Raw genomic sequence first — 71,885 nt, 5'->3', positions numbered from 1 at the left:
TGGCCTCCTCCCTGGGGGACGGACAACAGAAAAGGGGGTGAAAGGAGATGCCGGACAGGGCAAGATATGACAAGATGATGATTTGTAAATTATCAAGGCCTCATGAGGGAGGGGGGTGGAGAGGGAGGGGAAAAAAGAGGACCTGGTGCAAAGGGCTTAAGTGGAGAACAAATGCTTTGAAAATGATGAGGGCAAAGAATGTACAGATGTGCTTTACACAATTGATGTATGTATGGATTGTGATAAGAGTTGTATGAGTCCCTAATAAAATGTTTAAATTAAAAAAAAGAAAGAAAGAAATACCGATGTCAGTACAAAGCCAATTAGAAGCCCCCTTGGCTACTCCATTTTTCTCTTCTTTTTTTCTCCTTTCATGAACCAAAGACATTGCATATTTCCTCAAGTTCTTAAGCCCTGAATTTAATTCTGGCCAGTGCCCCTCCTGCACAGCCACTACCAGCAGGAGAAAGATGGGGCTTTCTATTCCAGTAAAGAGTAACTCTCACCTTATGTACAGTGGACATGTCAGGAGAGCCCAGTCCCCAGAGAAGGACATTATGCTTGGTAATGTAGAGGGACAGTGAAAAGAGGAAGGCTCTCAAGGACACGGATCGACACTCTAGTGCAAAAAAGGACTTGAGCACAAGAACAATTGGGAGGGTGTGCAGGACCAGGCAGTGGTTCATTCTGGTGTGCTTTGGGAATTCCAGGTCAGAACTGACTCAATGACAGCTAACAACAACAACAACAACAACAACAACAACAGTGAATTACAGTCTCAGAAACCTACATGGGTAGTGCTACCCTGTCCTACAGGATCAGGATGAGTCAGAATGGACTTGATGGCTGCGTTTGGTGGCTGTTGTTTGGTTTTTTGGGTTTTTTTTTTGGCTGTGTGCCGTTAGGCTGCTTAGCTGTTTTCAACAGGGCTTCCATACTAAGACAGAATAGGCAGAAAATCCTGGTGACCCACTGCTGAACACCAGTTAATGACACCTTGATGGGTCACCAAGGTCCGAGTCACAGCTGATCAGAGGGATAAAGCGATACTGGTCAGGTATTTGTTCTGTTGTTTACGGACTGTCAGAGTTGGGTGCTCACTTGCTAGCAGTCATAAGCACACTATCGAACAAGAAGTGGGTCCATGGAGCACAGGGCCATCATGAGCCAATCGGTTGAGCCAGCTGCATATACTAGAAAGTACTCTTTGGCACACTTAGGGGCTTTCCCATGAATACATCCCTTGCATTGTTTTGAACAGTGATTAAAACATCGCATCTACTTTTTCTAAGTAAGGAATGGCAAATTGTTGCCCAGTTTATTTCACAAGGTTCCACAGGTATGTATCACTCGTGATACGGAGTCAATTTCAGACAGAACTGGCTGGTTTGGGGGTGAAATCTCACCAGGGAGAGAGATGGTGGCTGACACCTTCCTGCTGGGGTTGTGAAGTTGAACATTTATTTCACAGGTATATTGGGAGCCTTGTGATTTAGAGAGACCAGAGAGTGCCGGGAAGGGAGGAATTTGAACACACAGTATTGCTGCTGAAGTGTCAGCTGTGAGTGATTTATCTGGGGGCTCAGTCACCAGGTAGGCAGCGAGAAGGGAAGTCATTAGGCTGGGTTCACCTTTGGCAGCTTCTTTATTCCCCATCCATAGACTGATAAATAAAGCAGGGACTGGTCATTGCCGTGCCATAACGACCATTTCGATTTGGTCCTTTGATGGAAAACCGTCCGTGTGGACTACAAAATGAATTGGGAGCATGGTTGATTTACTTGCCAAGAAACCGAAAGTTCATCTCCAAATCCACTGCCCTCCAGTCAATTCTGACTCATATAACACACCCATAGGATACAGTAGGAGTCCCAAGGTGATGCTAGCCAAGGAAGCCAACTGCCACACCTTGCTTTCACTGAGCACCTGGTTTCTCAAAGTACCTTCCCTTGGGTTAGAGGCCAAATGTTTAACAACTCTGCGACCATCACTCCTTAAAACTCAGGACTTTCAAATCAGAGTCATCACAAACAGATAGGATGATGCGATCGCTTAGGGGTTTTGTATGCTTGTTTGTTTGTTTGAACTGCCATATTTTTCTCTACCCACAAAGTTCAAAACAAACTCCCTGCCATCAACTCAAGTCGGCCTCATAATGATGTCATCTGGGGATTCTGATCATGGAAGTCTGTAGGGGAGCAGACTTCCTGTCTTTCATCCATGGAGTACCTGGTGGGTTTCAGCCACTGACCTTGCAGTCAGCAGCCCACGGGACCCCTTCCCCTGCTCCCGGGGAGGGGAATGATGCGTGGCTTTCCTGTATCAGTGCACCAAGGGCTGGAGTTGATTAGGTGGCATCGAGTTTGGTTGTTTTGAGGTTGTACAAGGAAAGTGGGAAAGACTTGAACTTAAAAGAGAACCTTGGAGAAAATTAGGGAAATTTACAGTTATATGGAAATCACCCTTTAATATGTTTAGAAAAATAGCTAGCATCTTTCCTTCCCCAAGTAGATACATTTCAAAATTATTAAGTGGAAGGTATTGTCCTCTTAGATAATTGTTCACCAGTCTTCCCATGCATAGAGAATAACAGGGGGCCCTGTTCACTTGTTCTCCTTTATTACTTTAGTATTTTCACACAAAAAAACCCGGCCTCTAGGACTCCAATAACGGTCTGAAAAAATGGTGTGCATCTTGGCTTGTATTGCTGTAAATATTCATGCTTAGAAATGTCACACGTTTGTGTTGATGTTCTGTGTATTCACCTTGACACTCAGAGGTGTGCTGTGGTAGTTGAAGGAGTCTGGTGGAACTGACAGGGAGCCTTTTGACCTAGAAGGTCTGTGGTTCAAAGAAGAAGGATAAACTTATCTGCTATCACTAAGATTTATAACCTCACTGATCTGGGTTCCAAAATTTTCTGTATTTTTGATTTGTATTATTTGTTCAGTGTTTGCTCATATTACGGTTTATCTCGGAGGTTTTATGTCAATGGAAGTCAACATCTTGAAGCTGCGTTATATGCTTTTCCAATTTCCAGTACAGGAAACCCAGGACTAATGAACCTATAGGGACATAAGCAGAATAAGGGGTTCAGGGGGAGAGGGTACAGTGGTGGTGGTAAGGTAAAAGGGAGACGATGCCAAGGAGTCCGTGTCGAAAAAGAATGGTTGGAAATTGATTGTGGTAGCAATTGTACAATTATACTTAGCATGATCAAAATATGGAATGATATATGTATTAAGTCCCAACTAAAAAAATTTATAAATGATTTACAGTCCCACAATCCTATTTAGAGGTGGAATCTACTCAATGGCAGAGCATGTGTTTCATTGTCAATAGCAAACCTCTGGTGGAGCCGAGGCAGCCAGTGAAGAATGCCAGCAGGTCCTTTGCATATGTCCACGGCGAGTGTATTAAAACAGCAATGAATAGGCACCTGTTGGATGCCTCCCAGGTGCCTGGTTGTGCACACAATGTTCAAGATTCACAACTGCCTGAATGAAAACCTCACTCCCATGAACCATATGAGCAGATTAGACCCTCCGAAATGGTTAATCCAATGTGGCACAGTTCACAGGTTTATGTGATAAGGGCAGGGTATAAAATCTCATTCTTCTTACAGGGAAAGAGAGAAACAGATACAGAGAAAGAGAGAGGGAGGAAATATATATACATATATCACAGCTGAATTGGATACTTGAAGTGCAAATCAGAACTAGGTACAGTCTTTAATTGTGTGGAAAATGTAAATTGCTACTAAAGATAGAAGTTCCAAATTAAAGATAGTGAAAATAGAGCTTGTCCTGCATTCGCTTTGAAATGGCTGCGCATGGTCTTAAATACCTAGTGCTAAATTTCTCAGCAGTACTCTTTTCTGTCGGGCAAACTGTCTAAGGAGTCTTACAGGTCTGTGGGTGTGAGTTTCCGAGACAGAGGTGTCCAAGCTGACCACAACCCCCATCCCTTCCCAGTGTGTCTAAGTGCATCCATTTCTCATGCAGTTTGGCGGAGCCATAATGAACCCTGGTGAGAACAGCACAGTGCACATGCCTGCCTTCTCCTTATGGAGCAAATGACTTATGCAAAACCTCTTAATCACCATCAGATCAGATCAAAAGGCGGCACTGAAAGTAGTCAAATGCTTTAGGCAAAAATAGTTTAAATTACATAGAAGACCCAAAGACTTATAATAATCATAGCTTACATTTGTATAATGGGCTGTAAGGTTCATTGAAACCTTACACTTATATTAATTTCCCTTTTAAATTTGACCAAAGGACCATTAGGCCGGTATTCTGTCCATTTCAGTGTCCAGAAACCAGGTGGAGTAGCTAATCTCCAAGAGGCTCCCTGAGGAAACACAATTCCCATTTTACAAGCCCATGCCCTGTCCCCCCTGCACTGGCCCTCTCAAACAGGCGGAAGCCGGTCAGTAGTGTTGCCATGTAACTTCCCAGGCCAGAACATAAGAATCTGTGCAGTTTCCGCCCCAGTCCCTTGGGATACTTACATGGGGAATGTCAGCCTATTATATAAACCCTGACCAAATTGTTACTCTTCTGTGCCGTCCGGTCAGTTGGTCCCACTCATAAGAACCCTACGCACGAGAGAAGGAAACACAGCCCAAACTCTCCTGTGCCAACCTCACAATTGTTACGCGTGAGCCCCTTGTTACTGTCATTGTCTCACCCACCTCACTGGGGGTCTTCCTCTTTTGGGGTGACCCTCTGTCAAGAACGATGTCCTTCTCCAGGGTCTGGTCCCTGTTGATAATATGCCCAAGAGATGACGTTCTGCCAATGTTTCCAAGGAACATTCTAGCTGCACTATTCCTAAACAGACTTACTTGTTCTTTCGACAATCCATGGCCTCGTCAATATCCATTCCCAACATCATAATGCATAGCCATCAGTTATTCTTTCTTCTTCCTTACCGCCCATGATTGACAGTCCGTAGAGTTCACTGAAAATATGGCTTGAGTTCTGCAGACCCACGTCCTCCAAGGGGTAGCATTTCTTCTTCGAGCAGTTTAAAGAGATCTTTTGTAGCATATTTGTCCAATGCAATATGTCATTTGATTTCTTGACTGCTGCTTCTGCATGAGGTGATGGCAGATAAAAGTAAAATGAGTTCCCTGACAACTCAGTATTTTCACGGTTTATCATGATGTTGCTTACTGATCTAGCTATGGGGATTTTTTTAAAGATGTAATTTATACCGAAGATTATAGGACTTGATCTTCATCAGTAAGTACTTCAAGATTGCTTCGCTTTCAGCAAGTAAGGTCATGTCATCTGCATGTTACAGGTTGCTCATTAGTCTTTTTCTAATTATGGTGCAATGTTCTTCTTCATACAGCCCAGCTTCTTGGAATCTTTGCTCAGCCTTCAGATTGAATAATTATGGTGAATGTATACAACTTTTCCTGATTAATTGTGAACTACATGATATCCTCTTCTTCTAGCCACAGGCCTACTTCTCAGTCGAGGTCTAGGTTTAACATGAACATAATTTAAATGTTCTGAAATGCCCATTCTTCCCATTGTTACCCAAAAATTTGTCATAATCCACATTACTGGATGCCTTTGCCTAGTAAATAAAGACACAGGTCAATGTCATTCTCGTCTTCTTTGTTTGCAGCCATGGTCTATCTGATAATACACACAATATCTGTCATTCCCCTTACTCTTTTGATTCTGACTCACATTTCTAGCATTTTCATGTTGATGCAATAATGCCACAATTTATTAATCATCTTCTACAAAGTTTTACTTTGTTGTATGTTGTTTGACAATTTCCACATTCCGTTGGATCACTTTTCCTTGGAATGTGCACCAACAAACATTTCTTCCAGCCAGTTGTCCAGTTAGCCATCTTCCAAATTTATTGGCAGATAGTGAACATTTCCAACATTGCATCCATTTGTCAAAACATTTTGATTGATATTCTGTCAATTCTTGGAGCCTTCCCCCCACGCCCCCAATGCCTTCAGTGTAGCGTGGGCTTCTTCCTTCAATACGCTCAGTTCTTGATAATATCCTACTGCCTACATTGGCTGAATATCACCTATGCTGGGTACAGTGACTGCAAAGTTGCTCTATAGTCTCTTAATATTTTTTTCTCTTGATATTTTTTGAATCAGTCAATATCTTGGCCATAGCATCCTTCAGTATTGCAATTGGATGTGTAAGTTTTCTTTCATTTTCTGAGCTGGAGAGATGCTTCAAGTGACCAAATTAAATACAGTGAAAATAGAGTCTGCTGTGCCTTCTCTTTGGAATGCTATATAGAGCGTTGATTAGCCAGTGCTAATTAAGTCTGCCACACTTTGAGGAAGGCCAAGTTGGGGGTGTGGAGAAGCCACATGTAGAGTGATGGCGATGTGTGCAGCACACATGTCCTAGGTTTGCAATCATCCCTGTTGAAGTACCATACCTGTGATGAGATGAAATTTCCTTGACATTTAGCTCAATGCGATCTTCACTTGATTCTAAGCTAGCTTCCATCTGACTGCAACTGAGAGAGAACCAAAGCGAAGAGTCTCTAGTTCAGCCCAGAGCACGCAGGAGATCATAAGAGATAATAGATTGTTGCTTTGAACCAATTCACGATGGGCATTTTTATACATAACTGTGGATACCTGCCTGCACATGCTCTATCACATTCAATGGTGTGTATTAAACACTGGAAAGACACAGACGGAAATGTCGGCAAGGATCTTCTCAGAATAACAGAGTTACTCTGCATTGTGCTGGAGTGCAGGCTCTCACGATTGTCCCATGAACAGGTATTCTTTAGATAGCCGTATCTATTTGTTTGCGTGGGTGTGCATGTGTTTTCAGGAGAAAGCAGAGAAAAGAGAGGATAATTCAAGAAGAAAATGGACCAGAGTTTTTTTTTTCTGTTAATTCTCTAGGTCTCACTAACAAGTTCCCACACACTTAGTGGGTTAAACTAACAGAATATTTATTCTATCCATTTCCACGGGACTGGAGCCTCAGTGTACCTCTACTTTTGGGCCCCACAAAGCAGTCAAGGTGTTGAGCAGATTGTTTACTCATCTGGAGCTTAGGGTTCTCTTTAAACTCATGGAAAACACTCTAACTGTAGGACCAAGGTTCCATTTTCTGGCTGGAAGTCAACTGGAGACTGCTCTCAGCTAGTAGCTAGTAGCTAGACCCCTTTCCTAGAGATAGATGGGACTTTTGATGCCTGTAAAGCATTGCAGTCTCTGAAACTCACAGAAGACATTCTACCCTGTCCTATAGAGCTGCTGTGAGCTGACATGGACTCAACGGTAGTCAGGTTGGCTTGATTTTTGGAGTCCCTTACTGTAGAGTCCTCTCACAACTCTCTTGAAACCAGGCAGCTGACTTCTTCAGTGCCAGTATATGACATTCTTGTTACTCGACTGTTCTGGAGTTTTACAGAACCAAACATTATCATGGGAGTGACTATCCCAACATCTTTTCTGTATAAAGTAACCTAAGGAAAAGAGGAGGTGTGGTGGTGGGATACTCAACGCCACCAGCCACACCAAGGGAGGAAGATAAGGCTTTCTACTTCTGTAAAGAGTTAAATCCAAGGATCAATCTAGAACCCCCTCCCAGGGGGACAAATTATAGAAAAGTGGGTGAAGGGCAATAGAGGGAGATGTCAGATATGGAAAAAATATTCTATAACTTATCAAGGGTTTCTTGAGGGAGGGTGAGGAGGGGAGGGAGGGAGAAGAAATGAGGGGCTGATATCAGGGGCTTAAGTGGGAAGAGAATGCTTTGAAAATGATCATGGTGGCATACGTACATATGTGCTTGACACATTGGAGGAATGTATGGATTGTGATAAGAGATGTAAGAACTCCTAATGAAAGTATTAAAAATGTAAAAAGCATTAGTCTCAGAAACCCACAGAGATAGTTCTACTCTGCTCTGTAGGGTCACGATGAGTTGGAATCAACCTTATAGCAATGAGAAGAAAAACCCTAGAGTGAAGTTAGATTCGGAAACAAGTGGGATCATATAACACGTTAATCAAGAGAGACCCTCCCATTTTATAAATAAGCCCCATCAGCCTACAAGGGGAGAAGAGTATCTAGGATGGGTGTGTTTATTCAACCAGGGCATGAGGGTCTCTGGACTGTCGTCCTAGAATTCTTCCTTGGAGTGCTTTTGCTGAAATTTATCTTAAGTCCTTCAACCCTTGTGTGATAGTTACACAATCTGGTGTCAATTTGGTACTTGAGGGGATTAAGAGTGAGGGGGTGGAGTCTAGTCTGTCAATCAGATAATAGCCAATGAGGCTTCTGTGTGGGCATGGTCTTCTCCTGAGAATTCTGGGAACTCTGGCATTTCCTCCTTGGAGGCAGGAGACATACTCTCCCTCTACTCACTCCCTGAGAGACATCTGAGGAGAAGCCACATGGACCTACCCTGAAGCAGCCAGAACCCTGGGAACTGGAGAAGCCACGTGAAGACCCCTGCCAGCGTTGAGATGTTTATAACACCACTAGAGCCAAAGACTTTCTACCCACTGGCCTGTGATTGTCCTGCATTCAGCGTCATTGCATGTATTTTGTGCATCTGAAGAGGACTTTATAGATTGGTTTCAGACATATGGCCTATGGTCGGACTTATGGACTTGGACTGGACTTGGTTGGGATGCTTTCTTAATGTACAATTTCCCTTTGTATAAACTGACTCTAATACACATGAGTTTCTATGGATTGTTTTTCTCTAGTCTACCCAGACTAACACACCTTGTTTTGATTTCTCAAGGTGCTACCCAGTTTCCCCAAAAGTAAGGCATCCCCTGAAAATAAGGCCTACTTACAGTTTTGCCTCTCACAGAAATATAAGGCACCCCTGAAAATAAGACACCCCCTAAAATAAGGCCCCCTCGAAGCTACCATAACTCTAGACTCTGGACGGTAATGACAGGCACTGTTGGCCACAGCGCAGCTGGAGCAGACACGAAATGTGGGGTGTCTTTTAATAGAACAATAAATGTGTACTGTATTCTTCTTCATAGAAAAATAAGATATCCCCTGAAAATAAGACCTAGCGCATCTTTGGGAGCAAAAATTAATATAAGACACTGTTTTATTTTGGGGGAAACAGAGTAGCTCTTTTCAGGAGCAGATATTTGAGAGAAATTGTTCATCCTTGGCTCAAAAGGCAGAGCAACCTGGTCATGAATCAGGACACAGTGGACTATTGACGTTGCCTTGACAAGTTTCATTGTGCCTGTTTGCCATGTTCATAGAACTCAGGGTTGATGTAAAGATTAAATGAGACCATTTCCAAATAGCTTTCAGTAAGCACTGAATAATGCACAATTCCTTGCTCTCTCCCTTTCCATCCCGGGCCTGGAACTGTCGCTTCCACAAAGAAGGGCCATTTGACTCTCAATGACATCGTGACCAGAGAGGACACCATCAACATTCACAAGTGCTTCAATAAGAGTACCCTTTGGGCAATCAAGGAGATTGGGAAGTTTGGCATGAAGGAGATGGAGACACCAGATGTGTGAATCTGCATCAGGCTCAACAAAACTGCCTGGGCCAAAGGAATCAGGAATGTCCCAAACTATATCATGTATGGTTGTCCAGGAAACATAAGGAGGATGAAGATTCACCAAGCAAGCTCTGTACATTGGTTACCTACATGCCTGTCACCATTTTCAAAAACCTACGAACAATCAATGTGTATGAAAACTCGTGGCTGATTACCTAATAAAGATTCTAAAACTGCAAACAAACAAACAAACAAACCCCACTGAGCAATGTCTGTTGGTGCCTCTTGACTCTCTGTAGGGGTCCACACTAACCAGGAAACTGGGCTAGACGTCAGGGGGAATTCCTTCTCAATATTGGAAAAGGGGTAATGGACTCCTGTTTCCTTAGATTTGTTCATTGTTCATTATCCCTGTAATATGCTCAGCATCTCTGTGAAGGAGGGATCAGAATTCCCTTTGGCGAGAAGAGTACCAGAAGTCTACAGAAACCAAGTCAATTGCCCGAGTGTCCAAGATTACACACCTGTGCTGAAACCCACATTCCAGTCTTTAGATTTCAAGGCCAGTATTCCTTCCAGTATGCCAACATGAGGATGTGGGATGAGACGTTTCCTTTGTGACCTCCTGTGGCAACCCACAGACCCCTGGGAGGATACTAGGGTAATAGAGATTTGGGCACAGGATGCATTAATTTCAAATAGCAAGTTTGGTGAGACAAAGGGTTCCCTCAGAGGGTACTGAATTTCCCCCTGGCACAATATTCCAGACAAGATTGTGTAGTGTGGCATCGTGGAAAGGGCTTGGACATTAGAATGATTCATTCCGTTAATAAATATTTGTAACTCTGAGCCAAGAATTGTACTTTTCCTGGGGCTATTATGGTGATCAAAAAATGGAACTTGGATGGATTGCTTCACTGGGGGATTGTGGGGATTAAATAAGACAACATATTGCAAAATACCTAACAGGGCCGTGTCAGAGTAGATGTTCCTAAGAGACTGGCCAGATCATGAGGCCATTTGGAGGTGGTTTTCATATGATGTGGACAATTGGATCAGAGTCACTATTAAATCAAAAACCATGCATCTCCCATCTAGCACCTTCTGCACGTTACCTTCAGTGCCAACAGCTTGGGATCAAGAGCAAGAGACACCCCATGTTTTGATCTAAACGAAGGGCTTCTCACAATAGAAATACTACATCCTATAGTACAAATGGGCTGAGGGATGATTCCTAGTCCTGAGAACAAGCAAGCCCTCCTGAAAGAGGGCTTTAGAATTCACATGCAGGAATGAACTCAATTTCTGTGTGCAGTCTGGTGTGCCACAGTACAGCCTGACCCGTGGCAACCGTGTTCTCTACTATCATGCTTAGTGACGAGTATATAGCAGCCAATGAAACAGACTCCATCCCGGCTATCACTTGAAGGAATGGTAAGAATTATTATCATAGCCCTGTTGGTTGGTGTTATCTATACGATATTTAACTGTTAGGGAGAGGGAGGCATTTATGCACACTCACTATCTTAGGTTGAGCATCAAATCTGAGATGGGGTTCTGGTGCTCTTGAACTGAGGAAGTGGTCATGGAAGGAACGGGATAGGCACAATGAGGGACGCTGGGTAGAGGGGAGGAAGGAATGAAGCAAAAGTGTGTCATCAGAGAAGTGTATGTCAGGGCAGAATTGTACTCCAAAGGGTTTCCAACGGATGAGTGTTCTGATTTAGATGGCCTGATCTTTCCTCCCAGGTAACTTCGCATCGATGTAAACCTCCAACTCCTCAGTGAGCAGCTAAAGGTGTTCATCATTTGCAACATCCAAGGGCACTCCGCCAAGAATCAGGCCTCGGCCTGAACCCACAGGGGCATCATGGAGTTGTACCCTGGACCTTATCCTGCTGGAGGCAAGGATTCCCATGTGGGATTCCATGTTACCAGTCGTTGACACACTCTACTTCAAAGGAACAGGGGGAGCAAGGTGGGCCTGGATTCCCAGGCATCTCTAGCTAAGGTTGATCTTGCCAACCCAAACTGTGTAAATGAGTTATTGGTTGTTGGTGTTTGTGCAACTTTAAGAGGGAGCACTGCTCTGGTAGATGGGACTTAGTTGGGGCACCAACAGCCATTACTGCGGTCACATATCCAGTAGACGAAGGCAGGTTCAAGACCAGGTTTGGTTTGTTTTCCAAGGTCTTTAATACTTGCAATCACTAAGCCATACATCCATCGACTTTATACATTTTATTCTTTTTGCCTCATTGAAAAATCACTGGTGGTATAGTGTGTTTCACATTGGTTGGCAGTTCAAGCCCATCAGATGTTCCCTGGGAGAGAAACGAAGCATGAAATTTATCGCCTTAGGAATCCACAGGGTTATACCCTACCCTATAGGCTTTGTTCTTTTAATTGAGCCAATTTGATGGCAGTGAATTTGGCTTTGGTTTGGTTATTTCGTTGTTTCTTCAATAGCAATGCTGCAGGTGTATGAACCCACTGACACGGAGAAGGAAACTGAGGTTCTGAGGTTTGAACCCAAGGCCATCTGGGCAATGATTGGTTGAGCCAGGAGTCACACCCAAGTACCCTGGCTCTTAGTTACTGCTTCTTTCACGTTACTTAACTGGGAGGCACTGTTTACAGACTCCTCCCTTAGCAACCTGGTTAGGTTCCAGGCCATTATGGAAACGTTGGCATTATGTAAACCTTTAGTTTTTTATTACCCAGTTTTCAGACCCTCCATTTGTTTCACTTTAAAATTTTTATGTAGAAAATATAATGATAGAAATAATAACAGTTAAGATGTGCTGACATACATATCATGGCGATGCTTTCAGTTATGAAATATTTCTTTGTAGAGGAGATTTGAAGGAGATCAAGCTGGATAAACCCGGGCTGTGCGGCAGTAGTTCCCACAGCTTAACCACTTCCCCTTCCTCCCGGGCTGGGGCAAAGCTTCCCTTGTGGCGTTACCTCCAGAGCTCCACTCCCACGCCTGCAAGCCCTTCATTCATGATCCTGCCCTTTTAAGTCACGGAGGCTCAGGGCTTTCTAGGAGAATGCCGGCAGCCTCACTAAAGTAGAATCTTCAGGCTCGACCCATTTTGTCATTAAACAACATGCATTCCTCCAAATGTCTTGTCTTGTTTCTCTTTCTCTCCTCCCTTCCCACCTTATAACAATTCTAAGCTGCAGGGTCTCAGCTCCACAGGGGAGCTCGGAACCCAGAACAGGTGCCTGTCTGGCTCAGTGCTGCTGCCCATGTGTCTACTTGGAGGCTGTAGAGGCTCTGGGGGCTGGCCCCTGCAGCAACCCAGTCAGCAGGAGCGAGTGCAGGGCACAAGGCCGCAGCGTGGCCCAGCTTCCCAGAGGTTGCCCAGATGCCCTCCCGGAGAGAAGGGATGCTCCACAGCCATGCTGTGGGCTCATCCATGTGCAAAGTATTGGCTAGCCTTTGACTATTGTCAGAAACAGTGAAATGTCAGACAATGAGATGGCTTCATCAGTGAGGACTCAGCATCTTACCGGAGAGAACTCCTCCATGGGTTTCCTCAGCATTGTTCCTTACCAACGTGACCATTACACCTGTCTGCCACAGAGCTGCTGGCTGGCTGGGATCCACCAACATTTAGGTTCACAGGAGATCACCTACCAAGTGTGCCGTCCACAATGGGGTCATCATGAGTCAGAATCGACTGGACACCAACATGTGTGTTGTCCTCATTTTAAAACCTTCACGGGACCATTTGGGCAGCATGGAGTAAAGGGCTACATCAAAGCGTGAACCGGAAAACTACTCATTTCCTAGATTCAAAGACGCTAGTCAAACAAGTCAATCAGATCATGCCTTTAGAGTTGGTCCTCTCTCGTTGTGTACCATTGGAGAGCTCTGGCCTACGTAGACTTCTGCTCAAATTGGAGCTTCCTACCTAACCTTCTGCCAGCAAGGAACATGTTCTCTCATGCATGGGCTACATCAAGTCCCAGCTGCTGCACTGCTTGAAGGTGATCTGGCATCTCCCCATCTGCCTAACCCCACTGTAACCATAGCAGCTTCCTTGGGCTGCGTGTCTAAGCATCACAAATTGGATGGCTTAAAACAACAGAAGCGTGTCCTTTCAAACATGTCCTGAGATAAGAAGCCAGAAATCAAAGTGTCCACAGAGCCATACTCTCCAGAAGGTTCCTGTTCGCTTCTTCTAGCTTCTGATTTTTTTTTTTTGCCAGCCTTGGCACTTCTTGGCTCTTATCTCTGCCTACAACTTCACACGGGCTATTTCTATCTACTGTCTTTTATGAGGACACCAGTCATATTGGGTTAAAGCCCATCCCACTCCAGCATGGCCTCATGTTAACATAACCAATAATATCTTCAAAGACCCTACTTTCAATTAATGTCACCTTCACAAGTGCTAAGGGCTGGGACACTTCAGTACCTTTGAAATTTTTTCAGTACACAATTCCACTGGTAGCACTGCTCCTACACACAGGTGGAACAGCTGAAAGATTTTTTTTTAAAGTTCTGCAAAAAGAGCTGAGACTCTGGAGACTAAGTTCTAGCTGTCATGGTGGCGCTGCCTTCATGGACACCTCTGTTGACTCCTGGTCGGAGCTCTCGCCTCTGTAAATGCAGTGCACTGAGTCCTCACGTCTTAATGCTTTGTGGACTCAAACTTCCTACCTTTGAGTTAATCCCAGCTGACCGTGACTCTATAGGGCAGAGCAGGCCTGCTCCTGTGGGTTTCCAAGACTCTAAGTCTGGATAGTAGAAAGCCTCTTGTTTCTCCACCAGAGCCACGGCCGGGTTCAAACTGCTGACATTGCAGTTCACCAGCCAGCAAATAACCCCTACACAACCAGGAGTGACATATTTTTAAAGAACCAAACACATCGTGGGTGATCATGATCCTAAAATGATATTTTTACATCACGGATACATCCGCACAGGAGACACAAAATATATGGGTGTCTGCTGATTCGGCTTCCAAAATATCAGCTTTGGAAAACTGATTTTAAGGCCACAAGTGCCTGGAATCTAGTGCACTGTCCATGCGTCTACTCCATCGGCGCATCAGATAGACAAGTGTCTTGGTGTGTTTCCTCTCTTCCCTCTCCATCACCGCTGCCTTGGCTCCTCAAGCTGTCCACACCCAGGACGGCCTGTGCTCATTGTTTCCAATGCCTTCCTTGCTCCAGCTCCATGAAATCCTTCCAAGAAGCCTTTCTGTGGAGGGGAGGGTCCCAATGGATTACAAGCAGGGCTTCAAACTGGCTCAGTACAGTTCAGTAATTGCTGCTATAAACAAGGACAGCATATGTATTCTACAACAATCAAATCTGTTGCCCCTGTGTTCTGATTTCCGTGGGGAATAAACGGCTGTGTCTAGTCAAAGACGGTGGCCGGTAGCACTGCTTTCGCCATGTGTCGTTCTCAAGAGTCCTGCCACAGTCCTTGCGCGTGAGTGTTGAGAGCCTGCTGCAGGGAGAGCAGATTATTGATGGCCAGAAGCCTGGAGAGCACAGCACATTCAAGGCTAGCTATTCAGTTGGCCAATATCTTTGAATGTACACAGCTGCTTGCTTCCTCCAAATTCCTAACTCACTGCCATGAAGTCGATTCCAGCTGAGAGCAGCCCTGTAGGACAGGGTGGAACTTCCCCTCGGGAACTTTCTGAGACTATAACCCTTTCTGGGGATAGACAGCCTCATCTTTCTCCCCAGGAGTAACTGGGAATTCAAATTGCTGACCTTGTGGCTAGTAGCCCGATGTGTTAACCCAACATACCAACGGGGCTCCTCCCAGGAGGTATAGGGATGAACGATACGCGAGCATGGATAATGCAGTGTCTGGCTCAGGGCACACAGCTAAACACCATTGTCCTATTAGTCCCAGCAAACTTTTAAAAAGCCCAGCATGGTTCATTATATTGAATTCCTGTTGCATTTTCTTTTATTAGACCAAGGTGTACCTAATAGTTCCCTGACAGGCACTTACCAGAATTAAGCCCTGCATCCAGTCCATTCTGACTCAAAGTAACCTTATTGGTTCGGAGAGCTGAACTCCATGGGCTTTCCTTGGCTTACATGTCCAGGTAAGCCGATTGTCAGGCCTTTATTCCTTGGTACCATCGAGTGAGTTCAAACCACCAACTTTTCACCCGCTCGCTGAAACACACTGTTGGCAGCCACTTGGAAATCTCTTCATTAATAAACAGACAAATGTAAGTTGCCCTGTGGAGCTGCTTTTAACTAAGGGTGACTCTGTAGGACAGCCGTTGTACCATAGAGGGCGCTGAGGCTGTTATCCGGAAGGAGCCTGACTGCCACACGTTCCGCTCATGGAGAGACCGGTAGATTCGAACCCCTGCTCTTTATGTTAGCAGCTGAGTGCTTAGCCGCCAGCCACAAGGACTCCTTAGGGACCTACCTCTCAGGGGCTCAAAAAAAAGGGGAGTAATTGAAGTCTTGGAGTTGACCTCTGACTTCACTGCTGCAAGCCCAGGCCTGCAGAAGCCTGGGCTCTTCTGCCTGCCACACACACACACACACACACACAGACACACACACACGCACACATACCAGGCTTGCTGCTGAGTAGCAGAAAATCTCCCAGAGTAGAAGAGCAAGGCGCCCTGGGCACCGAGGCCCAGGTCATTTTGTTTGCTAAGCCAGCACAAGTTCAGGCTTTGAGCTGATAACCACTGTGTTAGCCAAATGGCAGCCCTATCTGGTTCCTGGAGGGAGGGGCCGAGAGTGAGAGAGGGGAGGAGCTGCCCTGCCTGGGACCCTGCGGTGCAGGCAATATTCCACACACAGCAGCCGGCCTTGGGGTAAGCTGCTCCCAGGTGCCCTCAGGCCTGGGCTCCTGTTGGGCCTGCTGCAGCCAGGGCAAGGGCCTTGCTCCTCCTGGCCTGTCCAAGTGTCTGTCTCTGTAAATAGAATTAGCATGTCTGGAAGTGCCCGGCTGCTCATTTGACCTGAGTCGCTGCATATGCGGTCCCATCAGGGTGGTGTGCACTCGCCGCAGGACCGCTGAACCTGCGTGTGCTGGAGGAGATGCTGAAACCAGGACTGGGTCTGCAGCAATGTCCTGGTCCTCCTCTCACCTGCCAGAGGTTGAGTTGTGAGATATATGAACGGAAGAACACAGCACTAGCAACCTGACTCTGTGCCCCCAGTAACCTGAGTGCAGCAGCCCCCCACCCCACCCCGCTCCCTTGTCGTGACTCTCCAGCCCCAAATCAAGCACGACTGAAGGTACTTCCACTCTGATCACGAAGAGCCCAGATGGTGTTGGTAGGTAGGCATTGGGCCATTAACTGCAGTCTTTGGGTCAAACCTACCAGACATTCCTCGGGAGAAAGTTGAGGCTGTGTGTTCCAGCAAAAACTGACAGTCTCGGGAATCCTGTGGAGGGTTACCGTGAGTTAGAATCAAACCCAGGGTAGCGGCTTTATTGATTTACTTTGTTTGTTGTGGTTGTTAGGTGCTGTTGAGTTAGTTCAGGCCCATAGCGATGCAACACAACACAACAGAAGGAAACCCTGCTCGGTCGTGAGGCCTCCTCACAAGGGTCGCTGTCTGGAGCCCATTGGGCAGCCACCGTGTCAATCCATCTCCCAGAGGCCCTTCCCCGGTTTGGTTCCTTGATCACTGCACCACCCTTCCAGCAACTGGGTCAGTCCCAGTAGGTACATCAGGTCCTCATGCCTGGGGTTGCCTACTGACTTTCCCACCCACCACTGCGTGTCCCAACTGTGGATGCTACCTCCCTATCAACCTACGGGCATGAATAGTGTTCTGCGAAATGCATCCTTTTGAGTGCCTGGGAATTCTAATTGGATTTCTGTTCGCGATTCAAATTCCTGGCAGCCTTACAAACCTGCCCTAACCCTTGTGGGCCTCTCCTTTCTCAGCGACTGAGCGGGCATGAAGGAAGGTGGAGGTGGTGATAGCTGCAGAGAGCAGAATGCTGCAGTTTGAAGAGTCTCGTGTCGACAGGGCCGAACCTTTGATATCTCAGTGCCACTGATGCAATTCTGACTCACAATGATGCAATAAGGCAGCGAGGGGAACTGTCCCTGTGACTTTCCGAGACTGTAACTCTTTACGGGAGTTGAAAGTCTCATCTTTCTCCCAACTGGTGGTTTCAAACTGCTGACCTTGTTAGCAGCCTAATTCGTAACCACCTCACCACCAGGGCTCCTGTGATCCAGATGATTCCAAGTCAGAGCCACCTGTAGGGAACAGCCATGCTCCATGGGGTGTTCCAGCCTGTTAATCTTTATGGAGTCACACCACCACACCTTTCTTCTGGGGGGCAGCGGATGCAGGCATGCCGCTGACCTTTTGATTAGCAGTACAACCCTCAACCCACTGTACCACGGAGCTCCCGGGCCACCAGGAAGCCTGTTGTATCTATTTCTGCCCCACCCCTTGGGCATTGTCAGTAAGATTCTGAAAGAGGGACTACTGATGTAGCAGGTGCACAGCTTGCGGTGCACTGTGGGTCAGGCAAACGGCAGGTTGTGCTGAGGGTACCCAAACATCACCAAGGTGACTCACTTCCCTGATGGCACTGCTGAGAAAAGCACAGGCTCTTCGCCTCTTCCCTCCAGTGTGGACACACTTCTGAGAGGCAAGGCATTTAGCCCCAGGAATGGGATTGAGGCAAAAGAAACTCTCCAAATTCAGGTCTTCCCTTTTGAAGTTCAGAAAGTATTGTGTAGAAAAAGATTAAATAAAATAACCTGAGCTTCAGCTCCACGGAAAATAGGAGTCAACTCCTAGCAAGCCCTGGACCTTGATCTTGAACGTGACCTTGGGTGAGTTCTGCAACACTCTCTGGAGATTGGGCCCATTTCCTCCTCTGGGAACGTGCCATAACTCGCTCTACTCCCTTGGGCTGCCCAAGGAACTGTCATCCTGCTCTGACAAGTAGGTGACAGTCCACAATCCCCCCTTCTCCTTCAGTGGGAACATGGCCAGGAGGGTTTGTTTCGCTTATGTGTACTGTCTGTTTTGCCTTGTTGAATATGTTTCACTACAGTGATAAGAAACACCGTCTTTTGCTTAATTCAGTGCAAGGCTGCAGCCCCAGAGGGGCTGGTGGACCCACCTGTTATTAAGCAGCAGTTCCGAGCAGCCCTGGACTGTGATTGCAGCCTGTCTCTGGGTGCCGGTACCTGGAGTTTCTTACAAGCATCTCTCCACCTGGCTCTTCCCTCAGGCCAGTTTCAGCCCCCTTGGGCACTTACATTCTCCTACCCCTTCTGACCTCCCCATGCAGAGTTAACTTTCACATGTACACTGACTTACACCTCAGTGTAAATGAAACTTTTGTCTATGCATGCTTTCGGGATCAAAGCCGACTCTCAGCCTCAACAAATCCCACACAAACAAAACAGCAAACGCAGAGCCACGAGTCGATTCCCACTCCCAGTGGCCACCCGATAGGGTGGAGTTCTGAGCCGCCCCGTGGGTAACTTGGCAGGGGAGTTGAAAGCCTCCTCCTTCTCCCACAGAGCAGCTGGTGATTTTGCACGGCTGACCTTGCAGTTACAGCCCAATGCAGGACCCACTACACCAGTGGTTCTCAACCTTCCTCATGCTGTGACCCTTTAATACAGTTCCTCATGTGGTGACCCCCAACCATAAAATTATTTCCGTTGCTACTTCATCACTGTCATGAATCAGGCGACCCCTGTGAAAGGGTCGTTCGGCCCCCGAAGGGGTCGCAACTCACAGGTTGAGAACTGCTGCACTATATCACCCTTTTGCTGGTTTGGTCACAGCACCTGCAGCGGGGGGGCAGGGAGGTGGTCACAGAGCTTTTGGAACTTCCCTTTTCTTTGCTCTGTGGTTTTCCGGAGGTTCTTGGCACCTGGACCCAAGGGCATAACCCCAAGATCATTCTCAAGGTCTAATCTCCCCACGTTTTTTAAGTCCCCCCCCTCCCGTGCTGTGAGAGGGATGAAAACACTCTTGAGAGAGAAGAGGAATCATCGAATCATTGAAGCCTCCCTGCAGTTATTGAACTGTCCCTGCCCAGGAGTGTGGGGGGGAAATGTCTCACATGCTCGGCTGCTATTAGGAAGGCTGGAGGTTTGACTTCTCCTAGAGGTACCTTGGAAGAAAGGCCCGGTGACCTGCCACACAAATATCAGCCATGGTGAGACCCGAGGAGCTCAGTTCTACTCTGACCCACAGACTCCCCATGAACCAGGATCAACTCATTGGCAACCGATTTGATGCTTTTGTTTGTTTGGCCTGAACATTGCTTTGTAGATTTTGAATTCACATGGGATTAATATGCACACTCAGGACTCTGTCCCGGGGTGGAGAAGGTGGGGGGGGGGGGACGGTTAGGGGGGAGACTGCCAGCCCCAAGAGTAACAGGGATCTCGATGATGAAAAATCTGATGATGCAAGTGAAAATTAAACCCGATGACCACAGAGAGGCATTGAAAATTCAGAGAGTGATGCAGAAAGGGGAGGAAGGCAGAGACCCTTCGGAGAAGTAAGGAGGGGGAAAAAGCCCAGAGTTTTTTGTTTGTTTGTTTGTTTGTTTGTTTGAAGCAACAGAGGAGAGGTCATTCTGCAATGAGTAGGACACACACAACTTTTTGAGTTGGGGGCAAGTTAATTATATTCAAAAAAGACAGGTGTCTCCAGAAAAAAATCTCTCTTTTTTTTGTTCCTTCTAGCTCCTCCTTTGTTTATCCAGGGATTTAGCTCCTTCATATAGAGACGTATTACACAATGTTAACAACCATGAAAAACAATACAAAATGCCCTCCATTGAACAAGTAGAAAAATATAACTAGTATATATGGCAATTGTGAATCTAATACTGTACAGAAGGAATTTATGGATTTTACAAATAAATTATAGCTTCAATGCCCTTTTAAAACTCTCTCTTCTTCATCACCCCTCCACGGACACCCAAACTTACAATAGGAAAGGTCCCCAGCCTGGCAGACAGCCAGTCAGTGCCAGTCAAATGTTCTGCCCACCAGCTCGAAGAATTTCTGATTCGGCTCGTGGAAATACTCCTGCAGTTTGTTGAGCAGTTTCGGGTCCACGTGCGGATGCGCCCGGCCTTTGGACTCGTGCAAACAGCGGTCCCGGCCGCTGTCCCGCAGGCAGTAAAAGCCCTTGGTTTTGTTGAAGTAGAAGTTCGAGGCGTGGATCTGCGGGGCCAGCTTCAGGAACCTCTCCACCTTCTGGATCTCGGGGAAGGGGTCCCTGATGAGCTGGTCGCCGTCGACGATGTGGATGTGGCCCAGCGGGAAGAAGCGCAGCCAGTTCTGCAGGTGCACGTGGTAGAGGCTGCGGTTGAGCGCCTTGTAGTCCACGTTGAGGCGGCCGTCGCGCACTAGGACCTCTTCGATGGCCGGGTAGGGCTTGCGCTTCTGCAGGTGGTTGTACAACACTTGGGTGTAGTCGGACAGCACGCGCTCCGACGGGTCCCGCAGGATGAGCAGCAGCCGGATGCCGGGGTTCATGCTGTGAACCCGCGCAGGCACTTTGGGCGACGTAAAGTAGGCAGGGGTCTTCTCCACCGTCAGCTGGTGCGGCCACGACAGCGGCATCTGGCTCAGGTACCAGCCCAGCCCGTGGCTGTAATGCTCCTCCCAGTCGAAGAAGTGTACCTCGTTCTCAGCGGCCGCCACGTCGGGGTGCAGGCTGAGCATCTCCAGCAGCGCGCGCGTGCCCCCCTTGCGCACCCCGATGATGATGGTCTGCGGCAGCTGTCGCACCGAGCCGTTGGGGGGTGCGCCATCTGGCAAGGGGGCTTCGGACAACAGGGCCGCCGTGCGCATGGGCTCCTGCGGGCCCAGCTGCCGGGGGACCTCGGGGCCAGCGGGGAGAGAAGGCACTGGCTGCGGCTGGGCCACCAGCAGCACCGCGCCCAGGAGCAGCGCGGCCATGCTGGACACCACGGGGGCTTCAGTGGGCCGGACGCCGCTGTGTCATGAAGCGCTGTGGCGGGGGAATGCCTCCTGCTGATCACTGACACATGGATGTCGCTGGCCACCGGTTACTAGGGAAGAAGGAGGAGAGTGTTAACTGCAATGCATAGCGCGCTTATGAACTGACCACCCTGTGGCGACCTGAGGCTGGTCCCCTCTAAGCACCCGCAGCAGCCTCTTATCTTTCCAAAGCAGAGCGGGGCACACTTCACTGCAGTGAATCAGTGTGTGTCTCCATGGTTTCAACAACCCCGATGGTGCAATTGGAGCTCTGTTATGTTGTTGTTGCTGGCTGCCAGGCCAACCCGGTGAGTGTTACAAGGCAGACTGCTCCCTGGGGGATGACCGGCTGGGATCCCTAAGGCAGCTCTTGCACCATAGCAGTGGGTGGGAACGAACCGCCAACTTTCAGGTTAGCAGTCAGTGCAATCTCATTACCTACAGGGGTCCTACAGCTCTACTGTCAGGTGGTGTAGATTACACATCGGGCTACCAAGTGTACCTCCAATAAAGATTGAAAATCTCAGAGACCCCCCCAGGGCAGCTCCAGCTTATCCTACAGGGTCACCATGCATCGACATGGACTCAATGGCAGGGAGTTTGGTTTGGTCTTGGAAGGTTCTGTGGACACGTGATCAGGAGTCACCAGGCCCTGGAGAAATACATCAGACTTGGTAAAGTGGAGGGGCAGGGAAATGAGGAAAACCCTCGAACGCACTGCATTGAATCCATTCTGACTCACGGCAACCCTATAGGACAGGGGAAAAACCATCCCTGTGGGTTTCCACGGCTGTAAATCTTCACAGGAGGAGAATGTTTCGCCTCCCTCCTGTGGCCCAGCTAGCAGGTTAGAACCGCTGACCTTGTGGCTGGTGGCCCAACACTGCATCACCACGGTTCCTTAAAGCTCAGAAACAGTCACAAAAAAACCCAAAATAAAACAAAACAAACAATCAGAGTTGCCACAGTGTAGGTTCTGATCAGGACAATCCCACACATGTCAGGGTAGAGCTATGCACCACGAACATTGCAGTAGCTGATTTCGATTGCCAGACCTGTTTTCCCAGGCACCACTGGGGTCCACTCATACCTCCAACCTTTTTGAAAGTGGCCGAGTAAGTTAACCATTCAAAGACGCCAAAGCAATCCCAGCCAATACCTAAAACAAATGGCTGCGGCTGTGCTCCCATCGAACCATGAGACTTCTACTTTTATGCACACTGACATTTGAGTTTCACATATGTTGTCCACATTCTTCTCCTCTTCTGAGATCTTACAAGCTTAAAAAGGTTTGGTGTCCTGGCCATACCAAATACCAGGCATGACTTAACCCATAGGTCACAGTTTGACCTTCCTGGTCCTTGCTTTATAAGGAAGAGGTGGAAATGTCCTTCGGCTTCAGCAAGTAGAGATGGAAGATCTGGTACCCAGCAGCCCTGGTAAGGGCAGGGAGACCAAAGTGGCCATTAGTTCTGCAACAATAGATGCAGTAGGCAACATTCATTGCACATGATCTCTATAAAGTGATGAAGAGCAAGGATGCTATCGTGTGCCATAGTATTTCCATTCCCCTCTTATGCGTGTCAGAGTTGAACCTGAATAAGGAAGCACAGAGAAGAATTGATGCACCTGGATTTTGATCTTGATGAAGAATATTAAAAATACTCCCAGGAAATTGACTAAAGCTGTCTTGGAAGAAGTACTACCAGAGGGCTCCTTAGAAGCAAGGCTGGTGAGAGTCTCACGCATTTTGGACATGGGATCAGGAGAGACCAGTCCCTGGAGAAGAGATCATGTGTGCTAAGGTAGAGGGAGGGCTAAAAAGAAGAGCTTCGACAAGATAGATGGACACAGCGGCTGTAGCAATGGGCTCCAACATAACAGTTATGAGGGTTCTGTAAGATGGGGCAGTGTTTGTTCTGCTGTACGGAGGCTTACTATGAGTCAAAACTGACTCAACACACCTAACAATGACAAAAACCAACCTCGACTGCCCTTCGGAGGCTCCTGGCCTCAGAGAGCAGATGAAGCTGTGTGGACGGTAAATGATTAGGGCCATTCTCCACCCCTCTCTGAATCCATCACTTGGGATAGCCTCATGGTGGGGGATTATGCCCCCAACCAACTTGATTTTTGCTTGGCCAATGACATATGGGCAGAAGTGATAATGTGCTGCCCCTACATCAGTCTGACTAGGCCATACAGGTCTCGATTTCCCAATTACATTTCAGCCCAGCAATTGGTTCCAGAGGAGAATGAGAAGCAAGGGAACTAGAGCCATCCCACAGGTGACAGAGTGTGACCTGGTCCCCCCAGCCCATGAGTGAGACTACATGACCCTGGTTTTAAGCCCCTAGGGCTTGGAGTGGTTTGCATTGAAGCGGTCCTCAGAGTAGCATCCCTACTTTTCAACATCTAAAGAAGTCTCGTACAGCAGATTTCCCTAATGCAAAGCATCCCTTTACCTCCTGACCACTGCTTCAGTGAGCATGGGCTGTGGATCCAAGCAAGACAACTCCCATCTTTCCTTCATTCATTGGGGTCTGGTTTTCTGTACATTCAGTTGTAATCCATCCTGGATCGGATGAGCTCAATTTAATGTGTCATTTATTTTAGTCAATGCAGTGTTACAGCGTGCTTTAGTCAAACTCCATTTCCTCCTCGGCTCTCTGTGAGGGTCAATCAAACGGACCAGTTGTGCTCCCTTTTCACAAGGTGTGTGTGTGTGTGTGTGTGTGTGTGTGTGTGTGTGTAGCACACAGCAGCACACAGGGTGATGACCACCTTAATCCTCATCTTACAGAACCCAGGCAAAGTCACATCCGTCCACTCCTCGGGGACAGAGACAGAGGCTGGCTGTATGCACCATGCGGTCTGAGTCCTTCCCGTTCTCATCACTGGAGCAGGAGGCTTGCCTGCTCTCAAGCACGCCCCTCTGCAGCCTCCTCTTAGAACTGTCTGGCAGAGAGCAGTGAGAATGGTAAGCACAGCTTGTCCTTTACAAAAATACCTGCAGTTAGTAATTGAAAAGCTCCTCGTTTCTACATGAATACTGTGTAAATGTGCACCAGGGAGCGTCAATGGCGTTTCATGGGGAAACACCATTTATCTTATAATTCTACATGCTTCTGGAAATTCCCTTACATTGACTTATGTCTACATGCTAGCCCATCCTTATTCCAAAGATTTGAAGGAAGTTAAAAAAATTTTTTAAAGCCATCGTTTAAAAAGCCATACTCACATACTACATACAGCCACTCTATGGAAGACAGATGTGGATACACTTCTGTAAACGTGACAGTCTCAGAAGCCCATGGGGGTAGTTCCAGCCTGTCTTCTTGGGCTGCTGTGAGCGTCAATCGACTGGGTGGCAGTGAGCTCAGTTGAGTTGCTCACATAATCCGCCGTCCTCTCAGTTAGAAAAGCGAGAAGAGGCCAAGGGAAGACAAGACCAGAAGTAGCTCTGGGCCCATCCTTTGGTTCTCCCCATGCCTGTTTTCCTGCTCAGCTTCTCTCGGGCTCAGGTGTGTCTTCGCCATTCTACCCTCTCCCCACAGAGCCCATACTTTCCTCTTGGCCATAGTGATCATTTAAATGCCAGTGTTTAAAGGTTCAGTTCAGCCAAGAACATGCATGTCCAGAAGGAGAGGCTCAACAGCCTTGCTGGCCGGAGCTGGGCAGGAGTTGTCCGTTGCTTATAGTCAAGTCGCCCCAAGTGGAAGCCTGCAAAGGGCTCCGAGTGGTGCAGGGTTCCAAGCTCAGGACATTCCACCTCCCCCAGCGTGGCCTCAAAATCTCACTGCCACTGAGTCAATTCTGATCCATAGTAACCCTACAGGGCAGAGTTGGCCTTGGGTTTCTGAGGCTGTACATCTTTCCAAGAGCAGATTGTCTTGTCGTTTTCCCACGGAGTGGCTGGTGGGTTCAAACGACTGAGTATGCGTAATCCATTCTGCCACCCGTGGGACAGTGGCTGCTGTTCAGCTACTGAGTTTCTGAATCCCTTGGCAGGGTCGCTATGAATAGAAGGGCTCGACGGTAGGGAGAAGCCGCCACGGCTAACCTAGCTCAGGTCATCTCCGAGATAATGCTGCTTTCTGTGGACTCTCACCAGGCGCTCCCTGCCCCTCCGCCAGTAGGCGGGGCCCCCTCAGGGACCTTGCTGGGTCTGGCTCCATTTCACACTGAAACACACTGATCACCCTTCTCCCGTGTATCGTTCACTTCACTCGGCCCTCCCTTCTCCAGGTTAGTGGCTGGCAGTTTCCGTAGCCCCATGAGTCCTCTTCCATCTTTGAAATATCTCCAGCTACTTTATAAAATGTAAGTGGGCTCAGCCCTTGCTTCAGGGCACCAGAAGGAAGCAGTGTTGATCCTGAGACCGCTCCACAATCTCTCACCGATGGGAACCGTGCCCACCGCTGATTTCTGAAGTACATCTCTAGTTGTTCCTTCCTAGCAGGGGTCCAGTACTGACCAGTGTGGATCCCTAGCGGACTTGCAGGTTATGTAGTATGTGTTATGGCCACTCACAGGGAAAGCCGTTCAAACCCGCCAGCTGCTCTGTGGGAGAAAGACGTGGCTTGCTACTCAGGTAAAGAGTTAAAGCTTTGAAAACCCGCTGGGGCAGTTCTACCCTGGTGGGTAGACACAGTGGCTGCAACACTGGGCTCTTGTGAGGATGCCCCAGGACTGGGCAGCGGTTCGTTCTGTTGTACGTAAGATCGCTATGGGTTGGAACATCACTTGACGGCACCCAACAACATCAACAACCCTGTCCTCTAGGATCACTTCACTTTGGTACAGACCAATGTTTTCCAAAGTGGATGATAGGACCCCTTGGGGGATTTTGGAATGATCCTGAGCAGCCTGCAAAAGCAGACACGTACACTTTATCCTCGACGATGGGTTAGAGTGTAAAAGTTTTCGATTGTCAAGGGTGCACTGAGTAATTTGTTTGTTTCCCCTGAAAAAGTGGGTGGGATGCCAAATACATTTGGGAGCCTGCAGTCTGTAACTCAGGTTTCAGTAGTCCTTGGAGATTGCCCTCTGGATTTTGTTTTCTTTCTTTTTCCTTCTCACACTGCACTATTTTCTTTGGCAAAGACTATCCATTCATTGGGAGTCTTGGTGGCGTAGTGGTTATGCATTAGGTTGCTAAACGCGGAGTCGGCAGTTGCAAACCAACAGCCACTCCTTGGGAGGAAGATGAAGCGTTTTGCTGCCATAGAGTCAGAGTCCCGCACGCCCACAGGGGCGGTCTCAGCCTGTTCTGCAGCATCACTGTGAATCAGAATGGGCTCTATGGCAGTGGTTCATTTATTGGATGCATGAAAGAATTGGGAGTTTTCTATATAGAAGTGTGAGTTTTTACCTATAGGTCCATAGCTGGATCTTGAAAAACTACAAGAGGCAAGGGTCCTGGGCCCCTGTTTCCAGCAACACCCTGCTCCTGGCGTGTGCAGTCCCATCCCCACTACCCCACTCCGGTGGACCATGGACATGGAGACCTCAGGCACAGATGTCACCTGGAACCAGGCAGCATGTGTGTGGTTCGCAGCCTACGACATGCTGACCTGTGGACAGGACCACAAGAAAATGTCTGTCCTTTCCTATGTCCTCTGAGGCTGGCCCGGGGAGCGGCCCATTCTCTCGACAGTTGCCCATCCAGGAGAACCCTTTTGCTTTCCTCTTCACATACCTATTTTCGCCCCGGTCATGGCTGACCTAGTGGAGTACAATCTACGGTGTTGGTTTCTTTGGGTGCATCTGGTGAGCAACACCTACTCCAGTGCTGTAGCATCATTCTTCTGACTCGCAGCGACCCTAGACACCTGGGTGGGGCAGCCGCATAGATGGCCACGTTTTTCTCCCTCAGAGCAGCTATGGGTTCGAACTGCTGACCTTGCAGTTAGTGCAGAGTTTAACCCTCACCTCCACCAGGGCCCCAGTAAAAGGTGAGGATAATGAAAATTATTATTATTTTAAAAATATCTGATTTAGTTAGAACCAACTTTCAATAGAGTCTTTGGAATGAAACCTGCTCATAAGTCAGGACCGCCTGTCTTCTAGTATTCTCGGCCCCAGCCCAAGAGCAGAACCTGGTGGGGCTCAGAACACCTGTGTTTCTGGCTCTGTGTTGCCCTTGCTTGTTTGACCTTGAGATTCCAGTCCTCCTTTGCCTGGGTCATTTTCCCTTCTGTATCCAGCAAAAGTACAGGGACCTTCTCATTGGATGCCCTGTGTGTCTTTGGGGCCACTGGTGCAAAAGGCCTGGGGCTTGGGGTGCTGGCTGCTGGGCCGGCACCTCTCAGGTGCAGGAAGAAAGGGATTCGGGGCCCGAGGCAGCCGTGCTCCTGTCTGCATCATGCTAACACAGCTGCCTTTTCCGCTCAACTGCACCCAGCAAGGCGAGAGGCCCGTCCGCCCCACCGTCATAGAATTCTGACGGGCATCCCGGCGCCAGCGCGCGCCTGCTTCTAATGAAGGATTTATTCAGGTCACCGCTGCCTTCTGAGCTCAGCAAGGCAGCTTGTGTGTGCTGAGAAGGCGCCCCACCTCCTCCCCTTCCCTCTTGGAGGCCCAGCCACGCGCACACCTGGCAGCTCCTCACTCACTGTGGCGGGGCAGGGTGGTGGTGGTGGGGGGGGACTAGGAAGCATCCTTGGACCAGGAGAGAGCCTTGATGGATCCGAAGTGCCCCTGTCCCCTCTGCCTTGAGCCTGGGCCTGGGTGAGACATTGGAGACCAGATCATGATCGAACGGTTCTAATTGCCATCCTGGGCTTCCATGCATGCTGCACCGTAGCAGCCTGCTGGGTTTTTGTCTTTTTCTTTTTTTCTTTTTATTTTTTAAACAGGGATAAAAATAGCTACTGTGAGTCCAGGGCTTTCCTCAGAGCGAGGCAATACATCCCCTGCATGGACTGGTTTATTTAATCCTCACAGTGAGTACGTGAGAGCCGTGAGTTTGATTGGTGGCCCCCCAGATCCAGCACTTTTACAGATGGGAAGGGGTAGAGGCAAGATTGGAGGCCATGTGCCTTCGGATTCTGAAGAAGGAAGGAAAATTGGCAGTGAGCTTCTGCCAAGGCTGCAGTCACGGGAACCCTATGGGGCAGATCTGCTTTGTCCTACCCTATAGGAGCCACAGGGTAGCTATGGGTTCGAGTTAACTCAATGGCAGTGGGCTCTGAGGTTAGGGGTTTATGGCAAATGGAGAAGGAGGGGCCCTGGCTGAGCACGTGGCTACTAACTAAAGGGTTGGTGGTTTGAACCCACCAGCCATCCCGTGGGAGAAAGATGAGGTGGCTGTCTGCTTGGAAACACTATGGGGCAGGTTTTCTCTGTCATGTGGAGTCACCATGAGCTGAAGCCCACTCAACAGCAACACTGTGTCTGTCTGATTGCTTTTGGATTTTTGTTCATTCCAATATCCCCTCCTCCTCCCCCCACCCCCAACCATGGACAGCACCACCTCTGTGGCCTGACAAGCCCTCAGTCCTTCTACCACAGTCGTTTTCAAACCTGGATTTAAAAAACCCAGGACCACGGTGGAAAAGAGGAAGGCCCAAGAGGAGATGGACGGACACAGTGGCTGCAACAATGTGCTCAAACATGGGAACCGTTGTGAGGACGGCCCAGGACTCTGAAGTGTTTCATTCTGTTATGTGTAGGGTTGCTATGGGTCAGAACCGACTCGATGGCACCTAACAGCAACAGCAACAACAACACAACAACAAGAAACAAAAGTGAAGGAATGCTGTAAATCCCCTTCCCTGGCCTAAGACATCAATCTTATCATGGCCGCAGACATGGAGAGAGAACTCATCAGGCCCTTGTCATTCCAAGAGCTGTGGGCCGGCTTCCCTTGGGATCTTACTTAAAACAAGCAAGCCAACAACAACAAGAAGAATCCACTTGCTGGATTGAGCCTAACTCTTGACAACCTGATGTGTGTCAGAAGAGAACTGGACTCCACTGGGTTTCCATTGGCAGATTATCCAGAAGTCAAGGCGGATGGACCATTCTTCCATGGCACCTCTTTGTGGACTCAAACCTCAGCTGAGTACATCAACTGTATGTACTACCCAGAGCCCCTTAAAGTCTGCATCGCCTACAAGATCCCCGGGTGGACGGTATACAAGCTCACCGTAGGGCAGTGCTTTGCAGGACAGTTCTTATGTGCACCCCAGGACAAGACCCTAGTGGGGAGATCAGTAGTCCCTTATCCAGACCATCCATTCATCTGGAGAAGTGATTTTTCAGGCCTACTTCAGACTGCCCCACAGGACCCTGGGTATCTATCATGCTCGGTTTATCAGGAAGGTCTCAGAAACAACATTGAAAGTGATTTCTTGTGTCCCCAGCCCCTGCTCCTATGATTACACCACATTGTCCTCTTTGGCTTGGCAAGATCTGCCTTTCCTCCAGTGCTGGCGACTCATTCTCCAAACACTGTTCAATCTACCGTTGTAGCTAGGGAACGCCCCAGCTTAGCCACAGATGCGAGGGAAAGCAGAAGGGGTAAAGGAGGAGGATGCATGCAGGATCTCCCATTTTATCTAAGGGAAAACAGGGGCAACTACACCCCACCCACACCCATCCCCAAGGAAATGGGTTAAAACGGAACCTTGCTTCCTTTACTGACCTCTGTCCAGCCTCGCACATCTCCCATCCATTTGCGTCAACACATCCAAACCAAACGGAATGACAACATTTATTGAAGACCATCAAGTCTAGGCCAAAAACCAAACCAAACTCACTGCCAGTGAATCAACACCAACTCATCACAACCCAATAGGACATGGCAGAACTGCCCTGTGGGTTTGCAATCCTACAAATCTTCACAGGAGTAGAAAACCTCACCTTTCTCCTTTAGAGTGGGTGGTGGTTTCGAACTGCCGACCCTGCAGATAGCAGCCCAATGCATAACCACTATACAATCAGGATTCCTTCATTTCTAGGCAGTTTTAACAAAAGAAATGTTTGTGCAGTATTCTGAATATCAGCGTAGAGGTTGACTGGCCCCAGGAAAGTCTGGTTCCCAATCCTGGTCTCTCAGAAAGACCTGTCAGGGGTGCAAATTTAACACACACCCCCAAAAGAGTTTGTGCAAAGATGACTCTTCAGAGATGAACAACTCAATTTAGGGTGTCAACATCTTTGGGCGGCAGATGCCCAGAAGTCGGGATGGCTAAGAAATAGCCTCCCTACTGATCAAACCGTCTTTCCTTAGGTTCCAGTGCATGTCCAGGAAAATTAAATCCCTGCGCGCCACGGGACGCTTCCAAGGAAGACAGCTCCCGGAGCAGAACAGATCTGGATGCTGCAGTTTCAAGCTGTTGAGCAACTGACCCTTCTTCCCAGCTGAACCCCACTTACTGCACACAGGGAGACTCCACTAGCCAAGGAGAGAAGCGCAGGGGCTCACAGGCAGCTTGTGAACACTCCGCTTTGATGGGTCCTTCCCAGATGACCTCTGATGAGGGTGTCTAAGAGCACGTCTCCTCATTTCCCACAAAGCCCCAGACGGGCTATCCCTATTTCTGAAACGCCTTGCTTTATGCCAGGCCCCCCAGCCCCCTCCTTATGTCAGGCCTTGGGCCTCGCTCCATAGGAGTAGATTTCAGTTCACTGGCATTTGTGTGAAGTCGGCTCACTTGACAAGAGGGCACACTGAGACCAAGCGAGATACAGGGACCTTTCTGCGGTCGCTGGGCTGTGGGACACTAGCCTGGTCGCACCTGCTTCTGTGCTTTTCCAGAGCACTTCTGAATGTCTTCTCACTTGGGTACATTTTCCTCAAAATACTACAAAAATGACAATGGCCAGCGGTCATACTTGGACCAAAGATGGCAAGACAGTGGCTTACTCACTTCAGACACGAGTCATCGGGAAAGAACAATCCTTAGAAAAGGACACGGTGTTTGGTAATGGGGCGGAATGACACATTCGCCACCGCAGTGTCCTCACACAAAACTGACGCTCGGGAAACTGACCCAGGACGGAGCAGGCTTTCTTTCTGTTGCGCGTAACTGTTGCCATGAGACGCAGATGGGTCAGATCCAACCCGCAACCACCGTTGTCAGTGTCAGTGCTGTTGTCTAAAGCGTTACAAGGCATGCTGTGTGGTTCTAGGTGTCATTGAAGGGGCTCTGATTCACACAGCCCCATGCACAGACCAACACACCACTGTCCGGCCCTGCGCCACCCTCGCCATTGTCCCTGTGCCTGAGCCCGCGGTCACACCCACTGTGTCCATACAGCCAATCAAGGGCCTTCCTCTTCCTCTCTGCGCCTCTGCTTCCTTCACCAACCATGCTGTCCTCCCCATGGACTGGCCTCTGCTGACATTTCCCAAGAACGTAAGACAACATCTCCCATCTTTGCTTCTAAGGTGCACTCTCGTCGTATTTCTTCCAAGACAGATGGGTTTGTCCTGTTGGCAGTCCATGGCTTGTACAATATTCTTGCCCAGCACCACAATTCAAATGCATCGATTCTCCTCCGGCCTTCCGTGTTCAGTGTCCAACTTCCACATGCACAGGAGGAGAACACCACCCCTTCGGTGAGGCGCCCCTGAATCCTCAAACAAACCACAAACGGATGCGTGTGTGCATCCAAAAGTTTGCTAGTTCACGGTGGCCTCTCAGCACGTGTTCTCTCCCCCTTGGACATTCACATCAGCTTCTTGCTTGCCCTAGGGTCATTTTCGCCCTGTCCCCTGGATGGGACAGTCCATCCTCAGTGATCAACCTAATGGCTGGTGGGATGAGCCTTCCCAGCAGTGCTCTGGAAGAAAGAGAGGGCTGCCTATTTCCTTAAAAATTCAAAATGAAAGCAAACAAACTCCCTGTTGTCAAGTCGATGCTGACGCATTGCAAACACTCTGGGGCAGAGTAGCACCGTCCCTCTGGGTTTCCAAGACTGTACCTTTCGACAGGAGGGAGAAACCTCATCTTTGTCCCTTGGAGAGACTGCTGATTTCAAACTGCTGACCTTGTGGTTAACAGCCCAACGCATGTAACCCACTATGCCACCAGGGCTCCTCCATCCGTGTAGATTACAGCCCAAAAGACACACAGAGGGGCTGTACTCTGTAACATGAGCGGTTGTCTACATTAGCATCACTCCATGGCAAAGGTCTCCAGGCCCACATGCAGCTCCGTGCCCAGCCAGGGTCCTGCCACCCTGGCTTGAGGCCCCGGGCTTGCCCTTCAGAGCGAAGGCCAGCATGAGCCTTCAAGTGCTCAACATTTACCTCTCCTGAAATAGTCTCCTGATTTCACTTTATTCATGAGTACCAACCAGAGGCGGGGCTGAGAGAATACATTACACTTAATTACATGTGAAATCTAGGCCACGGTGTGCATGAGGTAATAAGGGGGCTTAAGGAGAAAATTAAAATATTTTTGAAGGGCGGTTACGTAGCCTCCCCTTCCTTTTTAAATTAAAGTATTTTCCAGGCTCTTGGGTGATCTCGAGAGGCCGGGCCAGCGGTAGGGGTTTTCAAGCTGTATTTAGGGCACCCGGTTTGTTCTACTCCCGGGAACTGGAATGGGGGACTCACTACCAGCGAGGGGCCTTGGTAGGACTGGGCACTTTTGTTTCTGTTCTGTTAAAATCCTTTCCTGCCAGCTCTGGGCACTCACCTAGCTTCCCAGTGAATTTTGCATTTGTATTCAGCAAATAGGCCCCAGGCTTGATCCTCCAGGGACAGGACTCTATAGACTTCTGACGGGGTTAGAGTCCCAGCCACTCCACCTGCTGAGCAATCACCACCTTCTTGTCCCTGGGGGAGCTTCCTGGCTCAGACTGGCCTGGTGATCTAGTCCCCCAAACCAGCCACAGAGGAACCCAAGGGTCTCAACAGCAACCTTCAGATTGGACGCCTATCTTGGGGCATGACCCATGGCAGGGCAGCAGTTTGTTCTCCTGTGCTAGGGGGTACCAACACCCCGGGATTGACCTGAGGACAAGCAACAGAAGCAACCACTGCCTCTCCTGGTCATTACTGGTGCAGGGCTCTGAAGGATGCAGCAGGGAAAGATGCAGAGGCCAGGAAATTCACACTACTTGGTGGAAAGAGAGGCAGTAAACAAGCAAATACAATTTCCAAGAGCATTAAAAACAAACAAACAAAACTCAGTCATTGCATTCATTCTGACTCCACATGACCCTACTGGACAGAGGAGACCCGCCCCCTGTGGGGCTCTGAGACAGTCGCTCTTTGTGGGAGAGGAAAGCCTCATCTTTCTCCGAGAGTGGCTGGTGGTTTTTGAATTGCTGCCAGACCAACGTGTAAGTCACTACATCACCAAGGATCCTTGCAAAAAGTATATGAAAAGCCTCATTGCCATCAAGTGGATGCCAACCCAGAGCAGCCCTGTAGGACAGGGTAGAAATTGCCCAGTGAGTTTCTGACACTGACTCTTTACCGGGGCAGAAAGGCCAGTCTTTCTCCCTCAGAGCTGCCAGCGGTTTTAGCAGAGGAGCATGGAGGATATGCAGTATATAACATGGGAAGGAAAGTGATCCATGAAAGGGAAGGGGGGTGTTCGGGAATGGAGGAAAGAAGCAACACACTTATAATAAAACCTGAAATGCACTAAGGAGCCTTCCACATGAAGCTGGCTACAGGTGATCAGGAGGGTGTGCGAGAGAGGATGTGTGCTCCCTGAGGTTTCCAATGACCGCCTTGTTTGGAAGGAGAGAAGAAAACAAGGCCTCTCTTTGCAGGTACCTCTCGGGTAGTCTTGAACCTTCAGCCTTGTACTTAGCAGCCAAGCACCTAACACTTTTAATCTCTCAGAAGCAGGAGTCCTCAAACTATGGCCCTCAGGTAACATGCAGCCCGCCGAGGACATTTATCTGGCCTGCCAGGTGTTTTTGCCCCATTTTGTTTTTACTTCAAAATAAGATATGTGCAGTGTGCACAAGAATTTGTTCATAGTTGTTTTTTTTAAAACTATAGTCCAGCTCTCCAACGGGTCTGAAGGACAGTGAACTAGCCCCTGTTTAAAAAGTCTGAGGACCCCTGCTCAGAAGCATCCTCCCAGAAGATGAAATCCCAAATGAAAGGTCCTGAGGCTGGGACGTAGGTAGACCGTTGGAGGAACAGGATGCAGGTGTGGTGGACTTGGCTGGCTGGAGCGGAGTGGCGGGGCGGAGAGGCCAGTTGGAACATTGTCCGATGCTGGAGACTTTGAGATCTGGAAAGAGGAGTTTCATTCCATGGGGGAGTACCCTCTTCCTAGAAAATCCGTCAGGCTGCCTTGGTGATCCCACAGCCGCCACATGGCTGCGGATATCGTCACTGTGGGCCCTCAGGAAGCCGAGTGCTGCTGATAAAAAGACTCTCATCGCCAACCCACTGCAGGACCAGGAGGACCCACTCACTACAATCTGGGAGTGCAGGGAGGTGGCACTGGGTCGCTCTCTGCATCGATGAAAACCGGCCTTGCAAAGGCTCATTTTGCCCATCGCAGACACTCTGGGGCACAGAAAAGAGGTGAGGCCTCTGCTTCCGTACAGAATGACAGCTGGAGACCCACTCTGTGTCACTAGAACATGGAATTGACATGACAGCAGGGAAAGCAATACCGGAGGGGTCCCAGGCTGATGCTTGGTGACTCACTATAAGGTCGGCTGGTCAAGTCCACCCAGAGTGCCTCAGGAGAAAGTCCTGGACATCTACTTCCATGAAAAACCCTGTAGAGTCGCTGTGAGTTGGACCAATAACAACTGGTTGGTAGCACACCTGGGGCCTTCAAAAAATTCTGTCCATCATCAAAGAAACAGTGCCAGACAAGAACATGGAAAGACAACAAAGACTCCGTCTCAGGGGTCCAGACACTTCTGGCACACCAACTGCAGGGACACTGTGGGCTCCTACTCCAAGCCCGGGCTGGTTTTGCATCCTCCATTTGCCCCTAACTGGCTGGAGTGAGTACCACTTCCCTGAGCTTTGAACTGTTAACTGCAAGGTTGGTGATGTACAACCCACCCCGTTGCTCCGAGGAAGAAAGGAGAGGCTGTCTGTCTGCTCCGTGAAGACTGATTACAGTTCAGAAACCCTAGAGAGGGTCACTGAGAGTCAGAATCCACTTGTTGGCAGTGGGCTTGGCTTGGAGGTTTTGAGAACTTACAGGCCAGGTTATAGAAAACACTGTATGCTAATTTACCAGCCTATTCTCTGTTCTTTAACAAATGTGAACTCTGAGCAGCATTTTTTTGCCAGGGGACTTGGCCTTGGTGCCAGGCTTTGTGGAGCATCTACATCCAGGGCCCTGGCAGCTAAGGGCTCCTATTTGCATAAGGACCCTGTGATAGTAGGATTATTGTGCCAACCTGACCAATAGACACATGTGGAGTTAATAAGGTTGCAGTTTAATTGAAGGGCAAAGAGATGAATGGCTCCACAAGCCTCACCTTTCTGTCTCTTGCTCGCTGATGATCGGACTGGACCAGTGTGCGGCTGCCTTATTCCTTAACTTGTGAGATATACTAGCTGTGGGACACCTAACCTGTGGACTGTGTCACTATAACTTGAGGTTCCTTCAAAGCCTGCTTTGCCACACTGATGGTGTATATACATCACTTGAGCTGGGGACTGTCGGACCCTGTCATCTGGCTGAGTGTTGGTGACCTGCCCTGCTGTTTGCTGCTTGTGGCTGGACTGCCTGTATTGCTCTACAGAGGACTCAGCTGTGTGCTTCCTTGACTGGCACCCAGCAGCCCTCAAGAGTTGAAGGACTGCCAGTGTATTAATTGTCTCAGGGAAGTGAGTTGCAGGAGACATTTGTACTGCTCTGTGGACTGGCTGTTTATTTCTTATGTTCTATCTGTCTATCTATCTATCTATCAACTATCATCTATCTATATAAAATCACGTGTCCTGGTTTTGTTTCTCTGGAGAACCCTGTCTCACACAGGCCCACTTGCTCATGAAGACTGGCTTCTTGGGGGGACATCATGCACTGTCCACAGGTTCAAGGGTGCTTTCCTTCTCTGATTCCTGCTGGGGAAGCTGCTGATCTTGGCATGAGGCAGGTGTTCTTGCTATTGGAGTCTACTTGGTACATTTGAAGTAGCCCCATAATGAGACCTCCTCAAATGTGCTCCTTGCCTCCTGTTTCTAGTGGCTCCTGTGGCCACTGAGGACTTGAAAGGAGGCCCCTCTCCAGAAGTGGGTGTCAGCACACACCCAGTTATGAAGGCACTGCGCACAAAAAGGGCAGCATATCCATTTTTTCATATGTTTCTAGAAGCTGGAGTGGTACTGCCGGGGCTATGTTAGATGGTATCTCTCAGGGGGGCTTCACAAAGCTGATGGAAAAGTGGAAATTAGAGATAATAAAATAGTTCCATGAACTTTTTAAAGCCCTAGTGATGTAGTGGTCATGTGTTGGGCTGTGACCCACAAGGTTGTCAGTTTGAAACCCCCCGGTGCTCAAGGAAGAAAAGTAGGACCTTCTCCTCCTATCAACAGTCTCAGAAACCCAACCGGGCAGCTCTCCTCTGCCCTATGGGGTCACTATGAGTTGGCCGGGCTGGTGGTAGTGGTTTTGTTTGTTTGTTTTCTAATCTAAACCAAATCCATACCTACTGCCACTGAGTCCATTACAACTTAGAAGGGCCCTGGATAAGGTTTCTGGGACTATAAATCTTTATGGGAATGAATTGCCACCTCTGTGTTTATTGGAATGTCTGGTGGACTTGACCCGCCATCCTTCAAGTTAGCAGCCCAATGCCTAACTCACAGTGCCACTAGGGCTCTCTATAAATGTCCCCAAACCAAATTCCCTGTCATCAGGACAAGTCCAACTCATCGTGACCCTACTGGACAGGCTAGCACTGCCCCTGTGCATTTCTCAGACTGCAAGTCTTTATAGGAGCAGACAGCGTCATCTTTCTGCCTCGGAGCAGCTGGTGGTTTCGAACTTTTAACTTTCTGATTAACCGATCAATGTGCACCCAGTTATACTCTCAGGGCTCCCGGATCATGTGGTAGCATCGAGTAGGTTTAGTTTGTGTGTGTATGTGTGTGTTTCCCCTGTCCTACATTTGTATACAGCGGAGTGCCATTGTGACCCATTTCATCCCTTACTTGAGGACTCTTAAATGCACTATTAAATGCAATGGCCCTCCACTCGGAAGCTTCAGGTTCTAGAACATGACTGTCTCATTCTAACTCGGACAGAAGCCTTAAACGACCTATATGGGGCTTCCTTTAGGCAGAGATGCCTGCCTTTGCCCCTCTCTCATCATGAAATCCTGGTTAGCCTTCAAGAGGAGAATGGACTAAGCTCTTCCCCTCGGATTGACTTTCGGCCAGACACCAGACAGGCCTCTGTGATGGATGGTAACACCGGGGAGATGCGAGCTCTCGGCGGGTGGGGACAGCCTTTGCCCAGAGATGGAGCTGGGGGACAGGTAGGAATAGGAGGCAGAGGCAGAGGCAGACGGGAGGCAGAGAAGATGAGGGGGAGTGAGATTCGGAAGGCCTTTGTGCTGCATGAATCCATGTGTGTATTGAGTTACTGAACGAGAGAGAGGCTTGCTCCAAGTCTGTCCACTCAGATCACAAGGAAAAGCAAGAAGAAGTGGGTGGGAAAGAGGAGCAGAAGAGTGGAGGACAGGAGGAGGAGCAGGAGGAGACTACCACGGCCATCCTAGGGCTATCATATGGAATCTGCCCTGTTTCTGAAGCTTCCGGTTCTCCAGCAATAAGATCTTATTCTGCCTCTGAGTCAAGCTTTACCTCCTCGGAACTGGATCAACATTCAACAGAGGCCACCAGCATTTTCAGTTCCCTCTTGGAATTCCCCAGATGCCGCATGTGCTATTCAAGGAACAAAGCCTGGATCTGATGCACAGGTCTCCCCCCTCCTGTGGTCTTCTCTCCCCCTGAATTCCCACGAGCTGCAGATGAAGCGCGGTGGGGTGTCCGTTAAGTTCAACCATCATCACCTGATCAAGTGCTGCTCAGCATGCTCTTGGCAGTCAGCACATGATTCGCTAGTTGTCCCGCAACGTATCTGGAGCAGGCTGGCATTGGGGGCAGGTGGACATGCGTTAGACATGCTTGGAGGGAAGGCTGCCATGTGGGTGTGGGTTTGACTCCTGGTTCCTCCCTTCCCCTATGTAACTTCCTTGGGCCGCGCTTTCTCATCCGAAACCTGAGCCAGTTACAGAACCAGGTAACATTTTGTTTGGATTATTACGCCACTCAAACCCACGCAAACTCACTGTCCTCCCCCCTGTGGGCCAAGGAGAACTGTGGGTTTCTGAGAGTGTGCCTTTTGACTGGAGCAGACAGTCTCAGCTAGCTCTAGTGGTCACGCCATAAAGTGCTTAGAAAGTGGGTGGCGGTGGGGGGAACTCATTGCATGCCGTTTGTTGTCCCTGCTCTGGCCAGAGCACGGTCTCCCATGGCTTTAGCTGATAGAGGGCAATACCAGCGACTGTTTCCGTCGAGTGCCACGGAGCGTGCTCTGACTCACAGGCCCTTCCTGCACAGCAGAGGGAAGAACCACTGCCCAGTCCCTCAACATCCTCGCAGTTGTTGCTAGGTTGAGCCCACTGAGCCCTGCTGAATCCTCCACAAGATGGATGGACACAGTGGTCCAACTCTAGACTCCAACATAAGAACAATTGTGAGGAAGGCACAGGACTGGGCAGTGTTTCATTCTGTTGTTCATCTGGTTGCTATGAGCCGAACTGACTCGACGGCATCTAACAACAACAAAGCATGCAGTCTCTAGCAAGTGAAGAAATAACCTGCTTGTCTCGACAGGATCCATCCCAAATTCAATGCAACCCCCCCTTCCAAACAAACAAAAACCTCCCATTTAAAGGGGGCCCTAGCATTTGGTCACTTATACCAGTATCTAGTCAACTTCTTCTAGGAGGAAGGCAATGGCCCTTATTAGTTATTGCTATTCTGACTCAGAGGCCAGGGTGTTGAGACCGTCTTACATGCACTGGACATGTCAGGAGGCTTGGAGAAGGATGCCATGTGTGGTAAAGCAGAGGGGCAGCGAAAAAGAGGAAGGTCCTTGAGGAGATGGACTGGCACAGTGGCTGCAACAATGGGCTCCGGCACAGGAACAATTGTGAGGATGGCGAAGGAGAGGGCCGTGTTCCCTTCGCTTGTGCACAAGGTCGCCAAGAGTCAGAATCAACTTGACGGCTGTTACAACAACGAACAACATACAGATTATGTTGCTGAGCTCTTTTTGAATAAGATGGGGGAAGAGGCTCTAACCTTGGATGGGGGCTATTGGAGGTGACTTGTAATCCCATTCTGTTCAGGTTGGATTCAGCAGTTATCCAATGAAGGTTGGCTGAACCTGGGATTTGATTAAGAGGTGGGTCACCTAGACCAATGAGATAGTTTATAGTGCCAGCCTGGCCGATAAACACAAGTGGGATTAATTGAAGGGCAGAGAGATAAGTGGCTCGGTGAGCCTTGCCTTTCTTGTCTCTCACTCTTTAATCATCGGACCAATGTGCAGCTGCCTTGCTTGTTCTGTGCCTCAATTTAAAGGACAGACTACCTGTGGGACGCCTAGCCTGTGGACTGTCGCTATAAGTTGAGGTTCCTTTAAAACCACACGAATGAAATTTACATCTCCGGAGCTGAGGACTGACAGTTGGTGACCTGGCTGATGGTTGGTGACCTGCTTGCTGTTTACTGCCTGTGCTGGCATAGCCTAGCTCTTTCTCTCTACAGAGGACTAACTAGTGACTCTCAAGACTTGAAGGACTGCTAGTGTCTCACATCTCTGTCATGGGAGTGAGTCGCACTGAGCCATTTGTATTGCTTTATAATTAAACTGTTCATTTCTTGTATTATGTAGCTATCTGCTTATAATTTAACCGTTGATTTCTTGTGTTATATATCTATCTTTATAAATAAATGTATATATATATATATATATATATATATATATATATATATATATATATATATTATCAGCAACCTGGTTTTACCGCTCTAGAGAACCCTGTCTAACACAGCCAGGTAACACCCTCTATCATGAAAGAACCAAAACAAAATGGAGAGGATTTAATAAGAAGCTTCTCAATGACGGGCTGGAAAGTATAGAATTACAGAAGTTCATTAAGATGCCCGGGTGTGGTGGTCGGGGGCGGGGGTCGGTAAGACTGTGTGTGTGTGTGAGATGAATGCCTATTTCCCTCCATCTAACCTGGTTCATGGGTAGAATTCACCCCTCCAATGCAGGAAACCTGGGTTTCATTCACAGGAAAGACCCTCACAAAGTCACCCCCCAGGTGGCAGTGGAGTCTGCTGTGTGACTGATTCTGGGAGCTTCCAGACTAAGAGGGACTAGGAAGAAAGACCAGCCAACAATCAGCCAATGAAAACCCTATGATCACAACAGTGCCCTCCACAACTCATCCTCGTGATGGTGTAGGGCAAGGAGTTGTGCATGGAGTCTCCTTGGGTTGAGGGCCAATGTGATGGTAGCTTACATCTATAACGAGCCCCCACGGGCAGTTTTAGGGTTGGCTCTAGGAACTGTGCTTGGCTGAATAAGTAAGACAAGCTTGGGAGTGACCCAACTTGCAAAGGAGGGGCTGGGAGCAGTTAAGGATTCCAGATTCTTATCACTGAGTGAAGAGGCAACTTGATAGTCAGCATGTGAGGAAATCAAATTCTCTGCAGCGCAGACCGAGTCCTAAGTGTAAGAAGGTTTCAAACAGCTCCTGGAAAAATTCCATCATCTTTTCATTTCATTTGTGCATGAACTTTCTGAAATGTTCCCAGACATTTGGAGGCATGGGGGGGGGCAGGGGGCTAGAGATAGACCCAGCCTCCAGTTTCTTCCCCCAAACAGCACAGGTGTATGCTGGGGTATAGGGTGCTTGATCTGTTGTATATCGGACCGCCATGAAAGCACTCAACTGGAGTAACAGTGCCCAGTCCGGTGCCGCCCTCACAAGTGATATGTTTGAGCCAACCGTTGCAGCCCCTGTGTCAGTCCATGTCCTGGAGCACTGTTCTCTTTGCACTGCCCCTCACCAAACGTGATGTCCTTCTCCAGGGACCAGTCTTTCCTGATCACAAGTCCCAAGAACATGATACCGAGCCTCACTCTCCCTGTTTCTGGTGATACTTCTAAACAAACACATTTATTTGTTCTTCTGGCAGTCCACGGTACTTTCCACACGGCACCAGGACACTTCATTGTGCTCATGCAGACCCAGTCCAGAACAAGGGACCACTGCATGGCTTACAATCAAGAAAGGTGTGTGTCAGGGTTGTATCCTCTCACCATACTTACTCAATCTGTGTGCTGCGCAAAGCATGAGTTGCTGGATGATATGAAGAATAACGTAGGATAACCTTGGATTTTCACTCACTGTGGAAGCGGATTCATAGAGACACTAAGGGAAAGAGTAAAGCTATCCCTATGAATTCCTGAGACAGAGTTTCATCTTTCTCCCGAGGAGCGGCTGGTGGTTTCCAAATGTAAACCTTGAGGATCACAGTCCAACTAGTAACCACAATGCCACCAGGTCTCTGCCTATCTACAGGATCTCCCAAACTGTATTTGCTATTCTGCTCTTAGTCGGCTTCGATCCATCCCGTGAATACCAATTAACCCTGGGCTTTCAGCCAGCCTGGGAAACATCTCCTCCAGAGTGCTGGAATGACAGACACAGCGGTGGCCACACTAGGCCAAGCACTGGGAGAGGGCTATGGGCAAGCTGTTCCTTAGCTGGGGGCCGAGAAGCATCCATAACTGGACCCCACGCCTAAAACTCATCTTGGCTTTCTAACATCTTATGAGACACTGCAACGGAGCTACAGTTGAGGCACGGTTGGCTTTATGATTGAAAATGAAAAACAACCGCTGTGTGAATGAGTTATCATCTCCCAATAGGTGTCCTCCTTCTTCCCCTTCTTAGTGAATGAGAAGGGAAACACAAGAATTGGGGCGTGAGAGACAATGAGTGGGAACCTGCAGGAAAGACTTGTCTTTAACGTGCTTCTTCTTCTGTCGTGTCAAGTGGAACCGGCAGGGCCTTCATGGTGGTCACTCATGACCACCTTCTGAGAGGCATCTGCTAGCTCTTCCCCAGCCTGTGTCTTTGTGTATGTGTGTGAACAGAGAGAGTTCTTCCTATTTTTATTGCACTTTCTGCATGTGTATGTGTGTGTGAGAGAGAGAGAAATTCCAGTGATGATCTACTTCTCCAGACTTCCTGCGCCCCTCAACACTTGTTCACGATCACTTATGCATTAACAAAGGTAACACCCATCTTGATGGGCACAACTTGATGAGGCCGGTCCCTGAGGATGAGGCTGTGGAGGTGCCAATGAGTAAAACTGATGCATCCACTTGGACCCATCCATCTCGCTGCGACCTCCTTCCACGATCACCTTCGCCTCCCGATGAGCTCGCATGAACTTGCTTTGCAGGTCTAACTTTGCCTTCCAGGCTGGCGCCAGAACTTCACCAGCAGCCTCATTAGCATCCAACACACCACAGGAAAAAAATGAATAGGATTGGACAAAGAAGGATGGTTCAGGTTAAATGAGGCTTTGAAGATTTGTGTGCGGTTTCTGGGCTGGCTTTCCATAATTATGCTTCAACTGCTTCGATTTGGAGGGAGGAAGATTTTTTCGTAGTGTGAGTCACAAAAGTGGATTTCAGCAGATTTCTTCTCACCACCATTACCCTCCTCCTTCCCTCCCTGCCTTGTAAAATGAGCAGATGCAGCCCCAGAGTCTACGTCACCCGCTCTGGGCAGGGGTTCCCATATCTCTGGGGTGTAGGTGCTCTGCTGGACACTGTCAAGGCTGATAAGGATCTGGGGCTTCCAGATCACCCCCCTCCCTGTCTCACTTTGGTGATTAGCAACCGGGGGCTCACAAACTTGTCAGTGGGCATAGAAGATGGAACACAGGATCTTTCCGCGTGGTAGGCCGGGGAGTCTAGAGAAACAAGGCAGTGAGTGACCCTCAGCCATGAACAAGAAGGAACTTTTACACCAGGAAGCAAGTTTATATCAAGAAGGGGCCCCAGCACAGTCCTGCTCAAGTCTCTAGGTCAAAGATTAGCCAGCACCCTCTTCAGACTCACAAAGCTGCAGGCCGATGACACAAAAAGGTCAAGCAGGAAGCAGGCAGGTCACAGGCAGGTGGGTGCAGTGTCATGTGGACCCAAGGTCAGTGGAAGTGTGGCAGGGCACTGGCAACTCTCAGAGTCCATGTGGGCCACCCCTAGAGGGAGGCATAGAGTCCCGACAAGGATGAAGGCAAGGTCCAGGGAGAAAGAGAGAGGGAGGGAGGTTCCTAGGTTGTCCCTATAACAAGGCCACACCCTCAAGGAGGCATCATCAGGCTGTGGCATGATTGGGTTTACTAGTCTGATGGCAACTGTCGGGTCTCCCGAGTCCATGGCCCTTAGTCACCTTCCAAGCCTGGAAAGGAAACCCCTCTGTGGATCCACTTTCAGCCAAACAACAGACAGTCTATGAAGCGAACAATAACACCTGGGAGGTGTGCTCATAGCACCTGTGCTCATCTTAGAACACGTGGCCATGGGAGACCCAAAGGGCAGCATGCACCTAGGTATACAGCTCAGAAGGCAGGGAGGAAGAGGAAAGACAGACCGACAGAAGTGGGAAGCACCATGAGGAAGTGGTAAGGGCACTGGTACACTGCAATTAGCAACTAAAAGAGGCAAATAAATGAGAATTTGGAAAGGTCTCTTGGAGAAGGCATATGGGGGGGCCGGATCAAACACGACGGGCATCCTTGAACTTAAGCCCAAGGGAAAGCATCTAAGCAAGACAATGGAGTCTTACATGGAAGCAGGTCCTGGAACTCCAGAGGGTTTTCAATGGCTGATTGTCAGAAATAGGTTGTTCACCTTCCTCTGCGAGTTCCACTGAAGCCTGCTGGCATCACAGGAACGTGGCGTGTGTGTGTGTGTGTGTGTGTGTGTGTGTGTGTGTGTGTAGATGGCAGGCAGTGACAGGGAATGGAACCCAGGTCTCCCACAATGAAGTCAAGAACTGGGCCTCCAAATCATCATGGCTCTCAAAAGGCACAGTCTATAAATAAACACTCAATAACTCACCGCTATCGAGTCGATGTTGACACATTGGGAACTTATAGGATGTGGTAGAGCTGCCCCTTTGAGTCTTCAAGACTATAACACTCTGGGGGAGTAGAAAGCCTCTTCTTTCTACCTCAAAGTGGCCGGTGGTTTTGAACTGCTAACCTTGCAGATCACAGTCCATCGTATATACACTACACCACCAGGACTCCCAAATAAAAAGCAGTATCTCAATAAATAAATATTTGTCAATCATTAAATTGATAAATATGATTTATCCATCAATAAATGATACCTCAATGATACAAGCTAATGGATGGTAGCTTGATATCTCCTTGAAAGATACAAATGAATGGACCAGGGTAGTCACATAGGATCTGGCGCATCTAGGCTTGTTAGCGTCAATTATTACCAGAAGTAAAGAAAGCTACAGCCACATTCATAAAATTGATGAGCAAGAAAAAATTCTTCAGTGAGTGCTGAGACTATTCCCCTATTGATTGCCATGCAGAGAGAGATGGAGGACCAAGCAAAAGCTGGCTCCACAGCAGTAAGTGGCTCTTAAGCTAATGCGCCTAAAAGATGACTCTTCAGAGACAAGCCATGCACCACCTTTACCAGGCGACTTACAGCAACCACCCAAGGAAGAAAAGGCAGAGAGTGAGGGGAGGAGGGGAGGCGATTTTAAGAACTTGAGTGTGTGTCAATCACAGCAGGGCTGGGTAGGATCCTAACAAGGGCCTGAGGACAACTTGGAGCTGTGGGTGAAGAAGGAGAGCAGCTCAGGCTACAGGTAAGCAAGCCCAGGCTCTGCTTTCAGAGTGGGAGAACGTGCAGGTTTCAGACCAGGCTGCGCCAGGCTGGTGAAGCACAGAAGGTGTAGGAGGAGAAAGCGCTGGAAAAAACCATCCCTTGAAGCCATTTTCACAGCTCACTCTTGTTCCCTGAGGAGGCGCAAATGGTTAATCACTACACCAGAAGCAGAATGTTTGGAAAGTTTGACTGCTGAAATCCACTGAATGGTCTCTCAGGAAATAGGATTCTAGGAGGCCACAGTTTTATCACAACAGCAAGAAGCTGGAAACTAACCAAACGCCCATCAGTAGGAAGACTGGCTAAAAAAAACGTGGGTCCATACCCACGATGGACTGTTACGCATTGCTAAAACACAGTGATGAAGCCCTGCAGCAAGCACCTCACGACATGACATGGATGGATAGGTGAAAGTGGAGAGTAGACTATTGGGTGGGAGGGCAGAGGTTGATCTGTTGAATGCAGAGTTGAATATAGGAAATGTAAACTCATCCCCCTACTTCTCACCCCCACTCCACACACACACTTAATTCACAATAAAAAATTCAATTATAAAAACAAAAACAATGACCTATGGAGCAGTCTACTCTGTACCCATGAGGCCACCTGGAGTTAGAATTCTCCAAAGACTGCAGGACTACAACAGTTGCCCCCTCTGACCTCAGATGTCGGAACCACAATGCCAGCCCCCCACAGAGCTGGTAGTTCCTCTGATAATCGTGGTGCCTTCGCCACCTGTCTGGCAAGGCCTGAGACCCTCTGATTCCCCCCATGCATACATGTGTTGTCCAACAATGCTGCACAATCGCCCTGGACTAGAAACTTTCAGGAGCACCAGGATGGATGTGTTCTGCTCTCAAGGAGCCATTTCCTCAGAGAGGCAGCCAAGTCAAAGGCATTGAGAAGCGCCACCTGTGTGGGCAGGAATCCGGGCACCTTTTTTTTTTTTTTTTCTGTCAGGGGCTCTTGGGATATTTCTAACATCACTTGCAGGACGTACTGCTCAGACATTTTATCAAGACCAGTGCTGGCTGGAACGGTTTCTCTTTGGGAAGCCGTGGCGTGTTAGCTGGTATTGATGATCTCTGAGGCCTTGGAAGGCCCTCAGGTCACATGTTCCCCACCCCTGCTGGAAGAATGAAACCATGTCCCTGACTCATGACTCACTAAGGTTCAGAAGAAAAAAAAAAAAAAGGAAGACTCAAATTCACTAACAGAACTGCCCGGAGGGGTTTCTAAGGCTGTAACTCAGGGAAGCAGACAGTCTCAGCCTTCTCCCTTGCAGCAGCTGCTGGATCCAAACTACTGAGCTGAACCCACTGAGCCACGGGAGCTTTCTCACTAGAGTGGTCTGAGAACAACACCCCCATCTCAGTGCCCTTCTCCCTTGCCATTGGCCTCACTCAGTTTGGGGGTAGGACTCTGCTCACCCAAGTTTCACAGCCCCCATAAAGACAGAACGGCCAGGGTCTAGAGCACTGCAGGTTACCCTCCCAGAGGGGACAAGAAAATGGTCTTCCGGAAGCTTCAGGCTGATGTGATAAGGCACGCTGCCCCTCGCTTTCATTGGCCTCAGCCAGGCCCCAACAGCCATGTTGAACTTGAAATGGCAAGAGGTGCCAGCAGCTCTAGTTGGCGCCCCCTTGTGTGTCAAAGTGGAACTGTGCCCCGCAGAGTGTCCATGGCAGGTCTGCAGAAGGGGATTAGCAAACCATTCTCCCAAAAGGTGCCTCTCTTGAGCTAGAACATCCAGCCTTCCAGTTAGCAGCCAAACACCATGAATGATTTGCACCTCTGGGGACTCCGGGAAGAAAATCCCTATCCCTACCCCTTGACATGCTTGGACAGGAGCTATCCTTATGAGGGCCACTGTGAGTACGGGGCAGGGAGAAAGTGATTCAGTGAGTATCCCACAGACACCTGGAAGAATGGGGATGTGTGCAGCTAGGTTCCAGGCATGTGCCAAGCATGTGGATATCCCCAATCCAGAATTATCTAGAGGCGTGTGGATGATCTGTGATAAGGGCTATTGTTGCTAGGTGTCATGAAATTGGTTCCAACTCACGGTACCCCTTTAATGTACCCCAGAAGGGAATGCTGCACCATCCTTCACCACCCTCACCATGGTTTCTATGCCGCAGCTCATGGATGCAGCCACTGGGTCCGTCCATCTCCCAGAGGGCCTTCCTCTTGTTCGCCGCCCTTTCACGTTACCAAGCATGATGTCCTTCTCCTGATAACAGGTCCAAAGTATGTGATTGGGGTAGGAGATGCATTCCTATTCCCAGGAATGATGGGCGAGGCTTGACAGGTAAATTGGGAGCAGGTAGAGATAGGGTTTGACCGCCCTGCTGTAAACTGTGCTTCATCATTATTTTCATTGTATAAAATAATACATACAAAGAAGAGTTTTGATGTCTCTACTAAACCAAAAGAAACGGTTTTAAAACCCAAACCATTGCCTTGAGGCTGATTCCCGCGGGGGCACACCCATGAGTCTGCAGAATGGCTCCGTTGGGTTTTCTGGGCTGTTAAGTCTATGGAAAGAGTACTTGAGTGGCACAAAGAGTTAAGCACTCAACTCTTCCCCAAATGGCTGGCAGTTTGAATTTATCCAGGACCACCTATAAACAAAGACTCTGTGATCTGCTTTTAGAAAGCTATCGAAACAAAAAAACCTCACAGCCATGAGGGCCAATGGCAATTTCTCATAGCAATCCTATAGGACAATAGAACTGTCCCTGTGGGTCTTTGGGATTGTAAGACTCTACAGGATTGAAAGCCTCATCTTTCTCCCTGACCTTCTGGATCACAATCCAATGCGCAAACACGATGCCACCAGGGCTCCTGTAGAAGGTTACAGCCAGGACGTTGTGGTGGCACAATTGTACTTTGCCCATGCAGGGTTGCAGTGAGCCGGGATCAACTTGAAGACCACAAACAAGTTCATGAACCATGACCGTCTTTAGGGACTACACATTGCCAGGCCTTTCTTGCGTGGTGCCACCAGATGGGTTTGAAGAACCACTCTTGGCCAGTTGAGAGCAGAACGTCTGTGTCACCCAAGGGCCTCGAGCACCAACTGCCTGCACTCTGCATTATCTGTCTTATCGCAGGGTGTGCTGACAAACATGGACGGGGAGGGTCAATCAGGGTTTGGGAAAGGTCTAAAAATATCCCCACCTTCTTCTCACTTAATCTAGTACAATAGATCAAAGAGTGAAATAAACAAGGATTTGAATGAATGGATCATTAAAAATCATAAACCCATACCCAAGGCTTAGAAAGACTGTCAACTGCTCCCCCTGGGTGCTAATGGGGAGTTGGGGTGTGGGGATAGGATAAATGTTACAGATGAGCCCAAACACTGTATATAATGGGGATCCCTGAACATCCCTCATCAGGGAAGATGCCAGCGCACCTCATTCCACAAGGAGGGGGTGCGGCATAAATCATCATTGATAAGGACTGGATGTGATTTGGGAAGAATTTGGCTATTAGAAGTTGAAAGCTAAGCCCCAAATCCTACAGTCAGAGGGCACCACCAGGGGGCGTGGTGGTGTGTCTCTCCTGGAGATGGCACTCAATCCCCATCTTACAGTGTATCTGCGGTTTCGTGGTTGTCACAGAACAGAGGGGTCTCTGACCAGTGTTCCCATCATTCCTTTCTGTGCCATTCCCTCGGGGTCATGGGAAATTTAGGATGGCGTCCCGAGAAGCCTTGCCTCAAAGACTGTCTCAGGATTTCATTAGGAGCTCCAGATAACCGTCGTGTCTGAAAAAGCCATGGGACTGTCATGTCCTTTGAGATCTCAGTCTGACCTTAGTCGTTTTCTGCCCGAATTCCCTCTCTTTCTCTCCCTCCTCCCAGATTCCTTCTTTCCACTTGTATCTCTCCCTGACATCTATTTTCAAACATTCTCTACATTATTGCATCTACTCTGTTGTCTCAGGAAATGAAACGATCAGGTTTGCTGCAATATTGTAAACTAAGATGAGAGAAACAAGGACAAAGACTAGAGCTTCTTCCAGAGGGAGGCTTCTTGACTTTGGCCACAGGAGGCCTTCCCTGCTTTCCCGGTCACCTTTCTAATGACCTCTTCTTTTCTTTTTCTCTGATTTTCTAGTTTACTCCGAGCTAAGGCCTCAGGTCTGTATTGGAAAAAGGTGAGACCACGGGGCTCCTTCGAGGCAACACTGTCTTACAACCGTTGGACATATTGCCAGGTGAGAGCAGTCCTTGAAAAGGATATCTTGCTTGGTAAAGTGGATGGGGTGTTAAAAAAGAGGAAGGCCCTTGATGAGATGGACGGACACAGTGACTGCAGCAATGGGCTCAAGCCTGGGAACAATGGTGAGGATGGCGCAGGGCCAAGAGGTGCTTCATGCCGTCGTGCACAAAAAGGTCACTGTGCGTCAGAGCCGACTCAATGGCACCTCACAACGACAACCCCTCAGCTATAATGTTAATGACGTCCATTTTACAGATGAAGAAACTGAGGCTGAGAGATAAGAAGGTGACTCACCTATTATGGCAAGGCTGAAATGTAGCCAAGTAGAGTGGAAGCGGGCCTTTCCTGTGGGCTGAACTTGTGCATTACCAGTCTATACGCTGGTTAAGCTTGTGAGTTACCAGTTTATACTCTTATGCTGGCCCCAAAGCCCATGTACAGGGAGCATCCAAAGACAGTGGGAAAATCCCATTATCTTTTCATTCAATGTTTTGCACATACCTTTTAAAGTGCCCCGCTTAAGTGCTATGGAAGCAGCTTTGGTTAGAATGTAAAATTACAAATAGTCTTTGCAGCTGAATGGAGGCCGTGACGGTTCCATTGTAGAATTCTGACCTTCCATGTAGGAGGACTGGGCTGGATCCCCAGCCAATGGGCCTTATACACAGCCACCACCCTCTGAACAGTCAGCCGTGACGTGGAACTCCCTGACTATTAAAAAAAGACTAGGAAGGAAGGCAGGGAGATGGACTTCCAAAATAAATCAACCAAGGGAAACCTCTCATGAGTCACAATGCTTTGATCTCAGCCAATCACAGGGATGACCAGGCAGCTTTGAGTTTCCTGGGGCACAGGGTCCGCATGGGGTCCCTGTGTCCCAGGGGCTGGCTCCGTGACAGCAACAGCAGCAGGTGGAAGGAAACCGGCTATTCCAGCAGGAGCGAGCCTTGGCGCAAGAAGAAAAAGTGCAACAACACTCTCCTCCGGAAAGTGCACGTGCCTCTGAAGTCTTGTGAGTTCCGTTCCCTGCAGCATTATTACCTGAAACGGAGGCTCAACATTTTCACCGCCATCGTAAGCCCCACGAGTAGTCTTAGGGGAGAGCGCGGGATAAATTTAGAGGTCACCTGCATGGTGGGCGTGTGTCGGAAAGGCCTCTGGCAGTTTGATGAGCTTTGAATTCATGTCTGCCGGAGCAATTCCAGCGGGGAGCTTCCAAAGAACCGAGCATCCGTCCAGTGCACTCAGTGGTGACCTTGCACGGGCTGTTAGCCTTTCTAATCCAGCCCTGCTGTAATGAGCTGGGAACAATATTTGTATTGAATAAAGGCACTGCCATTGTGGACCCGGTACTGCCCCGTGGCCTTCCAGAGCGGACGCACCTCCTACTGCAAGGCGGTGCGAAATCATCAGGCTGCTGCCCTCATCACTGCATGAGAGAGGGTCTCGCCCAGTTATTAAATGCCTCGGGGTTTTGCTTTAGTAGGTGATGGCTTGTGGTTTGTGCCCAACAGATGAACAGCACAGACCTCTCTTGGTACTGCGAGGAGGTTGCCAGGAAGCCCACCCTTTCCGTTCTTAGAATCGTCCCTCTCCCCTAAGTCTTTAAACCTTCAGGATCACGTTCTCCCCTTTGGACCACCCTGTGCTTCCAGAGCAGCACTGATAGTTAAGTGGTTACATGCCTGGCTGCAAACTGCAAGGTAAGCAGTTCGAAAGCACCAGCCACTCTGCAGGAGAAAGATGAGGCTTTCTACTCTGATAAACCGGTAAAGCGTTACAGCCTTGCAAACTCACAGGGGAAGTTCTACCTGAGTCGGCTTCGAGTTAATCCTTATAATAAGGATGATATACAGTGGTCGGGAAAAGCCATTAATTGTTCACAATCAAGGATCACGTTCGGAAAGGAAAAGCGGAGGAGGGCGGCTGTCAAAAAGCATGATCTTTCTATGACTGCCATCAACTCCATCCTCCAATTCAGAAATCTGGAACTGACATCCTCGGGGGAAGGCAGACCTAGGGGGAAGGTAAACCTAGGAGAGAGACACTCGGGGGAAGGTAGACCTAGGAGAGAGGGTGTCCATGACCAATTTCTGGGGTTAGGGTTGTTAACCTAACAGTAGAAAGTTGAAGTCCACCAGCAGCACCATGTAAGATTGTTCTGCTTCTGATGAGATTAAAACTCACTGACATGGAGTTAATGCCAACTCACGCCTACCTGTCAGGGCAGGGTAGACTGGTACAGACACTCATCTGTCTCCTGAAGAGTGGCTGGTGATTTCGAATGGCTGACCTTGTGGCTCACAGTCTAAGGCGTAACTACTACACCTCCAGGCTCCTAAGAAAACCCCAGGAACAAGTTTCATCTTTGCCATGTGATGTCAGAATCAAGTGGATGGTCAATACCACCTCCTCCCCACTCAGGATGCTGAGAAAAGTCGGGTTTAAGAAGTAACTTCAATAAATCACAGACATGTTTTCGAGGATGGGCCTCCAGCCCACATGCCACTCACTCACACGCCACAAGCTAATTTTCTTTTCTTTTTTCCACCCAGCTCCTGTGCCTTTCCGTTTCTGTTGCACAGGCGGGCAGTCACCTTGCTCCCACAGTATCGCCACTGCTGATACAGAGCTCCTGGACCAAAGCGGGAAGGCATTTGCATAAAGCAGCCGGCAGCAGGGAGGATGTGTGCCTCATCTGCTCGAATCCTCTTGGGAGAAAAAAATAAATAAACAAGATGCAAAATGTACCGCGGAAAGTGCTGAAGAGACATGCTGGGCGAACAAAAAGCAAACGTGAAGGCTTTCCATCTAAATATATGTCTCTGCTTATAGAAAACGGTGGTTACTTGCGCCGCCAGGGGTTCTTAGCAAGTCGCCAGCTTGAGTCACCTGCTCCAGAGAGAGAATGCGGCCTTGGTGGAGAGGGCCCTGTTGGTTCCACTCTAGGAACTTCAGAGGAGTCCTTTCACCTCTATGGATCTCTCACTCACTGCCATGGGTCGGTGCTGGCTCCTCGCGACCCTATAGGACAGAGTAGATCTGCCCCTGTGGGTTACCCAGCCTGCCACTCACACCAGAATAGAAAGCGATGTCTTTTTCCCACCCACAGGGTGACTGGCGCTCTCCAACTGCTGGCCTGGATGTTAGCAGCCTAACACGCAGCCACTAAGCCACCAGGACTCCTTAAAGATCAAGACAAGCTTCAGGACGCCCCCTCTCTGGCAATGGATGCAGGAGGCCACAGAGGCAGAGCTACACGCTGCTGTTACAGTCTCTCCACCTCCGAGTACGTACTTTCCCACAGCCCGGATCTAGTCAGCTCAGAGTTTGTGTAATGTGCCTGCTGGTCGCATTGGAGACACCACGATAGTGCAAAACAAAGAGTTGCCCCGAAGGCCTCCTGTCAGTTTTGCAAAGCAAAGATGTCACTCAAGGCTTAGATGCCCCTGACCCAAGCCACGGTGTCTTTCCAATCGCTTCATACGCACACACCAGTTGGATCGTGAGAAAGATCACAGAAGAGCCCAGGGCACCAACCAACTTGGAGTTGGTAAAGAACCACCAGTTGCTCTGTGGGTGGTGTTAACCACAAGGGCATCAGTTAGAGATGGGGGCTTTCTACTCCCTTAAAGAGTTACAGTCTGGGAAACTCACGGGGGCAGTTCTACCCTGTCCTATAGGGGCGCTATGAGTCAGATCCACTTTGCTGGCAGCGAGTTAAGTTTGGTTCGGTTGGGGAGGTGTGCTGCGAACCAGCAGCTTGAAAGCAAGGGCCTTTCCGAGGGAGAAAGACAGGCTTTCTACACCTATAAAGAGTGTCAGTCTGTGAAACCCACCCGGGCAGTTCTACTCAGACCTAACGGGTCACTGTGGGTCGGAGTGGACCAGATGGCAGTGAGTTTGTTGCTGTTGATTTGGTGGGGGGTGGCGCACCATGCTGACTACATTGCATCGGTCTCCTTGGGCTCCCTCTCTCAGCGCCTCTGCCTCTTCTGAACTGTACAGGTGCATGGGGGCTTCAAACACATTGGTGAGAAGGTGACATCAGTAGGGTAAGGGAAGCTTCCCACCCACTTTCAGAAGCCCCTCGTCTGTCTTCCTCCGCAAAGTTGCCTTCCTTAAGGGCAGCCAACGAACGCACTGACTGGGGCTTCTTCCCAGAGCGATGGCTTTCTGCCAGCTACCATTCTAGAAACAAATGAACAAACACCTCCAGGATCCCCGCTCTCCAGGGGCTCGTCCTCGGGTTGGGCGCAGCAAGGTTGCAAGGCACTAAAGCAAGGTGGCCGAGGAAGTAGCAGGATGCCTCCGGGAGACATTGCAGCTACAACGTGCAGTTACAAAAGCAACTCTTTGCTGCAAATGAAAGAACTGGACGGAAGGCGGGCGGGAGCCAGGGTGGGGTGCTCTTGGGGAGGGACCATCTGATGGGGTGGGCAGAGACTTGGCAGCTGTGTCTTTATCACCTTCTGTCCGGCCCTGGTGGCGTAGTCGGTTAGACACTGGGCTTCTGGCCGTAGGCAGCAATTCAAAACCAGCAACTGCTATTCGGGAGAAAGCTGAGGCTCTGCTTTCCCATAAAGAGCTACAGCCTGGGAAACTTGCAGAAGAGGCTCTCCCCTGTCCTGTAGGGTCGCTGCTGTGAGTCCAAACTGACACGAGGGCATTGAGTTTGGTTTGGGGTATGGAAGTGGAGTCTGGGTGGTGCTGGAGATGCTGAATTTGGCTGCGAACTGCAAGGTCAACGGTTCAAAACCTCCAGCCTCTTGCCAGATATGGAGGAGTGAGGCTTTCTACTCCCATAAAGATCTAATGCTCAGAAATTCAAAAGGGCAGTTAAGGTTACTATGAGTCAGGATAGACTTGATAGTAGAGTTTGTTGCTGTTGTTGTTGCTTTTAAGAAGAATGGAGTCCCTGGGTGAGCAGACAGGTAATGTGTGCTCACATGCTTACCCAGAGATTAGACTAGAGGCTCAAGTCTCCCTAGTGGTGGCTGGGAAGACAACCCTTCCCAAGACCTCAGTCAGCGGGAACCCCATGGAGTGCAGTCCTGCTCGGATGCGGAGGTGTCTCCTTCCATGACCTGGTATCAACTCAACAGTAACTGACTCATTGCCATTGAAGGTAGGAATTTGTTAACTTATTGATGCTTGGAAGGAGCTCCCTTGGTGCTCAGCTGCTAACTGGAATGCCGGCAGTTCCAACAGAACAGCTGTTCTGTGGGAAAAAGATGTTACTGCTTCAGGCAAGAATTATAGCCTTGAAGATGTGATGGGCACCCGTAGTAGATATTCATCATGAGCAGTACTATCATAATTTTCGGGGCAACAGTGTTGATGTCAATACACCAAAAACCCCAAACTTTCATGGAGGCCATTTCAGCTCACAGTGACCCTACAGGATAGAGTAGAATTTCCTCTGTGGGTTTCTGAGATCGTAACTCTTTATAGCATCCTTTCTCCCATGGAGCCGCTGATGGTTTCGAACTGCTGACCTTGAGGTTGGCAGCCCATGATAGTATCACTCACTATGCCATGTAGGCTCCTTGGTCTGCTGACAATAGTTAACACCAACGGTAGAGATGGATTTTGGAGAGGCACGCAATCATGTTTCCTGGAAGACAAGCACTTCCCACACTGGGAAGGCATTGGTTAAAACATTCAGGTTTGGGATTTCAAAGCAGAATGTCATAATCATCCACAGGATCATGGCTGGATGAAGCTGCGACAACTCTTTGCTTCTGACTGGGGTGAGTGAGGGTTGCGCGTCGCGAAATGCAGTTCTTCAACTGATAGGTACCCTGGCACTTTCAAAACCATCACATTAAAAGGTGTACCATGTCAGCGGTGGGGTTATCAAAACGCCAAAGAGTTCAATGAGAACCTGCACTAATCATCTACTCCCTTGTAATCATTAATTAATGTCTCTAGTGCTGGTGTATAGATTCCTTTTGGGCTAGCCCTTGATTGGTTTGGATCATCAATGCATTCTAACACTGTTAATACAGTACCTGGCATATCATAAAAACTCAGTGAATCAATGCACAGATTGTTATTGTTATTAGAGTCTGAGTAGTCTCCAATATCAGGAATTGCAGCACAAAAGCAGCTCCCTGGATGTAGTCTGAGCTCCCAAAGCTCACGACCCACATTTAGAAATGTCAAACAATGAAGCTCGACTTTGGTGATGTTCAGCCAGGTACTGAAATCCCTGTAAGATTCCTGGGAACTTGTCCAAGACATTACCCCTGCACCTAACGTTCAGGATCCCCACCCTTTGACAACTGGTAGTCTTCGCTGTGCAATACGGGGTAGAGTTTCCTTCTCCTGGGTTTTCATCTGTCTCCTCTACGAGGAGATAAGCAGACAGGCAAGAATCTCCATCTGTTTTATTCCCAACGGTGTCAGCGGTGAGTAGAACAATACCCGGTACACAGTGGAAACTCAATAAACATGTGTTAAAGAGATAAATGCGATCACCACCACTGCCGCTGCCTAAAATGAAGAGAAGGAGTGCCCCCAACAGGTGCGGAGGCAGCACTGTCCCCAGCAGTGTGATCAAACTGCAGGACTGTCTAAAGCAAACCCGCCACTCCTTGGTATTTGGGGTAGCTGGCTCTACTGCATCTCATATCCCCAACATATTTCCCTTTGAAACTGGAAGTCACAAACCTGAGACATGTGGGTCAGATCTATGAGGGGTCTCTAGGTGGTACAGAGGGTGTAGCTCAGAGACGACAGACCGCAGGTTGCCGGTTCTAATCGACCCACAGGCACCAAGGAAGCAAGTCCTGGAGATCTACTTCTGAAACAGCCATGGAACATAATCCTGCTCTTACCCAGGTGGACTCCCCAGAGTGGGGATCCAGCAGATGAAATCTGTCTGTCTGCTTGCGGCCACTGCTACTGAGCCAATTCTGACCCATAGACACTCTATGTAGAAGGAAGAGTAAAGATGAATCAATACATTTTCAATATGGGGGTGGCGAAAAACACTGAAAGTCCCAGAGACTGCCGAAAGCACAAATTGATCTGTCTTGGAAGAAGTACAGTGAGAATGCCATCCTGGCGAGACTTGTCTCGTACTTCGCACAAGTTATCAGCAGGGACCATTCCCTGGAGAAGGAGATGCTGGGTAAACTGGAGGGGCAGCAAAGAAAGAGGCAGGCCCTCAATGAGATGGGCTGGCACGGTGTCTGCCAACAATGGGCTCAAGCCTAAAACAATTGTCAGGATGACACAGGACCGGGTAGTGTTTCATTCTATACATAAGGTCGCTATGAGCCAGAACTGACTGCATTGCACGTACCAACAGCAACAACATTGAGTCCATTTTGACTCACATATACGATGGCCACTATGGGACGGAAACAATTATGGGAGCAAAGAGTTTCATGGTTTTCCCTCTGGGCAACTGGTGGGTTTGAGTTGCAAACCTTGTGAGCTGCTAACCCATTACACCACGAGTGCTCCTCAGCCAATGTCAACTGTGTGTATACATACATGTGGGTCTATAAGTACAAATAAGTAAAGGACCATGTGTAAGTATAGATATAGTGGAGCAGCAGGAAACAGGGCTACAACCTATAGAAGTATTTGGTTGGGCCCCTTGATGTTACTTTTCTCAATTTCTCCATCAAGTCCATTCTGACTCATGATGATAGGACATAGGACAGAGTGGAATTGCCCCTGGGAGTTTCTGAGGCTGTGAGTTTCTGAGGCTGTCACTCTTTATGGAAATAAGAAGCATCTTCTTTCTCCCACAGAGAAGCTGACGGTTTCGAACTGATGAACTTGCAGCTGTCAGCCCTACATGTAACTCATGATGTCACCAGGCCTCCTTATAGCATCATTGAAATATGTTTCACTTGCTGCCTGGCTTTAAAATCCAGCAGATTCCACATGAAGTTGTGAATGCACAGTTTACCTTGTGGTGTGGGCCAGAGAGAGCCCGAGTGGCTTAGCAGTTACCCACTGAGCTGCGACCCCCAAGGTGTGAAATTCAAAACCACCAGCCACCGCTTGGCTTTCTATTCCCATGAATAGTAGCAGTCTTGGAAACTCACAAGGACTGTTTCACTTTGTCCTTCAAAGTCACTAGGAGTGGGCATCAACTGCATAGCAGGGAGATTGGTTTGGGTTTGAGGGACAGGGTGGGACTGGGGGCGGGGAGAGATCAGATCTGGAAAGGTCCCACCCACAGTGGAACTGTGCTGGGTCTAAGGGCAGCCAAATCGTCTGAACTTCCCCCCACACACAGGCCCTACAGCCTCACACTGGCTGTTTATGTGTTTGCCCACTGAAGGCACTTGAGTTTTTCATCCCGGTTGGAAAACTACCAAAACCCATGCGTTCTGGAGGCCCCCCCAGCCCCCCCCCAAAAGAATAGAAAACATATGGCCCCTTGGGATCTATTTCCATTATGTCCAAGCTACTCCCTGTAAGAATAATGTATTCATCTTTCTAGACCTCTAGTGGTACCACATAACTATTGACAAATTACAGCCCAATAAATATGATTCTAACGGCCTGCAAAAGCTATGGACTTCATTCCCCACGGAGTGAGGACGCAGAGCAGGCCTCGTGCGTGAAGATGGATCTGGAGCGGCTGTGCTTCCGCTGCTTACCATTCAGGGGAGCGCCGAGAGAAGAGCGATCTGTGCGTCTGAAGGCTGTGCTCCACCCCGAGGAACTGCGAGGTGCTGGGAAGGCCGGCTTGGGAAATGAGAAGGAATGAAGGGAGACTAGGCACCAGGGAGCCCGCCACGCTCACGCCACGGGAACTGCACCAGGGGACCTCACCCTGGGACATGGATGCTGCTGCTGACGCCACTGGATCCAGGAACCAAGGTGGCAAACAAGCTCTCAGCTGCCCCTGTGTCCCTCAAGAGTCCAGGAGCTAGCCAGGTGATGTCATTGCAGCTGAGCTTTAACTCAGGGCCAGGAGGAGCTGTGGGGAAGGAGGTAGCACCCACCTACTACCAAAACGTTCATCACCGAATGGTGGACAAGGGCGCAGTACAAATCCACAACTAAGAAGGGTGTTTGGTGCTAGCCCAGCCGGGGTTCCATGGTAGCAGCACCTCATATAAGGATGTTGGATGTCATCCCTAAACCCAAATCAAACTCATTGCCATCGATGCCAACTCATAGCAACCTTACAGGGCAGGTTGGACCTGCCCTTGCGGGTTTCTGAGACTGTAACTCTTTATGAGAATAGAAAGCCTCATCTTTCTGCTGCCGAAGAGGCTGGGGGTTTCAAACTGCAGACCTTGGGGATAGCAGCCCAAGTAACCACTATGTCACCAGGGCTCTCTGCTATCTTCCCAAACCAAAAACCAAACTCAGCAGCATCCAGTCAAGTCAATACTGACTCCCAGCGACCCTGTAGAATAGGGTAGAACTGCCCTGTGAGTTTCCCAGACTGTAACTCTTTACAGGAGTGGAAAGTCCTGTCTTTCTCCCATGGAAAGCTACTGATCGTTTCAAACTGCCAACCTGGTGGATAGCTGGCCGCTGGGTAAGCACTACTTCAGGACGAGGGACTGCAAGCCCACGTCAGAGAGCTGCACCCCCTAAAATGAAAGCATGACTCGATGGTGAGGTGAGGGCCTCCAGTATGAAGGGTACCTGGGCCCCTTCCAGGATGCAGAGATCCACCAGGGAAGGAAACGCAAGCACTCACTGCCACCGAGTCGATTCTGACTTAGTGGCCCCACTGAAGATTTCCAAATGCCAATCTTTACAGGAGCGGGCAGCCCCCTCATTTGCCCTCCCCCTAAGAGGGGCTGGTGGCTTTGAAGGTACCAGCCCCTTATGCTTAGCAGTCCACTCAGTGCTTAAAGCACAGGGGCACCACGGAGCTAAGGATGAAGGGGGGTATGTGGTGATGGACGAGAGTGGGCTACACGAGCGAGGAGGGTGGCACGAGGACAGACAGACATGGTTTCCTCCACCAAACCGCTCATCTGCTCTATTCTCCTTTTTCTGATGAATCAATATCTGGGTCTGGCCTGCCAACAGATATTGTTTTATGATATATCAAATGCATTCAGCTAAAGGGAGTGGGTGGGGGTGGCTTTAAAAAGTTAACTCAGCTCCTGAAAACAGAAAGTACATAGCATTGAGACCGGTGCAGCCTGGGGCTGGTGGAACTCCGGTGCCCAGAGTACAAGAAGACGCTGACAAAGGAGTTGAAAATATCTCGCTTATTGAATGTTTACTGTGTGTCCTTCACGTAGACACACGCAGACTCCAATGACAAGGACCAGGAAAACAGACTGAACATGAAAATTGAAGAAAGGGCAAGCGAAAGTGCCCTGCTTTGAGTGGCACCGGCGTTCTAGAATCTACACAAGCGTTTCTGTTCTTTTAACCCCCTTCACTCATGTCTTCTTCCTTGCTCGATGATCCTGCCACCCCTGTTTGGCAGAGAAAGAATGCAAATGCCAAGAGGGAAAAACAAAAGTAAAAACCTGCCTGACGGCCCGGAGCAAGAAACTGGCTCTGAGTATCACAGGCGCTCTGGCCCTTCCCCACTCTTGGAAGGACGGTCTGAAAAGAAAATGCTGGAACAAACAGTGGGTAAGGAGAGGCAGGGCACCACACCCGCAGGAAATAACCCTGGTTTTTTCCTAGTTTCCTCCACCTGCTGGAAAGTTACTGCCTGCTAATGCTGGAGGTTCCTGCGCTCTCCTGGGGGCACCCTCCAGAGGGGCTCTCCCTCCTCCCTCGACAACTGTTTCTCAGGGGTCCCTGGCTCAGAGTCCACCCCTGCAGCCCTGAGTCTGAGTGGAGGCACTGAGTACAAGCTAGGCTTCTGTCAGGGCACCGGGCAACACGTTTAACTGTTTGAGTGCCCCTCCTTGAACTCCATAGTGGAAACAGGACTTATTTCCACAAGTGCCTATGTCACCCCGTGGGCCTATGCCAGAGTCTGGGAAAGGTGAGCTGCTCACGTGATTTTACACCACTTAGTCCAGATTCCTAGGCCCCAACTCAATCACTCGGCTCACTCCCTCAGTGCCACCGTCACTTCTGCCTCCTGATAACTCTCTAGGACAGGGTGAACTGCCCCTTTGGGTCTCTGAGATTGTCATGCTTTCCAGGAGTAGAAAGCCTCCCCTTTCTCTCAAATCAGCTGGTGGTTTCGAACTGCTGACCTTGAGATTAAAGCACTACTCAGGTTGTAACCCACTACTTCCTGAGACCCCCTCCTACTCACCCTCAATGTGTAAATCAGAGAAGAAAAACTTTCACGCAGTTCTGCCCTTCCAGGGAGAGTACCTGGGATTTTGTTCCCACCAAGAAAAGGTTTATTTTTTTTTCTCTCCTTTTAAAAACAAAAGCAGACGCCCAGCTACAAGGAAGAGTTTATATACCGTGTACTGGGCAGCTACGCTGGGGGCAGGCATGGCTTTGTACAGGAAGGAAGCACCGAGGCTTCTTACTCTTGACTGCCAACAAAAGAGCAAAGATCTGTTTGCCTTGACTCCCATTTTCAAGTTCAAGGCACCAGTTTCCATGGGCAAAAACAACCAAATACAACAAGCCTCCCATCTTAAAGGTACAGAGCTTTGTTGAAGGCACTTGCTTCAAGCTGCTGCCCAGCCCAGAAACATCCCTGGAATCAGCTTTACCAAGGAGCCATCCCTCTTAAGCCGCTGTCCTAATTAACTGCTCTGCTAGTGCTTAGTCATGAAGTTGCGCATCCCAGTCAAATTCGCCTGAAAGAGTTACATGGGGTAATGGAAGCCTTGGAAGGCTCCTGGGCAGGGTTTCCCCTTGCCTAGCGCTGGAGGAAACCTTATGTAACAGGATAGTGCATTTGAATATGCTATTTCTGCAGCCCCAGAGTAGGAAGGGTGGTGGAATGTACACATTGGAAATACAATGGGTATCAGGAGAATGTACTCAGGACGCTTATATCTCCTGGAATTTCAATAGGTCAAATCCCTTCTGATTCCACCCAATCGTTACCAGGAAGTCAGCTAGCTAGACTCCTTGGGCACCCTGAAGGATGGGGTTTAGAAATAAAAGCACAGAAGCAGAAGTTGGGTTTATGCCCACCTCCAGAGAGCTATTGAAAAGATAGAATTCCGGGAATTAACCAAACAGTAGAAGCTGTTCCTTGCTTTTCAACATCTCAGCAGCAGCAACAGCGGCCCGGTGAAGTCCGGTCCGCAAAGCAAAAATGTCCAGGTTGGACCAAAGGGTCCTGCCTGTGTGAGCGTGCGCGCGCGTGTTGCAGTCGCCACCGAGGCCGACCGAGTGGCCTGCGCCAGTGGACTCGCGCGGGGACCTGCTCCGCTGGCAGGTGGCGGGAGCGGCGTTGGGTTCCTGTCACGGGTGGGTCTCCCTCTGAGAGTCAATCTCCTACCGCGGTCGCTGTGCCCAGCTAGAGTGATTGGGAGACACCTCCCTGTGACTCCCCCCCCCCTCCCCCTCAAGCATCCTGGCACAATTTGTAGGTAAAAAATACCTTCGGATCAGAGTGGGGAAGGACTGAGGGAGAGACTGGCGCCAGAAGAGAGCGGCAGAGAGAGGGCTGGTCCTGCAAAGTGGGGAAAGGCCGCTAAAGATCAGATCCCCACCCGAAAGAGGAGGATGCAGGTGCCTGCGCGCAGGAAGGGGTGCCGTGGAGTCCAGGGCGAGCCCTCTCCGCCCCCCCCCATGCCGGCTCTTGCTCCAGTTGAAGCTCCATCCTCTCCTGGCCTGCAGTTCCCCCGCCAGGGCTTTGGGAGCGGGCGCGGTTCTCCAGGCAGGGGTTGGCGCCGCCGCGTTCCCGGGGAGCGCACCTGGAATCGGCGAGCTCGGTTCAGCGCGTCCTCCCTTTGCCCTGAGCAGCGGGGTGCAAGCTCCCACCGCCGGTTCCCGCCCCGCCTCCCCAATCCAACCCCTCACCGCCCACGGGGCCCGAAATAGCAGCAGAAAAGGTAAAAATAAGTCGAAAGTAACAGGAACAACCCAGAGCTGCGTATAATTCTATAATTGGCATTTGGAGCAAGAAGGCACTTTGAGTCTGCGCTGTAGCCCCTTCTCTCCACCGGAGCACCTCCGCCCCTCGGGAGAGGTCCGGACTCTTCCCCACTCCAGCCATATGCCCGGGCCAACAAGACCCATCGCTCCCGCCCGGGACGCGCCAATCGTCCAGGTGACTTTGGCCCTTCGCGTGCCTGGCACACTTCCCGACCTCGATAGGACCCGGCTCCGCTAAGCTCTGAGCTCCCAGAGCTGCCCGCACGCGGCTGGGGGGAGCGGCGGACTCGTGGTGAACGCGCGGAGCGAACCTTCCCGACGGTGCAGAGCTCAGCATCCGACCCCCGAAGTGTCAGGCACGCGGGTCCCTGCTCCTGGGACGGAAGGTGGGGAAGACGCGCCAGCCTCGGGCTACTCCTTCCGCGGGGTCTGGGCGTCCGCTCCACCTGCTGGGTTCCCGCTCCCAGACAGCTCCGGGCCGACGCCGCGCGGAGCGCTCCACTCACCTGAGAGGCTCCGCGGTCCAGCCCGTCGGGCGCCGGGGTTGGGCTCCGCGGCTGGGCCATGGGCAGCCCCGGCGAGCCCCGGCGGCGGGAGGAGCGCGGCGTGGGGCGCGCGGACGGACGGCGAAGGGTGCAGGCGCCCAGTGAGACGCGCGGCAGCGGCAGTGGCAGTGGCAGTGGCAGTGGCTCGGGGCTGCCCGCGCGCCGGGACCCGGAGCGCTGACGAATGGGCGCTCGGGCGGCGAAGGGGAGGAGCAGAGGGAGGAGCGGGAGCGAGAGGCGGGGTCGGAGGAAGCCGGGCCCGGAGGGAACGCGCAGTGGGCAGAGGAGGAGCGCGAGCGCCCACTGCTGTCGGGCCGCGTGGAGGCCGGCCCGCCCGGCGCCTGGCCACTTCTCTGCCATCCGCGAGGCACCCGGGCGCCCAGCCCCAGCAGGCGGAGCCAGCGCGCGTGAACACCGCCCACCTGGCACGGGGACTCTTCCGGTGTCAGCCCAGGACCAGGGGACTGGTCCGGCCCGGTGGGTGGGGCTGGTAGTAGGCTGGGCGACTTTTCTGTTCCAACCCGGCTACGCCCTGCCTGCTCCTTCGCTGCGCTGGGGCGCAGCCGGTCGGAGACCAGGTATCCGCCTCTCCCCGCTGGGCCAGGTTCCCAGCACTTGTGCTTCCTCCCACGTCCGTCCGGACCGCGTGCACTCTTCCCGGCAGGTGACCCACCTTAGTCTCTGGCTTTTCAGCGACCGGAGGAACGCCCCGAGGGAGCCCGCCTCCCCAGACCCCGCCCCATCCCGGCCAGGAGCCGGGAGCTGAGCCGGGAGGTGTCCTGGGTCGCGATGAACTCGCCCGGTCCTTCAGGCGGAAAGCCAGGTGTGAGGGCGGATTTACCTGGAGGCTGCGGAGAATTCATTCTGGAGGAGCTGGAACTCAGGGACTGCAAACGTCAGTTGGGACGTTTACCAGGATCTCTGCCCCGCCTCCCCTGGTCACAACAAACAGCGAAGAATTCGGGGCGCGTGGGCTTGAAACTCATAGCTAAGCTACAAGACAGAGTAAAAGGCTCCACAGTGTTTCTAAGGCTATAAATCTCACAGGAGTTGACTGCCACCTCTTCCTCCCACGGAGCCTCGGGGAGATTCCAACCCGGGATTTTAAGAGTGAAAAGCTAGTTAGAATCCACTGGGCTAGGGATGGATTGGGGTTGGAACCTCCTTGTAACTGGGCTGCCAGTTTGCCTGGGTCAAACAATTAATCTCCAAAACATTTCAGCAAGTGGATCCATCCCCTTACCCACCCCACCCCCCCAAAAAGAATCCACATGCACGTTAAAAGAACTCCCTTGAGATGATATTTTAATCCATCGTCAGCAATTTATATATTTAGAAGATTTCAAACCACATTTCCAAAGAGGAAATCTTCAACTAGTTTCTTTGTCATTTAGAATGCTCCCCCACCCCCATACCAGGGGGAAAGGTGCTGTTGTGGCACAGCGGCTTAGGCTTTTTTTTGCAGACCTTGAGGTTGATGGTTCAAACCTATCAACTACTTTGCAGGAAGACAGATGAGTTTGGGAATATCCTTTTGTAAAGCTTCACAGTCTCATCTCAGAAACACACACGCATAAAAATTTAAAAGCCACTTTAAAGCTCTTACTTTTCAAAGCCTTGGCACTTACATTTGCATTTGCTTTCAAATAAATGCCCCCTTCCCCTTTCTCTGAAGCTTTGTAAAGTGTTCCATGAGGTTGCTGGGGTCCAAATGGAAGTCTAAGATAAAGGCCTGCCAATTACTGGTGCCCTTAAGTTCCTACCAGCAGTACAGAATACAAACCCTTCAAAACAGAAACCATCTTTGGTACTCCTAATCGCTATGATTACTTTTTGTCCTCACAGAGTGCAGAGTACATTGGTGTCTCAAATTCACATTGGTGAGATGCACTGCATGGGGAGATGGGCATTAGGTAATGATTTCATTTTCTCCCCAGAGCAGAGAGTCAAAGGTAGGTGACTTCACCCACTGGGTGCCTCCCTACAGGAGCTTCAGAGAAGCCAGAACCCCAGACCAGTGTCCTGTGACTCTGTGAGAAGCTTCAGGTACAGGAAATGACTCCCTGAGAGATTTCGAAACAGAGAACCAAACAAGACATTGAGGACCGGGATTATAGCATCAACATTCTTTAATTTCACAATGCACTGATCAATGTTCCTCTGTTCAAGATGAAGGAAAGAGTTCTTATTGTCTTTGCCAAGTCATTCATACCATCTCCTTCTTAGACATCTTCTGCACCTCTCTTTGGCTTCCTCTCCCTGTGTTGCCTGCTATGAGCTGGCCCTTAACTTAGGAAGACATCATCCGCTTCAGAACAAAATGCTGCCCAGTGTTGTGCCACTCCCATGATCATTTGTGAAAAGGGATTCCCCTTTTCCACTAGAATGGAGATATCTTCATTTTGAAGACTACCCCTTAACGGGTTCCCTCCAGAATACAGTATCACTCTCAATCCAAACTCACTATTATTGAGTCAATTGCCGCTCAGAGCAACCTTATAGGACAGAGTAGAACTGCCCCCTTTGGGTTTCCAAGACTGTGACTCTTTACAGGAGTAGAAAGCCTCAGATATCTCTAGAAGCAACTGTGGGTTTAAATTGCTGAACTTGCAGTTAGCAGCCCCATGTATAACCAACTATGCCACAAGGGCTCCTTTAGAATATCCTAGAGGATCTGTAATGCACTCTGCTCCAAACAACAATAACTGTACAAGAATGCCCCCCCAGGAGTTCCTGTATTATCCCACATAAATGCCCATGCCCTGGATCCGCAGAGCCAATTAGCCCAGTCCAAGTTAGTGAGACACAGAGTTTTATCACAAGGTGACACCAGCAGGAAGTCCTGCGGCAACACGGGCTGTGGGCTGTGGTAATAGATTCCCACTTGTTATCAGAACACATAGAGTTCAAATACTTTCCCATTGGAATGCACCCTTTGGGAGGAGTCACATAATTTTCCAGGTACTTTCCATCACTCAAGTCAAGATAATCACAAGATGTAAATGTGCACCATGACAGTGAACTAAAACAATACATGTAACATTTGGGATACACAGGTCACCCCCTTGAATGTCTTAAAGTCCCTCCAGAGAGAGTTGGCCGGGTAGCCCTCTGGGCAGCATTATTTAGACTAATGTACACCATAGATCTGATTTTGAGTTATAAAAATTCCCAGGAGGCTGGGATGAAGAACAAGGCAAAAGTGGTATGATTTATACCAATTACAAACAGGAAGCAAATGTAGGTTAATGCTGAAGGACAACACTTTAATACATTTTAGCAGTTTAAGAGGGATTGACACCATGGCTCCATTCATGAGCTCAGGCTACAGTGAGTGTGGGGATGATGCTGGACCAGGCAACGTCTCCTTCTGTTGTGCACAGGATGGCTGGGGATGAAAAATAAATCAATGACCCCCGACGCTGCCAGCAACAGCAACTAGGTCAGGCCTAGTTCTATGTCAGAGCTATTGGGGGTAAGGATGGAAGAGATTCTAGGAGACCTAGTGCAGGGTGAGTAGCAAAGGGGGCATCCCTCTCAGATGTGTGACTCAGTGCTCACCAGGCATGTGCCATCAGCTCGGAAAACAAGACCCTTAAGAGCGACGTGAGCTGCTGCTGTTGTTGCTAGGGGCCTTTGAAGGGGCCCAACTTTACGGTGACCTTCTGCCCAACAACATTAAAATGCTGCCTGTCCTGTGCCATCTCACGATCATTGGTGGACTGGGCCACGGTAATCCATAGGGAATTCATTGGCTAATTTCCACAGTCAACCTCTAGACTTTTCTTTCTAGTCCGTCTATCAGTATAGGAGGTACATTAGCTGGGCATTGAAATGAAGTCTCATGCATGCAGCTTTGGGCTGCAATCTGTGTGATTGATAGTTCAAGACCACCATCAACACCGAGGGCTTTCCACTCCGGTAAACATTTACAGTCTTTGAAACCCACCGGGGCCCCTATGAGTCAGCATTGACTTTGTGGCAGTGAGTTTTGTTTTACTTTTTCGTGATCCCAGTGGTTAGCGACCAGCTGCCAACTCTTCTGATAGAGAAAGATGTGGCAGCCTTTTCCTGTAAAGGTCAAGCCCATTGCTGCTGAGTCAATTCTAACTCAGAAACCCTATAAGGTTCCCACGGCTGTAAACATCATAGGAACTCATTTTTCTCTCAGGGAAGAGCCGTGGCTTGGCACTACCTACCTCGCAGTTAGCAGGCCACCACTGACCCTACAGCCCCACCAGGACTCCTACGTGTCAAGATTTATTTAGTTAGATTTGCTTCTTTAGCAAATACAGCTTTCTTTAAACAGTTTTTTAAAAATCATCTTATTGGGGGCTCATACAACACTTATCACAATCCATATATCCATCCATTGTATTGAACACATGTGTACATAGGTTTCCATCTTCATTTTCAAAACATTTTCTTTCTACTTGAGCCCTTGGTATCAGTTCCTCGTTTTTCCCCTCCCTCCCCCACCCTCCCTTCCTCATGAACCCTTGATAACTTATAAATTATCATTATTTTTTTCCTGTCTTACATTGACCAATGTCTCCCTTCACCAACTTTTCTGTTGTCCATCCCCCCGGGAAGGGATTATAGGTAGATCATTATTATCAGTTCCCTCTTTTTCCCTCCACCTTCCTCTTCCTTCCTGGTATGACTACTTTCAGTATTGGTCCTGAGGGGTTTATCTATCCTGAATTTCCTGTATTTCCAGCTGTTATCTGTATCCATGTACATACTCTGGTCTAGCCAGATTTGTAAGGTAGAATTGAGGTCATGATAGTGGGGGGAAGAAGCATTAAATAACTAGATGTAAGTTGCATGTTTCATCTGTGTTATACTGCACCCCAACTGGCTCATCTCCACCCCACAACCCTTCTGTAAGGGGATGTCCAATTTCCTACAGATGGGCTTTGGATCTATACTCCGTACCATCCTTCATTAACAATGAAATTATTTTTTGTTCTTTGATGCTTGATACATGATCCTATCGAGACCTCATGAACACAGAGGCTGGTGTGCTTTTTCCATGTGGTCTTTGTTGCTTCTCAGCTAGATGGCCATTGCTTATCTTCAAGCCGTTAAGACCCCAGACCCTATATCTTTTGATAGCCAGGCACCATCAGCTTTCTTCACCACATTTGCTTATGCACCCATTTGTCTTCAGTGATCATGTCGGCAAGGTGAGCATCATGGAATGCCAGGTTAATAGACCAAAGTGTTCTTGCATTGAGGGAGTACTTGAGTAGAGGCCCAGTGTCCATCTGCTACATTAATACTAAACATATAATATATGTACATAGATCTATTTCCCCATCGTCATATATAAATATATTTACATATGTACTGCCTTTATTTAGACCTCTATAAATGCCCTTTGCCTCCTAGTTTTTTCCTCTATTCCCTTTTACTTTACTCTTGTCCCACTATCATGTTCAGCCTTCATTTGGGTTTCAGTAATACCTCTTGCTTAGAGTGCCCTTGATCAAGCCCTACCAGACCTCCTACACCTTCCTCACTATCAATTTTAGATCACTTGTTATTCTCTTGTCCCTGAGTTTGTTAACACCCACTTCCATTCCCCCACTTCCCCCTCTCCCATATCCCCCTGTAACCATCAATCCCGTTGTTTTCTCCTCTGGATTATTTATCCTCCTGATCTTATCTAGGTAGACTTGCAGAGATAATAATGTGAACAAAAACAAGACAGAGCAAAACAAAGCAACAAAACAATGATAAGAGAACAAAAAGCCAAAAAATAATTCCAGTTATGTTTGTTGACCTTCAGGAGTGTTTGCCCATAGAATCTGAGCTAAACTCACTGTCATCCAGTCAATTCTGACTCGTGTTGTTTTTAGGTGCCATTGAGTCAGATCTGACCCATAGCCAACCTCTGCACAATAGAGCAAAACTGCACTGTCCTCCACCATACTCACAAGCGCTCATAAGCATGAACTCATTGTTGTAGCCACTGTGTCAATCCATCTCGCTGGGGACCTTCCTCGTCCTCCTCTGCTTTACCAAGGCTGATGTCTTCTCCAGGGACTGGTCTTTTCTCACAACATGTCTGAAGTACATAAGATGAAGTCTCACCATCCTGGCCTCTAAGGAGCCTTCTGGTTGTACTTTTTCCAAGACAGAGTTTGTTCTCAACAGGAAGGACTAGGAGAGCCCCCTGTGAGTTCTGCACACTGCAAATCTTCAGGGGAGTGGAAATTCTAACGTTTCTCATACAGAGTGGCTGGTGGTTCCAAATTGATGACCTTGTGGTCAGCAGTCCATCTCAACCCACTATGGCATCAGAGACTGATTGGAAAACCTGCGGGGGCAGAGTGCTTCTCTATTCTGTAAGTCAGAACGACCTTGATGGTAATAGATTTTGGTTTAGTTCCAGCATGGAACTGATGTAGCACTGCCCCATTTTCTCTGCTCCGATATTCTGAGATACAGACATAGATGAGACCTAGTATGGGTTTAATAGCATGGGAGGTACTACTGGGGGAGAGATGGAAACTAGAGATACTGTCTTGCTCTTAAGGGATCATCAAAACTTATCTCAGGGAAGAAGCATATCAACCACACTCACAGCATGAATAAAAACACACTGACATCAATTAAGACGTCCATTGCGTTCTGCAGAAGGTAAAGATGGGAGAACTGAAATGGAAATGAAAACCACATACGGAAGAAGCAGTGGTTCTCAACCTTCCTAATGCCTTGACCATTTAATACAGTTCCTTACGTTGTGGTGACCCCAACCCTAACTTTATTTTCATTGCTACTTCATAACTTTAATTTTGCTCTTGTGAATCAGGCGATCCCTGTGAAAGGGTCATTCAATCCCCAAAGGGGTCATGACCCATAGGTTGAGAATAACAGCCTAAAAGAATGGCCAACAACTGTAATAACTCCAGCTGAGGCCTTCCGTGCCCTGTCCATCTGAAGACAAAGACGTGGATTACGCATGTTTCTTTCTTAGGCCATCAGACATCCTGAGAAACTCTGGTTTGTCCATTTTGCAGATAAGGAAATGTGGCCACAGAAGTCAAACGTTTCATGGGAGTAAGTGGTAGGGATGATATTTAAGCCAGACTCTTTGCTGACTCCTACATCGCCTAGTGGTTACAATTTGGGCTGCTAACCACCTGCTCCTCAGGAGAAAGACGAGGCTTTCTGCTCTCATAAACAGTTAGTCTTTGAAACCCACAGGGGCAGTTCTACTGTGTCTTCTTGGGTCACTATGAGTTGGAGTTGACTCAAAGGCCGTGAGTTTGATTTGGGAGAAATGGTCACTCCACTTAGAAATGAGTGGCCTGTAATTTCTCTTTTTGTAGTAAAGGGAACAAAGACACAGACACGTAAAGATGTGAAATAAGTACCCGAAACCAAACCTGCTCCCGTGCAGTCAGTTTCCACTCCTAGCACGTATGCACTTGCTGCAGCACTGGAGAGGGGAGGGACATATCCCAAATCACTTGCTGCCCTCCAGCAAAGACTAGACTCCTCATGCAGCATTCTCTATAACGGAATGCTTTGTTTATGTTTTGCTTGTGTTTTTGTTTTTACAAAGGATGCGTGGGAGGTAGGAGTCCTGGTAGCTTAGTAAGTAACATGTTGGGCTGGGAACCAAACCATAAGGTGAGAAGTTTGAAAGCACCAGCTGCTACTTGCGAGAAAGATCAGGCTTTTTACTCCTGTAAAGGGTGAAAGCCTCTGAAACTCATAGGTGCAGTTCTACCCGGTCCTGTCTGTGAGTCAGAGTGGACCCGATGGCAGTTGGTTCTGAGAGTGAATCCTGTGACCCGAAGAGGAGGTTAGGAGATGAGGCAGTAGCGAGAGAGAGTCTGCCTCTTCTGAAGTGATTCACAATCAGGATCTGACACGATGTTATCTGGACCTTGGATCAATTGGACTGCCCTGTAAAGCTTCTCTTCCCATAATGGCCATTTGAGTCTTTCAGGTTAATAGCGTGAATACTAAGGAGTCCAATGGGATTCTTTATGAGCAAAGGAAATTGGGAGCAGGTTAAAAATCCAATTTTAATAAACTTTCTAGGTCCTGATTTAGATGGTGCTAGCACGAATGGCTCTTACTGCTGAATCTCCTTAAAAGTCAAATGTATTTTTTAAATGGTCTTCGTTGTATGAGGAAATTGATGGATACTGTCGACCGGTGCATTGTGCATTCCCCTGAAACCCATGAGAAACACCGCTCCCCCTAGTGAGGGCTGGGCCCAGAGGAAGGCGTTGAGTTTGGGAGATAATTTTCCATCATTGGACCCAAACAATGAGAGTGTGATTACACTGTATGGAAATGGTATCCTCAAATAACTCCACTTAATTTGATTGCTCTGAGGTCTAGAACTGTTTCTATTTCTTTAGATTTGCTAATTAGCTGGAGCAGAGGGCTTATGAGAGAGGAAATGAGGGTCTGACTGAGAAAATGTGGGGGAGGGTGGTTCCTTCCAGCCCACCTCCTGCTCTCCATGCCTCCCCCACACCACCTGCCTGTCTCAAATCTCAACCTCCAGTGCAGGTTCTTGGAAATAAACTATATATCTATTATGAACGGATTATTTGATTTTCCCTCTAAAAGCAGAATTTTTATTCCTACTGATTTGTTCTTGATATATGTGGTTGTAGGGCATGTGCACACACAAACACACACACACACACACGAACACATGCAACCTATTTGTCTCCTTATCTATCTATATACG

At 49.0% G+C, this 71,885-nt stretch overlaps 1 protein-coding gene across 1 annotated transcript; it reads right to left on the bottom strand.

Annotated features, from left to right (window-relative positions):
• Positions 1 to 20,151: 20,151 nt before the first annotated feature.
• HS3ST1 (heparan sulfate-glucosamine 3-sulfotransferase 1) lies at positions 20,152 to 63,324 on the bottom strand. Its single transcript, XM_075545027.1, has 2 exons — positions 63,122 to 63,324; positions 20,152 to 21,558 (listed from the first exon to the last, which is right to left on the bottom strand). Exon 2 carries the CDS (start codon positions 21,443 to 21,445, stop codon positions 20,501 to 20,503), a length of 945 nt encoding a protein of 314 aa, XP_075401142.1. The 5' UTR covers positions 21,446 to 21,558; positions 63,122 to 63,324; the 3' UTR covers positions 20,152 to 20,500.
• Positions 63,325 to 71,885: the final 8,561 nt, after the last annotated feature.

This window comes from Tenrec ecaudatus, chromosome 3 (assembly GCF_050624435.1).
Source record: "Tenrec ecaudatus isolate mTenEca1 chromosome 3, mTenEca1.hap1, whole genome shotgun sequence".
Classification (NCBI taxonomy): domain Eukaryota; kingdom Metazoa; phylum Chordata; class Mammalia; order Afrosoricida; family Tenrecidae; genus Tenrec; species Tenrec ecaudatus.
Note: the sequence above shows the minus strand (reverse complement) of the source record. Positions and strands in the feature narration are given on the sequence as shown.

Excerpts from the sequence above, each read along its gene's own strand:
- HS3ST1 (XM_075545027.1), bottom strand. The coding sequence starts at position 21,445 with ATGGCCGCGCTGCTCCTGGGCGCGGTGCTGCTGGTGGCCCAGCCGCAG.